The following is a 72089-nucleotide window of genomic DNA, read 5'->3' on the forward strand; positions in this document are numbered from 1 at the left end:
AATTACTGCTTAGCTAAGCCAAAATTTGATTTTTGATTCAACAAGCTAAGGAAAAATATCTAAATATGTGAATGTCAAAACATTTCCATTTGATCAGATATATGAAAATTAAATTTACTGAACAAAATGTTCTTAAATATTTCCACAGTCAATTTTTTGACTGCAGTTAGCTTTGATAAATATGAATAGAGAAAGAATTCAAACTACTAGAATTTCTCATGACATAAGCCCTGTCTTTTTTGCCAATATACATAACCCTTAAAAGGGGGTTTTGTTTGCATTTTCGTCAAGTTTATCTTCTTCATTGGTTTATCTTCTTCATTCAGACAAAATTTATCATCTTGTTTTCATATTTTTGTTGTTATTAGCAAACAAAAAATTGAATCTAAAAATAAGGAAACAAAAGAATTGTACAGAGCTTACTTCCAACATAGGCACGACCTGGTTTACCTGAATATTGCAAGTCAAAGTAAAATATTTTTTAAAAGGCATATGACAAATTTTGTTCCAAAGGAAAAAAAACTTTCAATCTCCTGCCAGTAGTTGCACAATATTCTCATTTTTTCAAGTACTTATACTTTTAAGCCTCTCAACTTCTATACTAAAGTATCATGCAGTGATAATTTCTTTCATGTCTAACTTATGCATTGTAATCATTCTTATGTAGATGTGGTACATTTATTTGAATACATTATTAGAGTCTGTAGCTGGGGAATTTTGCCCTTAAAACTCTGCTTAAGGAAAAGACCAGTGAACTGGAAGAGTGACTTATCTCCAGCTCAGTCTTCTGCCTTCGGATAAGCCTGGGGGCAGCATGCCAGTGTTTGAGGGACCGTATCCTGCCACAGTCCTTTGATCTGCCGTCTCAGTGGAGTTAGGGCGTAGAGATCCGCTTTTGTGGCAGCAAAGACACAACAGTCGTTGATGCATTAGAAACAGTGGATGCACCTGAGAATGAGCACATAGGAATTAGAGCTTCTCCCCTCAGGACCAGAAGCACAATTCAGGTGCATCTACACCAATGCGTCACAGCATGGGATAACAACCAGGAGAAGCTGGAAGCTGTTGTGCAGCAGGGAATCCATGATATAGTGGCCATCATGGGAACATGGTGGGATGACTTCAATTGCTGGACTGCCATAATGGAGGGTTCTAAACTCTTCAGAAGGGGAAGTAAAGAAGGAAAGGTATTTAGATAGCCCTGTGTTTTAGGAGTGTTTGGATTCATCATGAAATCATGGAGTTCACAAAATGATAGTTTTCGATTCACAGAGGAGGAAGGATGGGGAGCCAGCAGGAATGCTCACTGAGCCACTGTCAATCATTTATGAGCAGTCCTGGCTAACTGGAGAATCCCCAGTTTACTGGAGGTTAGCTTGATGATCTTAGAGGTTTTTTCCAACCTAAATGTTTCTGTGACTATCAGTAACCAAAGCAGGGCATGGTGTGGAGCACAGTGAGGATCTGGGACTCTCACCTTTGGACCTTTGGCAATTTGCTCTGAGCTTTCTAAACTGTTTGACTCAGCTGCTTGCTACAGACTATAATAAATGGAGGGTCCAAGTCCAGAAGCTCACTCTCCCTCTGAGGCAGCAGGGAAGACTTGAAAGAGGAAAGAAAAAGAGAAAAGAAAGAGCAGCAAGAGAGATCGGGGCTCACCATGGGCCCTGTGCAGCTCTTGCTGCTCTCCCGGCTGCTCAAGCAGTGGTGATTCTCACACGTAAGTACTCTCTTTTATGTCAGTGCTCTGTGCTGCTTTATTTATGAGCCCATTAAAACAAAAATATTTTAAAAAATTGAAAAGACAATGGCTTATAGAATTAGAAAGGTTCAGTGTGGCAAAGATATCATCTCTTCCCTTCATAGGAATGGGCAGTCAAAGGAGGATCCCAGTGTAGAAAAGTCATGGATGTTGCCTGGTGGCTTTTGAACAGATTTAATTTATTTTGCAATTTGTAAGGCATCCACTGTTTTTCTGTAGCATTGTCCTTTTAAACCGTCATGGAGCTACTGTAGCTTGGAGATACCATGCAGACTTAGACCAGCTGTTGCTAACCTATTTTCCAGCAAACGTGAAGAGAGAGAGCAGTAAAGCAAATTATATTTGGCAGGCTATTTGAAATACAATATTTTGTATTGAAGGGACACACTCATCGGTAAAAGGGGTAGGCCAGTAGAGGGGTTTTTTCCTAAGATCAGAAAAGACAACTGAGAGCAATATGGTGCTATGGATTGTGAGCTATCCTTGCTTCCCAAGAAGTGGCTTTTTTGAATACAGCGCTGTAGTGTTAACTAAGGCTTCAGGGGGCTTAAAGAGAAAAGTGATTCCAGAGCTAATTATGCAGATCTGGTTTTATATTCAGATCTAATTCATCATAAATACGTCTTTGTTAAACTAATATTCTGTTGCTGACTGACATTACACAAATTTATTGCTAGACAAATATGGTTATTTATAATATTATTAATTTTATTTTAAGAGCAATAGTAGTATTTCTGATGCTATTGTTGTTACTGTGACTAATGTTGCAGTCTATTTCTATAGAGTGGTCTACTTAGAATTTCCAGAATGAAAACTTGGAAAGTGTGCAGAGAGACATTGTGAAAAGTGCTGGTCTTCATGTGTGATGTCCCAAAGAATGACATAGCATCCAATAAATGCAAAAAAATTACTAGATTATGTTTAATTTAATTTTATTATATTTTATTTTATTTTAATACAGTCATATGGAACATATCTAAGACTGATTGGAGCAAATGATTCTTTTTAACTTGAATAGGCTTCCAACCAGCATTCTTTTCCTCCAAAGAATGAACTCTCAATATTCAGAAAAAATTTATTGGCAGAGAATTTTAGTATTAACCTTCAAAGTTATCCTTTTTTAAATATACAAAAACCAAAGTATAGCCATTTATCCATTTTGCAGTATTTTTGTGTGGTCAAATAGACTAAAATTAAAAAGTAAAATGTGTTATATGGTACATATCATCTGTCTACCTCTACATTTTGTACCCATCATTTACAAACTATTTTGCATAATATAAAATAAATCAGCTTTAAAAAATACTGATCCTTCTCAGCTTAAGTCAAACTAATTTAATTCAGTGATTAAAGATCCTATTCTGAGGTTTTAGTTCTATATCAAGGCAACTACTTTTACCTCCCTTTAGATTTGGCTCTGTCCTGTCAGTGTTAATTGTAGCTTTGTTACTTATATCTATTGCCAAACTATATCAGAAGTTTGTATGAATTAAAAAGGTCTTATGTAGCATTGTAATGTAGTATTAGTAAATGAAGTCTTTACATTTATATATTCATAGCCCTTGTTTTACAAACTTTTTTTGTAAACTGCTTTTCCAGCTTTTAATGCTTGTTTGTTTGGGTTTCTTACAGAAGAAGAATCACCTGAAAGTGGAAATCCAGGATGTTCAAGTAAGTATTTTCTTGCATTTCCTTTCATTATCTTATGCCACTATTTTAATGAATAAATCTTTCAAAGCCTGACTTTTCTTCTGAAATAACTTAAATGAAAGTGATGGTAATATTCTAAAGTCCTTGCCATTTATTTTAAGTATTCAGTTATCCATTAGGCTTGGTTCAAATAACTTTTAAGACTTTCCTAAGGATGGACAAGCTGAGGTTGAGTTTCTTAAAGTTCCCATTAAGAAACTGCTTTCCATAGGGTTTGTGGGTTTGTGTTTTTTCATTTATTTATTTCTTAATTGTCAAATTCAAATTCCTTAATCTAGTAATCTCTGGTTATCAGATGTGAAGCTTTAACTGTGAGGTTATGTACACTGCACTTCAATGTGGACTAAATCTCAACATTTTATTTACCCTTCACAGCTGCCGCTAAGCCCACGGAATTGCACTTAGATATCTAACTAAATACCTGTAGAATAAATCATCAACTCTGTCAGCAAGGACAGCAATTTCTTTAAACAAGCCAAGAGTCAGGAAGTGCTGACTTTATGCACTATCTTTATAATGAACTCTGACTGGCCCTGACTGCTCGGTTAGATACATAATGTTCCACCACAGGGTCAAAGTACTAAATGAGTTTGTTCTTTGTCTTCAGGGTTTTTTTTTCCTTTGTTGGGTGCTTTAGCACCATCTCCAGGCAGTTTGGTTTACTTCAGATGACTGAAACACCTCAAAGACTGCTGGGCTTCATTGCCAATTTCTTGTTTATTTTTTGATACAATAAATTATTTCTTATTTGTATTTCTAAGCTTATCATTTCTCTATTCCTTTTTCATTGATTTCTGTTTGAAAACAGGATATGAAGCAAAAATTTTCACTTTAGCAACGTAGATACTGGTGTTGCAAATTTTTCTGAGTACAGCTATAGATCAGGGTAGCCAAAAGTGACAGGGTTAGCAGCTAATTTTAGGGTTAAATAGATAATTTAATTAAGTTTTCAAATGTTTGTAAGATGCTGATTACTGTATGACAGCTAGTATTTATTAAAATAATTTTGTTTAGCAATTACATGAAAATAATCTCAGCTAAACCACTATTAAAGTATGTAAAGCTTGTAAAAGTGATAGTGCTGAGAGGAAATAAGAGATTTATAGTACTATGCTGTTGTCTTTCCTGTGTATTAAATGGTGTGACATAAAGGACAAGGTTAACATTGCCATTGGCCTCTGACAAAGATTTTATAAAAGAAGAGTAACCTACATTCATGCAGGCATAAGCAGTCAAAGTCATACAGATTTGATGGTGGGCATTTGGGTTTACAGTGGGATTACCGATCTTTGTTTTTTCTATAAAAGTAGATCAGGACTCCAATATGGTCAGGTAGTTACAAATAACTACAGAGGAGCAATTTAGGAAATTGCTTTTCATTCAGGATCACAACAGAATCACAGTTCCGGTGAGTTGCTCAGTCTAAACCAAAGGAATAGTAATTTCTGGTTCAGATTGCTCTAGACTGCTCCAACACAGGCACTTCAAGTGCTTGGTCGGCATCTTTAGCTTAAAACAATGCCTGCAGTTTTAGTGGGAGTGGATTGTGATTGAAGATATTGTTTGGCTTATGTTACTCATTCCAGACACCAAAGGAATATCTTATATCTCTGTATTTGACACTATTTTTTTCTTTATATTTCTATTACCACATTCATTCCTGCTTGCAGGGTTTAAAATTATAGATGATTGGCTCTGAGGGCAACAGGGAGAGGTTAAAGACAAGTGAAAGTCATTCTTTTGAGGAAGCCTATTAGGTTTTGGGGCTTCCTTTGATAGAAAGAGAAACACCTCTGGAAATACTCCCTCCTGCAGTAGTCTTAGGCATAATTTAGTGCTTTTCCCTTGTTCTGGATGCTTTTCATGTAAATGAAGCTTATGTCCCTTAAAAATAGTCTGCCCTAGAAAAATTTTCTGATCTAAGAAGTGAATTAGAGTAAATAATATTTCAGAGAATCTGAGGCAGAAAGATCCTCCATAAATTCAGGTGAAATGATATTGAAGAATGGTAGTTTTGGTGTTCTGTCTCTTTCTGTGATGTTTTGCTTTTGGTCTCCATCATGTGATTGGTAAAGCAGCTCCTTGTATTTGCATTATGACGGAAAAATCTGAGCTGAAAGGAATCTTTTTATTACCAATTTGAAAATTAAAATTTGATAGGGTCAATTTAGAAGCCATAGGGTAATTTTTAAAACAGTTTCACACTTTTAAGTTTTCTCGTTTTTCTCATTTGCTTGTTGGGCATGATTTGAAGGACAGGTGGGGTCACACTGTCAGATCCCATCTGAGCAGTGCACCCCAAAAATTATGCTGGCCCCACAAGTTTTGTTTTATGCTTCAGAAAGTATCCAGCTGACATGAAGGCATCACTTCTCTGTCTGAAAGATATTCCGTAAAAGGAAATAGTGGGATCATGGATCTTCATGCTTCTTCTTTGTGGCATTCATTTTAGTTACACAACACTAAGCATGTACTGTAAGGATTACACATGTATATCCTACCCAGGTCATAAAACCACTCTCATTTTCCCAATTGCAGAGGATGCAACCAGATTTAAACCGCTCAGAAAATATGTTTATTCATATGAAGCAGAGACATCAAGTGGGATCACAGGAACATCAGATTCTCGGAGCGGTTCAAAGATCACGTGCAAGGTAGGCAAAGAGGAGTAAATACACCCAGCTGGGGACTGTGTACTTTACAACATGGGAGCTGGCAGCTGGGGAGCATCCTTCAGTGTTTTTCCAAACAAGATCATCCTTTTGAAGGGAAGATACTGAGAATCATGAAGACCTCCCTGTTCTACACAGGGGGCACTGAGGATGGCAGAAGTCCTTCATACCTCTGTGCCAGTGCATTTCAATCCCAATCTGGTGTAACTTTACATGAGAAAGGGGCAAGACCTGGTACTTCAGTTTTCCTTCACTCCCAGGCTCAGTCTACCAATGTCCGTTAAACAATTCTAGAAGCTCAATTAAAATGAGTCATTGGTGCCATGAAGACAACATGAGAGCCTGATGATGGTATCTCAAGACAGAACCAGGGCTGTAGAAGTAAAAGGTCCCATAGGCCATTTAACTACCCAACGTCACCTTATCTTGCCCAAAACTTTCTTATCATGGTCTTGGTTTTGAGGGTTTTTTTCCTGAAATGGAGTAACTGGGAAAAATATATTTTTTATTTAGCAACAGTATTATTCTGATAGAGTCTAAACATTGATCAGTGTAATGACTCAAGTTTTCATACAGTTCTAATACTTGAAATTCTCAGAAACTAAGTTGCTCATTTACCATGTTGCTCCATGCCATTAGCCAAGCAAGTACTTGCCCTCATATCTTCTTTGTGGAGTTACCTTAAGCTATTTAGAGCACTTTGGAGTATTTCCTAACAGCTGGTAGCGAGGTGATCCTGACACTTTACAAAACCCAAGGAATTTTCTGAGCAGTAACTGGGTGATCCTGGAAATGTGATAATGCAAAAAAGAAAAACATATATTATTTGTGTTTTCAGGTTGAACTGGAGGTACCCCAGCTATGCCGCTTCATCCTGAGGACAATGCATTGCTCCCTGAGGGAGACATTTGGAGTTGACACTGAGGGAAGGGCTATTCTGAAGAAGTCCAAGAACTCTGAGGAGTTTGCAAATGCCATGTCTGAGTAAGCAATATCAATTGTCATCAGTACTTGTGACCTTAACATGGAACAGGCTGCAGTGTCAACAGTCCACCTTGATTATGTTTTCCTAGGCATGGAACACATTTCATGATAACATGGTAGATTTATAAGCTGGTTCCACAACAAAATTCTCCCTGATACACTTTAGGGCTAACATAGTTCCCAATTGACAGTAGGGAAGGCTTTTTTACATACAGCATTTTCACCTGGAATGGCATCTTCATTTCTGTCATCTACATCAGGAAGTTGTTGGGTAGTGCCCCAAAAGATTATTGCAAGTGTAATTATTGTTCCTTCTTGTAAGCACATACTCAAATGGCTGCATGCAGCTGGTTTAAGATCATTTTCCTTTGCTAACAGACTGTGCAACAGAAAGGCATTTGAGACTGAAGTCCAGATTTCCACTCCCAATCTCTAATGGCCTGTGTAGCTAATCTTTTCCTTACTTATCTGCTTTTGTAACTAATTTCTTCTACTCCCTCGACCCAGCTAGTCTCTAGTGCTTCTCAGTGCATATTTCAGTCATGCACCTTCATGCTTCTTTCAGTGCCTCAGTAGTCATACAGGAAACAATTAAGGTTTTATTTAAAGACTCCAACTAGTAGAGAATCCTTCCTATCATTTTGTAGCCTGTTGCAGTAGTTAATAATTGCCTCATTCTAAAAATTTACTTATCTCCTCTCCGAATTTATGCAATTCCAAATTTCAGCCATTGCTCTTGGTATTTGCTTGCCCTTAGATGATGTAATCTGGTGAAATCAAAATGTCCTTGGTTAGAATTTTGCTGCATTACTCGTAATATTTTCTGTGAGTAACAGCAGTGAATAGTAAATAATGACAGACCAAGATAAACATGATGTTTTATCTATAGCCCAGCAGGTTATTGATAACATGTTCTTCACTGTGTGGCTTTAATACGATTTCATACTAATGTTGTTTTCCTGGGCGACAGGAATGAGCTAAAATTCAGCATTCAGGATGGAACAAAAGTCAAGCTGTATCCAGAGAAGGATGAGCCTCTGAATGTACTGAATCTCAAGAGAGGTATCATCTCAGCTCTCCTTGTGCCAACAGAAACAGTGGAAAACATAAAAACAATTCCAATGGTAGGTCTTTTGAAAGCATTCACTTTATTGTGTTAACCAATGGAAAAAGCTCACCTAGATAGAGTTATTCCTGAATATCATTTTCAAAAGGCCTGGACATTCAGATCAGAAAGGGTGCCTTTCAGATCAGAAAATGTCTGACAACATGAGCAGAGATGCTGACTTCTTTTCTCTTTCCAGGATACAGTATACGGAAAGTGTGACAGTGAAGTTGAATTCAAATCCAGAAAGGGAAATGTTGCAGAAGATATTTCAATTACCAGATACCTGAAAGGCTGTGACAACTTCAGTCCCATCAGAGATCATGTCAGCCCTATTGCCATTGTAAAAGGACTAGTAAGTATGCCATTAAAAATTATATAATGTAACATGCACACCAGCACTTAAAACGATAAAGAACTACTACCATGACTAAGTTTTATATTTATTTTCTGAAAACTTAGTTTTTCTGCACCCTTCCATTAGATCAGACTGTGGTATTGTTGGCCATCAGTAGAGAAAAACAGATGCAGAGCAAGCATGTAATTACCTTCTTTCACGTTCTTCTCTTTTTCGAAGGAGAGCTTTTCATATATGGAGTTAGTACTGTTAATTATTTGATAACCTATCAGAGCATAGCCAAATTTTTAGTTTTGTGGGTCAAAATTTTCAAAAGTCCAATTTTATCTAAAACATGGAGTCCACCAAAACTCTAAAGTGTGTGTGATGTCTAGGAGGAGAGGGCTCTAATGCCCTGAAGTAAGTGGTTTGACAAACTGTTCAGTCTACCTGTTAATCCACAATGATCAGATGCAATTGCTTGCACGAATATGGTCAGATTTCTTTCTGATATGATGGAATCTGTGCTTTTGGGTGTTTTAACTAAAAACCAAAAATATTATTTCATATAATGCTGAAAACACATTTTATAATTTCTGCCACTTCTACAGCTTGTTGTAGAAGTCTTTAAAATTTGTGTCATGAGACTGAAATTAAAGAGAGCATCAGTTGTTAACAGGGGACTGAACTACTCCAAAAATTACAAATTGGTTTTATGAAGGAGCCTTTGTTGTAGGCAGCAGGGGATCAATCATGAAGTAACTACTAACCCAAACACCTCAATATGGCCTGAGGGAACATTTCAGTGGGATTTTTGCCTGAGAAGAGACTTAAGTCTAAAGATTGTTACTGGCACAATTTTGTCTTTGTGTAAGAATGATTCCAGTTATGCACCTTCGTTTCCAATATATAACTGTTAATCTTACAGTAAAACTGTGTCTGCCTTTCAAACTATCATTGTTTCCTATTCTGCTCAGACTGCCAAATTGTTTATTTTATAGAACAACCCACTGTCTACCCTTCTGAAGAGCACTCAGTTCTGTCATTACAATATTGATGCAAAGAAAAGGCACATAAGAGATGCTGTCTGCAGTGAAAAACACCTGTTTCTGCCTTCCTCATACAAGTAGGTTGTTCACTATTTATCATTACCCTTTATTTACAAATATCCATTTTAAATGGTGATGTGTCACATTTTGTCCTGACTTCATCCCTAGATATACATTTTGGTTTTAAGAAGGCAGGAGGCATGTCAAGACCTCCCAAAAACATTTGGACTCAACTAAAGCACTGATTTTTTTTCTTTCTTTCCTAGGAATCGCTATGGTGTGATGACAGAGGTCAACCAGACCCTGAGGCTTGAAGATACCCCAAAGATCACTAACAAAAATTTTGATGGAGGTATAGCTGCAGTTCTCAATATTATAAATACAGAGACGAAATATAAATACAGGGACATTTTTTTAGTGAATTTTTTTTATAATGAATTAATTAAAGATGAGGGGACAAAATAAATCCATAATTTTAAATGAAATTTTATCAATTTAGTAAGGAAAAAGTTTGAGTATAAAATGGGAAAACCTGAGAAGTTTAAAAACACCACTAATTTAAAATAATCTTGGTGTTTTCATTTTAATTTTAGAATTCTTCTTTCTAATTAAAAAGGTATAATTTGCATGAAGAGTCATTTAGTCTTACTGGAAATTAGTTAAATGAACCCTTTTCAGCTACCCATAATTTCTTATGCATCTTTTAGCTTCAGTGCCCAAAGTAAATAATCCATTATTACTATATATTTTGTTCTGAAATGTACTTTTCTGACCTGCAGTTGTTAATCCCAGTCATAACATATTTCTTATAGCATATATTTTTTAAAAGTTGAAAAAGCAAGCTATGCTAATATAAGAGGTGTTAAGGAATAATTGTCATGAAAATGTGAAAGAATGTATGCAAATATTCAACTTTTTGGATAATTATATTAAATTCCATGCCATTATTTTTGTAAACTGTTCAGCTATTAAACTTCTACAGTCATCATATAAAATAATGTGCAGGCTTTGTATTTATTCAGAATGTATGACAGAAGATAAAAGTTAACATAACTCCCTGATAAAGACATTAAGAATGCAATTTTTCCAATTTCTAGATGCCCTGGAAGAGAAGGGACTTGCACTGGAAAGTACAGATGCCAAACTCCCCAGGCAGGGTGATGCTGTTCTGAAAACCCTGCAGGAACTGCAGAAACTTACAGCCACCCAGGAGAACCAGCAGAGAGCAAGACTCTTTTACAGATTTGTTTCTGGGCTGAGAAGTTTGCATAACAGCACTCTTGGCCCTCTTGTACCAAAGATGATGGAAACCTCAAGGTATGTTACAGCAGTTCACAGTGCAAGAACACCACATCAATGCCATGGCAAAACCATGCTATAGCTGACGATTTGCTGCAATTATTATAAATTAGAGGTGTATTAGATGTAAAGAGTGGCTTTCAGAAAGATAAGTATTATGAGAACTATACAGAGAGGAAAATAAGGGAGGGAGTGTAAAATCAACTGTGTGTGCCTGACACGATCCTTTGGACGCGTTATTATAGCCAAATATCTTTCATGCAGTTTTGTTCAAGGACAATGGCTGTAATTCCGAACTTCCAAGTGTGACTTACAGCAATGAACACAGTTTTGAGTGTGAGACTTTGGGAGACATGGAAGAGTACTATTGTTTAGTCTGACTCTGCCCTCCATTCCACACCCTTACTCTTTTGTCCAAGCTGGACTTGAGCCAGTTTACATATTCTTTATGTCTTTATGACTTAGTCTGGGTCAATGAAGTAGATTATAATACTTAATGTTGTGGAAAATTCTGTTTTGAAGGAAAAAAATATATGTCCATTTAATGATGATATTGTTAATACTTACTTGTTGTTCTTATTTAATTGTGTTATTACTATAACTTGTAAAACTAAGAAGCTTCTTTTGGTAAGCGGTTTCATAATTTGCTTCCAGTCACACATAAGCTTACATCATTTATATTAAAACACCTTAATAAACCCGTCAAATGTTTATTTCAAATGGTCAACATACAGCGATAACTACAGGGAATTAATTAATAGAAGTCATCTCTTCACCTTTCAGCTCTGTCACCGTCCAGGCCCTGGCCCAGTGTGGGACTCCAGAGTGTTACAGTGCAATCCTTCAAATCCTGAGAACTGGAAACGTGAATCCACTCGTGGCAGATCTGGTCACATACACCCTGGGACTGTTGCCTTCTCCAACTCCACAAAGAATAAGGGAAATTCTTAACATGGCCCAGTATCAGCCAAGTAGAGCTTCATTTTATGGCTTAAGTCATTCTGTTACTAAGTAAGTAATGATAGCATGCAATTGTACAAAATAACCTCAAAGAAGCATTACAGTGCTTAGAGTATCCCCCAAGAGTGTTCATTTTTAGGGGATATTTTTATTCTCATTAATTTTGTCTTTAGGAATAAAATATAGACATTTCCCATTTTCCTCTTCTGTTTCTGATGTGTTTATCTATTTCTTTAGGTTCTACAATGAGAAGAAGATTGTGACAGAGGAAATAGCAGATGTTGCAGACTTCATGGTATCCCTGCTTGGCACTGATTGTTCTGGGGAAGATGAACTCACATACCTCACACTTCGGGTATTTTTATTTCCTCCTTTCCTTATGCAGGCTATTATTATATTACTGTATTATATTATATTAATTATCACATATATTACTCTGCTTCTCTTGGTGGAGGAGAAGTGTTTATCATCTTTCTGTGTTTTCATCACTGACAGGCTATTGGAAACATGGGTGCAGTAATGGAGAAAGCTAAACCCAGTGTGAAATCTTCTCTGAAGACATGTATCAGAAATGAAGCTGCATCACTTTCAGTTCAGAAAGCAGCCATCCAGGCATTCAGGAAAATGACAATTGCTGAGGAGGTAAATTGATCACAAGAACCAGGATAAACTGTTCTCAGGTCACCTTGACTCTTCACAGGAGTTATTGAATATACAAAGCTATTCCCATTATTCCGACTCTGCTATCTCCCTTTTAGCTGTCTCCAACTTTTTCAGAGCCCCTTTAGTAAATTTCCATACGTGTATCTGAGAAGCCTCCTGACTTAGTGGGTGTTGCTCTTTTGAGTTAGTTTCTTTGCATAGATAGTCTCAGTTTAAATGGGAAGTTTGCATCTGTTCCTTTTAGTGTCTGAAATGGGGTTCTGCTTATTTAAAAGTGATGTTAACCAATTAATTAGCCCAGACTCAAATGTGTTTAACTAAGGAAAAAACCATGTCCCTATTTTATGCTGGCATTTTATTGTCATTGTTAACAGTACTGGGTAGATGTATGTTTACAATGCAGTGACATTACAGCATCCCTTATAGAGTGGGTGTCATTATACAGAGCATTTCTGCTCAGTATGGTGAGATAGTTTCAATATCAACAGATTTCTTCTCTAAAATATATGCTTTTGTTTCCAGACAAGGCTTAAAAAGTCTGGGAGACTGGAAACACCTGAAATTCATAACCTCAGTTTCAGTTTAATAAATTTGAATTTTTTAATTATTAATTAGTTTTAAACTATGTTTTTAATTTTCCTGCAGCAGTAGATTTTGAACACCTTCTTTTCCTAGATTGAATGATTTTTTTTCTTTTCCTAGATTGAATGATTTTTTTTCTTTTCACATTTTGAAAATTTATCTGCATTTATGTTTCCCAACAATGGAAAATCAGAACTCTAAAGTAAAAATGTGATCTATATGTATAAAATAAGAAAATAAAGGGTAAAAAAAAGAAAAGGGGGAAAAAAACTAGGGATAAAATAAATAAAAAGAAGTATTAGAAAATAAAGTATAAGAGAGACTATTTACAAGATCATTTAGTGACAGGGTAAGAGCAAATGGCTTCAAACTGGGAGAGCAGGTTTAGATTAGACATTAGGAAGAAATTTTTTACGTGAGGGTGGTGAGGCTCTGGCACAGGTTGCCCAGAGAAGCTGTGGAGGCCCCATCTCTGGAAGTGTTCAAGGCCAGTTTAGAGGGGGTTTTAAACAGCCTGGTCTAGTGAAAGGTGTCCCTGCCCATGGCAGAGGAATTGGAACTAGGTGGTCTTAAGGGTCCCTTCCAACCCAAATGATTTTATGATCCTCCGATTCTATGAAAATCAGTTTTAATAAAGCCATTACTTCTATGATGTTTTCTAGCAAAAGAAAATTTAGCAAAATAACTTCAAAGAAGCTGTTGTGATAGGTTGTAGCAATAAGGTACAAAAATAGGTATGCAGTCGCTAAAGACTTGGGCTCAATGATTCTTATGGTTCCCTTCCAATTCAGAATATTCTGTGATTCTGTGATTATTTCACCCTGTATAATCTCAAAAGGGCTTAGCAATATCATCCATGAGCCAGTTCATCAATGCAAACCTTTCTCTATTTATATAGGACCGTTCAGCTCTTCTCAAAGCATTCCAAGAATTGGATGCACCCACAGACAAACGTCTAGCATCCTATCTCCTAGTGATGAAAAATCCCTCCCCAAGTGATCTCGCAAAGATTTTGAGAGTCCTCACAAAGGAGAAGAACGAGCAAGTGAAAAACTTTGTTGCCTCACACATTGCCAACATCCTGGACTCTGAAGAGCTGGGCATTGAAGAGTAAGTGAAATTTAGGTATTTATTGGTCTCATTGGAAGAACAAAGTTTTGACCGCAGTTGCAGTAGTAGTTATCTAGCAATGGAGTTTTTGATTGCTTTTCTTGCTTATTTGAACAAGCACATCAGCTGAGTAAACTGGCTTTGTCAGAGCAGTGCCAGATTATAGTCTTTCCCTTAAGTCTTATGTTTACTGTTAATTATGTGCAGAGAGATATCCATTTGCAATCAGCACAGCTGTATGAATGTCTGCAAGAGGCATAAAAAATCCCTTATCTAAGACTAAATGAGTGTTTGGAATATATACTAATCATACTTTAATTGCTATCCTCTTCCCTAGTCTAAAAAGCCGAGTTGAAGAAGCTCTGAAAGGAAATCAGCTTCCAACAGCCAAAGATTTCAGAAAATTCTCACAAAATTATCAGATTTCAAAAAGAGTTTCTGTACCTGGAATTGACCCCATCTCTGCCAAAGTAGAAGGAAATGTGGTATTTGACCCAAACAGCTATATTCCTAAAGAAACCATGCTGAAAACCACCCTGCATGCCTATGGATTTGACCCAAGCGATGTCTTTGAGGTACAACAATTATCAAAAACACTTGCTAGTGTTCAGCTGCTTTCTTTCTCATTTCTGTTTTCTTATAGCAACTTTCTGTGAATAATGTACTGTTTTTACAAGCCTTGGGAGAAATATAAAGATCATTGTGACTACAAGGGGACTTTGATTTGGTCTCAGGGGGCTTTAGAGCAACCCATCCGTTATGTGATGTCACTTGCTACTGACTGGATGGACGACCCTGTTGAAGTTATTAAAGGGCTCAGGGTAAAATGAACCCATCTGTAACAAATTGACTTTGTGCTAATGAATCGTTACTGGCCCACTGAAGTACTCATAGTAGATTTTAAGTGAGATACAACCTATGCATAGGCTTTTTGTTGAACCTCACCACAAAGATAAAATTAATTAAAAAAAGTAGTGTTCTGTATGTTCTCTTAAGAGTCATGGGCTTCTAGGATACACTTTAAAAGCATTGTTTGCCCAGAAAGTCTGTTTGTTGTAAAGTTCCAAAGAAAAGGGGGAAGTGTCTCAGTTATGCATTGTCCTTTCTGTTCATTTCAGCTTGGCTTGGATGGAAAGGGGTTTGAACCAACACTGGAAGCATTGTTTGGAGAGAAGGGATTTTTCCCAGACACTGCAAGCAAGGCCTTGTACTGGGTTGATGGCAAAGTGCCAGAGCATGTTTCCAAGGCACTTTTTGACTATTTTGGTTACTCACAAGATGGCAAGCAGGATCAGGTACAGCTTGAGAACATTCTCTGTGCAGCACGGCATTCCCATTTTTATACAGTAGTTACAGCACTTACTGCTTTACTCAATACGTTCCTTCTGTTCTGGTGAGATAAACAGAAATCCGTAATGCTATTTGAGAACATGTTTTCTTAATTGTGTTTGGAGGGCCCTTTGTCCAGAGAGAAGTCTGTAAGTGCATGTGCAGAATAGATGATATTCACTAAGTTCCTGTTCTATATATATGATCTTGCATATTTCTTATAAATCTCTTTTATTGCTGTCTGACTGAATTTTCAGGATATCATGAAAGGAATAATACTTAACCTTGAAAAACTGATAAAAGAATTAGGCAGCAAAGAAGCTCCTGAAGGAAGAGCATATCTGAGAATCCTGGGAGAAGAACTTGGGTACATGAAACTCAATGATTTTAAACTGCTGGGAAGCTTGATTTTAAAGAGTGTTAAAACTCTTCAGACTGTTCCTGAAATGGTATGTTTCTGATGCACCAATATGCATTATCAATATTTTTTTGTCTACCAGATTTTTTCTTAAGATTTAGGTAGTATTTAACTATTATGTAAAAATATTTGATACTAGCATGAAAATAAAATTATTTAAAATAAAATATCCAGGCTTAGGTTGAAGGACTCGGAGAAATCCATGAAGACTCCACAATAACCAAGTGGAGTCCTCCTGGAGGATTGGTGAGGGTAAAGAAAAAAGGAAAGTTCAGATCATATTGTATTATTGAGATATCTACTGGAACAATGTCCAAAATCTTAGTACTGGTTCTTAAGTTATATTACTAAATTTCTAATTATGAAAATATATGTTAATATTAAAAATTTCATCCTTGTCATGTTAAAAAGAAAAAAAGATGTAGTACATTTTAGAAATTTTTGGTAATACTCTCCTTTCATTAAAGTAAAAAATGCTTTGCCATTGACTTTGGGGAAGCCAGAATGTTATGTGCTATCTAAACTAATTCACCTTTGCATGTGTATGTTAAGGTTTAGCATGATAAAGGTTTAGGTTGACACACAACCTGTGTGTATCAAAGCTGGTAAAAATATCTGGTATTCATTTAAAGTCCAGATTTTGCTAAGCAGTCTTAAGTACATTTTTTGAAGCAAGGAATCTATAGAAATAATAGTCTCTACTCCATATGAAATTAAATTTTGAATTCTCAAGTTGCAGTCATCCTGTTTTTAAAGTACAAAATGTGCATATTCCAAAGTGTGGATTTTTTTGTGTTCATTTCCTTGTTTGATTCACAGATTGCACAAGCCATTGCAAAAGGCATTGACAGGGATCTATTTGTCCACTACATATTCATGGACAATGAGTTTGAGCTTCCAACTGGAGCAGGTTTGCAACTGAAGTTTGCCTTTTCTGGAGTAGCAACACCTGGGGCCAGAGTAGTTGCAAAGCTTCATCAAAAAAGCGTAAGTCCCAATAGTTGTCTATATTTTTTCTCCTCCCAATAATCTACATTTTCATTTATGGGTAAAACTGTAACACCAGAAATACTTTAAAGATTGCAAAATGTTCTTGATATTAAAAAAACCCCAACTCATTCGAGGTCTTTGGTTAATTTGTGGATGACATTTAGATTAGATTAAGATGCAATGCACATAAATTATGAATGACATAGAATTATGAATTAAAAGTGTTTCAATCACTCTTTAAAAAATAACCCTTTTAATCTGTTTCTTTCTCTCTCCCTGCACTCAAACGACAGCAGTAGAAAAGCTGCAGTATGTGGATTTGGTGTTCAAGCCAAAAAGTTAACAGAACATTTTGTTGTGGCCAATTCGAAGTGAAAAAATTTGACTAGCAGTTAAAAGAAATATTGAAAATTGAGTCAAGTAAAATATTTTTTCACCTGAAAGGAAACATTTTAAAATTGTAACATTGAAAAAGCATGTGACACAAAATTACTTATCTACTTAAAATTTAAAAAACTAAATATTTCTCGTCCTTTACAGTTCTAATAACTACCTTGCACTAATCTAGTCAATATTTCACAAAAAGTAGTTTCAGTTCATCTAAACTTTTAATTTTTTACCATATATAAGATTTAAATAAAAATAAGAAATAAGTCCTCAAATTTAGGACTTGTTGCCCTTCAGTAACCTTTGGAATCTTTTCCAAATTTGCATTTTATCCCTTCTTTCTTGATGGCTAAAGCAAAAGCTTGAAAATAAGCTGATTTGTGTTTAGAGAAATTCAAATCTTGGATCTATTTCTTTTTTGTCAGTTTGCTCACTGTTTTTGAAAATAGCTAGTATTTTTCTTACAGTGGAAAACTGACTCTTGTCTTCAGAATTAAAAATACATGCAAGTAGCTCCATGTATAAAATTTTTCTAAAGCATGAGTATTTTTACATTAAAATAGGCAGGGATCCTTGGCGTTATCATCTTGCCGAATTTGTTATATCACAGTTACCACTTATATGGGCCCTTTGATTATGTGATTTGGGAACAAGATTTTTTGAATGGCAAAATCAACTCTATAAAACTTACCTCTGTATTATTAGGAGTGTTATGGGTTTTTTGTATAACCAGCAAGATATATTGGGCAAACGAATACCCTATTTTGTTTTTATTACATAGGTGCAAGCAGATCTCATTGCTAAACCTTCAGTAGCAGTTGAGTTTGTGACACACCTGGGTATAAACATGCCTGATTTTGCTGGTAGTGGTGTGGAGATGAATTCTAATATATTCCATGAATCTGGAATTGAAGCACATGTCAGTGTAAAAGCTGGACAACTGAAATTCAGCATTCCTGCTCCGAAGATTCCAGTAAAGCTCCTCAGTATCAGGTAATGAGAACTGAATGAGAACTTTCAAGGCTATGCTCTTCCTTCTCTTCTTGGTTTTTGTTGTGGTGGAATTGAAAGGCTAGGGCAGGCACAGAGAAATTTTCAGTTCAGAAAAACCCAGACATTCTAAAACTGGGATAACTTCTTTTGTGAGACAAGCAAATATGCCAGAATAGTGAGGACTCAGATTCACGGCTTACAGATTATTTGTTGCTATTTTTGAAATTTTATACAAGACTATTACCATTTCCATTAATTTTTCTTTCACATAAAATTATTATAATAGCAATATTTTAAATTTAATTTAAATGAACTACTTACATTAATTTTAGAGAGAGCAAATGCCTCAATACATTAAATTATAATTATCAATAATAATACCTACATCATTTAACACCAGATGTTATTTCAGTTAGCCCCTACACTGATAAGGAAGTTGTATTCAGAAATAACCTTGTTAACAGGACAATGCCTGAACACCTGTCCTGGGAATAAATGACTGACTTTTCTGTTCCAGCAATACGCTGCATTTGGTGTCTCCAGCCAAAACTGAAGAGATTCCAACTCTGATAGACAGCCAAGTAACCTCAACTTCTTGCAAGCCTTTTATTCCTGGTCTAAATTTCTGCACCAAGTTACTATATGCTAATTCCACTGACACAGAGGCAGCTCCATATTTTCCCTTGACTGGAGAATCCAGGTAAGTCATGTCAACTTAAACTATGTTTATTTTGTGCTAACTACCTTCCCTCTTAGTCTCCAGTAGTCTCTCACATAAAGATTACCTTTAAAAATCTTTCAAAATAGGCTGGCAACAGCAGGTCAGAAAGAGAGCTGGTGAGAACGGTATGATTTCTTCTCTTTGTGGTCATGGACAAAAAAGTTATTCACAAGACATTTGTTTACTCCTTCTGTAGATTTGACGTTGAATTAGTGTCCACTGGCAAAGTAAAGGAGTACTCTGCAAGTGCAAACTACGAACTGCAGAGAGAGGGAAATGACCAGATAGACACCTTAAAGTTTGCTGTCCAGGCAGAAGGTAAGAGTCCAAAAAACCTGTGTGGTTTCGCTTGGTTTTGAACTGTGGCATTTACCAGAAAAGAGATTTTTAGTAATAAATCTTAATAGCATTCTTTGCAGTATTAGGTAGAATACCATTTTCACACCCAAAACCACCAACACTTTAACTACATTTCCTTTCATGTATGCAATCCCAGTGCAAGATTTTAATGATGAGAGGCTGATTTTGTATTTTGCATGATTTTAGTAACAGTGTGATGTTAGTGCATGGAAGCAAGGATGAGGAGATGTTCAGGGGTTCTATATAAGCAAGAGAAAAATACATTTCTGATGAAATATGGAATGAAAGCATTCAAACCATCTGTGGGATAATTTAAAAACCAAAAGTATTGATGGGTTGGTGGATCAGTCCATGGTGTGTTTAGAAGATGAGAAGAAAAGAGATGACTCAGTTGCTAATCAGACTCATCAAAAGTTATGTTAGATCTTTAGTGTGATAGAATTACCAGCTGATCCTTTTTTATTCTCCTTTAAGGAAAGTCCAAACAGATTCCATAGTTGTGAATAACCAAAGTATGTTCATTATATTTTCTAGGTGTAAACCAGCATGAGGCCACATTGACCTTCAAGTACAACAGAGGCAAAAAGATTTTGACCAGTGATGTGCACATTCCAGATGTTGATGTTGACTTCGGTACAAACTTGAGAATTACTGATGAATCCATTTCTGGGAAGAAAGCATACACCTTTGTCTTAGACTTCAACAACAAGAAGACTCCTGAAGTTACTCTTACTGGCCAGATAAGGTAGCTCAGGAATACATTTAGAATTTAACAGCTACCATTGAGTAAGATAGCTAAAGATTTTATTGGATGTAAAAATGTGGGGAAATTTTATCTCATTTTGGAGAAATTTCTTAAATACAGAGACAGATAAACTTGCCATTGAAACCCCATTTAAAAAACTTTAAAGTATTTTATTTGAAATACATCAAATATATACATATAATACATTGTTTGATCTTTCCTACCATATGTATATATATAATTTGTATTACAAGTTCCTTGAGGTAGTTCTTCCATGTTTGCACACACATGACTACAAGAATGCATTGTACTACTGTTATTGCAGGTGTGATAATCCAAGGATATAAACAAAGCAAGGTTTGTTCAGAGAGGTATTATCTTTTACTGGATATGCTTGTCTCTAAAAAAAGTTATTACATCTCTCCATGAAGAAATCTAATGGCACTCAGTAAGAAACAAAACCAAAAATAACTGAGAGCTTCCTGTAAAAATTCCCACGCTTCACGATGAGAATATTTCCGGGAACATCTACAGGGGAGCTAACAAAAATGTTCAGCCTGCCAGGGTTTCTAAAATTGTCTGCCTCACAAGCCCATAGTGAAATGGGCTGATCACATTCTTTAATAAACCTCAATCTTCCACGGAATTCTGTGATCTTGATGGTTCCCTGGGGAGTCTTTGTCTTTGCTGTTCATGTAGAATTGCCTCTGATATCAGTGGGAGCTTTGGACAGATGTCAGGGACCTCAATTCCCTTTCATTTTCACTAACATAATATTAGACATTTGCTTGAGTCAACAAAGTTACAGAGATATAAAATAAATGTGAATAAAAGAAAATTAAGCCCAGTGGCATCATATATTTTGTCAAGTGTTTTGTTTCTATGTGATTCATGGCCACAGTCTATATCCTGAGTAGAGAATTCAGCTTGAGTAAGGCATTCAGAATTTGATTCAGTTATAGCTTTACCAGGACAGGTACATATTTCCATCCTTTTCACTCTTATGAAATTAACACAGACTCATAACTGTACCTACAACTACTCATTGTGTATCTGCACAGTAGCATTATAATAGTCTACTACAGACTTTCCAAAGTAACTACCAGAAGCTGAAAATATTCATTGAATTAGAGCAGTGTTTACAAGTTTGATTCAATCTAATTTTTTATAACACCTATTATGCCTTCGCTATAGATTTAAATGCTGAAATTGCTCCTGAAAAAGTGCAGTTAAATATTTTTATTCACATTTATTTTTTCTTCCACAGATATGCTGGAGTGGAAGAGGCATTGTTAAGAGGCTCAATTTCTTTTCCTCGCCTGCAAACTGACCTTAGAAGTGAAGCATTGGTTAATTACTCACCAAACAAAGCATACCTTCAGATCAGCTCAGCTGCAACAATTCATGGAAACTCAGTTTCAAAAAGAGTTCTTCTCAGATATGGTAGGGGCAAAAACATGATCCACATACACAACCTATAAATTTAAGCATCTTTTTACATTATAGTATATCTCAAAATAAAAATATTACTAATTTTATCCTTTTCTTTTAAATTCATGGTTTTTAGATGCTGAGAAAGTTGAGCTAGAGTGGAATTCAGGTGCCAGTGCTGCTGTGAAAAAACTGTCTTCTGCTTTCCCAGCTGACTTTTCAGACTACCCAAAAACCCTAGAGAAGCATGCCAACGAACTGCTGGATCGGAAAGTGGCTCATACAGATATGACACTGCGACATATCGTGTCACAATTTATTGTGGTATGGTTTTCCACCTTCAGTAGATATTACAGCTCCACCACATAGCCCTGAGGAATTCTTGCCTCCCCCATGGAAGCCAAAATAAGAACTACTTGAAAAATATCTCATCAGATTGAATAAGCTGTGTGTTTTCAACTTTGATAGAACCAGTCACTTTAGCAGATACCTAGAGTTCAGTATTTCGCTAGTCCGAATAACTTTCAGATAACTTCACTGGGAAGTCCTAAAACTTGTTATTTACTTTCTAAAACTTTTCTCCTCGTTGCAGGCAACCAACACCTGGCTGCAAAAAACATCAAAAGATGTCCCCTATGCCCAGACTCTGCAAGACAAACTAAGTGCACTGCAGGAACTTAACATTCAGAAACTTAACCTGCCTGTTATCAGCCTTCCTGAAGAACTTTTCCTGAAAAGGTAGGGAGTGAAATTGGGACAGCTATACAGGAAACTGAAAATAGATATTTGTTCATATTTTTGTGTTATTTTATTTTACTTTGGTTTTATAAAACAGCATGGATTTGATGTAGACATTAGCATAAAATTGGAATCATAACAAAGAACTTAAAGGTCAGAGAAATGAAATTATACAGAGGAATTCATGCATGTATTTAATACAGATTTGTCTTCAAGCAGTATGTGAATAGATCCCAAAGTATTGTATTATATTATAAGGTGTACTGAATAAAAATACAGCATTCAACGGTCTTTAAGCCACAGAACTACTGAAGCCATGTTTCCCATAGATTTTTATCCTACATCCCTGCAGGCACTTCGGCCATAACCCTCACAGCTCTACATTCTCCTGTGCAGTCCTGTGGGACAGTTCTTCCCATTCCCCTACACATACTGGTTAAGCTCCACCAGTAGAGCAACCTGACCTCTTCCCATGCCTGACTTGCTCAGAGGGAAGTTGTACGCATATGGACTGGACGCTTGTACTAGTTTGGTCCCATCTCTTCTACCTAAAAGAGAGTTTCACAGGACTTGCATGGATGTAATTACCCTTCTGTCAAATTTCATAGAAATGAAATGCTGAAATGAATGTAAAGAACAACAGAGGCTAGTATAAGATTGAATTCCAAAAACAAATGGAGAACAGTCTTGAATTTTATATCTCTTAGATCTGTTTTTCCATGTAATATCTTTCATTGTACTAATATGATATTGTATGTTAATGACACATATCTCTTGCTGCTATTTTGTTCCTGAGCTAAGTGTAAGCAGGGAAGAAACTCTTTTTTCTCCTAGCTTGTTTTCATCTGTGCTAATAATAGGATTTTTTTGCTGTTCTTTTACATTGCTTTTTAAACCTTTTGATGAAAAGGAACAAATTTCAGAAGTTTTTGCTTATTTTTCATCTTAGGATATAGCTCTTAAGTGTAAAAATTGAAGATTTTGCAATATGAAAGACCAGTGAGGCAAACAAGAAAAGTATCTTTGCCAGCTTATTGTTCATTCAGAAAGTAGGGCCAAGTTTCCTTCTTTTTTGCCTTTTCATAATTATACTTTTTCAGCCAACAATCCATTTTTCAGTCCTAGCTCCTGGTCACATGCTTAGATTTTTATTTCCTTTTATTCAGAATAAAAAAAAAGCTGAATATTTGGATTAAACTTTTGAAATGCTTGTAATAAGAGAGATAGATAAATTCTTAATAATTTAGAATCTTACCATGTCTAATTGTAATATGATTTCATGCATTTCTATAAGAATACATCACTTTTTAAAAAAACATAATTGCCTTTTTCTGGTATTTGGCATCCTGCAAGTATGTCAGTGTTTTTGGAGGATTTATTTTTTACTTGACCTATAAGTCTCTATGAAATGAGAGGAAAAAACATTGAGAGAATTCCCTGATACCAAAAGTACTTTCAGTAAATTCTGATAAATGAATGCTTAAAAAAATTGATATTAATATTTGATCATTGCATTTCTCTCTAAAACTGAAGTCAGGACATTGATAATAGGCATGTAAGTAAGCTCAGTATCATGGGCAGAGTAGGAAATCATTGGAATTCCTGTATATACTTTATGAACTTACAGTTTCTAACAGAGTTATCTTTATTTTCCAGCGAAGGCCAGGTCAGATTCAACTTAAATAAAAACAGTTTTGTAATTGACATTCCATTGCCATTTGCGGGAAGATCATCCGATGAGATATGGGTGCCGCAGACTGTTAAAACACCTCCTCTGGTAATGGAGTCCATGGGAATAAGTGTGCCATCTCAGGAATACAGAATCCCAAGATTTACTGTTCCAAAATCCTATCCTTTCTGGGTGCCTTTGCTGGGCAAGTTAGAGGTCTCTGCTAATGTGTACAGCAACTATTACAACTGGACAGCCGCGTACACTGTGACTAACAGCACCACAGAGAGAGCAACCAGTGTAAAAGCTACCTACAACACAAACGCAGATTCAGTTTTTGAGCTGCTTTCCTACAGTGTGAAGGGTAAGAATGTTTGCTAATACTACAATGTTTGTTTGCAAACCTACTTTAATATTTTATTTCCCTTGTAGCAAGTACAGTACATTTATTTGCCTGCACTCATTTAAAGACAGGTGTTGCATAATCTCAAATCACTTTCTGTTTGTTTTTAAAGATATGTGTCTGTTTATTCAGTCACTGAAGGTGAAGTCATTCAGTAAAGAATTTTAGAGTCCATATTTTCCTGGATATTCCTTACTGAAGAAAATGTCCTTCAAAACTGAAGGCACGATTCTACAAACACTTGTGTAGTTGATAAGTCGAGTGTAGGTGTATGTGTAGGTATGCCCACAATTTATTTCTCAGTCTATTTATAAGTGTATATATATAATTGCCTTATCATTTATCTGAGTCCATATGTTGCCATAAGTGGTATTTTTAGGTTAGTTCCCCTAAAACTGCAGTTTGAGTTCTCAAACTACAAAAAGACAAACTGACTTCATTTTCTTCTAAACTCCTCACTGTGACTGACGCATGATAAAGAAAACACTAAAATCCAGGAATGTTAGATATGGGCTATTCTTGAGTCCATCTTCTTAATTTAAGTTTAAATAATGACATAACTTTGTATCATTTCACATTATTATATTTAGTTGTGTAGAGAAAAAATTTATTTGTAGTTCAGAACTTTAGCTTCAAATATCAAAATAGTAGCCATTTTTACAGAAATATTTAGTATTTATCAAAACACTTAGGCCTTTAAAACAAAAAACTTTAAAACAGTAATTGCAATTCAAAGTAGCATAGAAGTTCAGCGGTATCAGACAAGTTCTTAAAAAGGTACAGAGGCACTTACCTTTAGTCTTCTTTTTCCTATTTCAGGTTCTGGAGAAGCATCATATAACAGAAATGGATTCATCTGTGAATATGAAAATCACCTGGAGCACAGAGTCTTGACATCAGTTTTTAAGCTGTCTGGCAGAAAGAGTTCCAAACCTATTCCAGTTACAAACTACACCTTATCACTTACAGCATCAAGTCCTCAGCTTTCATTTTCCGGTGATATTTTTTCTGAAAAGATAAACAATGTGAATACCAATAACATCAAAATGGAAGGGCAGCTGGAAGTGGCTTCTGTGTTTGCAAGAAGCATTTACACTCTGTCTACCACATACAATGAAAGGAGACGGGTTTTAGAAGGAAAATCAAATCTGAAACTGGATTCTTCTTACCTTCAGGCTACCAATCAGATATCTGGCAGATACAGTGATGGTTCATTTTCCATTACTTCAGTTTCTGATGTACAAAATGGACTATTAAAGAACACAGCTTCACTGAAGTGTGAAAACAGCCAGCTGAAAATGTCATCTGTAACCAACGGGAGCTATCGACATACTGCAGGCGTCAATAAGCTTGAAATAATTTTGTCAAAGAAGATGGCAGCACTTCGATCAGAGTACCAAGCCACTTACAAGCAAATCCAATATTTTGCCTTGTTTGCAGGTTCTCTCAATTCCCAGGATCTTGTTTTCAACTCCGATATCTCCCTGACTGATCAGAAGAATCGAGCTGCACATAAGTCATCACTCAATGTCAATCGGTATGGTCTAGCCAGCAGTGCAACCACCAACGTGCAGTTGAGTCCCTTGGTAATGCAGAGCGAAATGAATGCCAAGCTTGACACTGCTGGAGGCTCCATGTCACTGTCCTCTTCTGGGCGCTATGGGAAAAACAATGCAAAGTTCAACGTAGGTGGAAGAGTGAGCCTAACAGAAATAACACTGGGAAGTGAATATCAGAGTGCGGTTCTGGGTATGGACAACAAACATGTTTTAAACTTCAGAGTTAATAGAGAAGGACTCAAATTCTCAAATAATTTGCAAGGCTCATTCAAAGATATTAAGTTGGAGTACACAAATGATTTGAATATTCCAGGCTTATCCTTAACGTTTGCTTCAAAATTAGACAACAGCTTCAGCTTTGACAAGTTCCACAAACATGTTTTTGACCTTCAGCTGGAGCCTAGCTCACTAACAGCTAAACTGAGCAATAATTTTAAATACACTAAAACAGAAGTTTCCAACAAAGCAGAACTCCTTCTCGAGCCTCTGAATATGAACTTGGGTGGCAATGTCAGAGGAGCCCACGGAGAAGATGAAATAAGACACGCCTACACCCTCACATGTGCTGGTCTAACTGCAGACTTCAAAACAGACACCGTGGCAAATGTTCAAGGTGCAGCAGTGAGTCACAGAACTCATCTGGATGTGGCGGGACTTTCTTCCTCAGTTACCATGAACACAAACTGTGATTCCAAATCTCTCCGTTTCAGCAATGCTGTGCATTCTACTATGTCCCCATTTGTCATCACCGCTGACGTACACACCAATGCCAATGGAAAGCTGGTTGCTGTGGGTGAACACACAGGAGACCTGTACAGCAAATTCTTGTTTAAAGCAGAGCCTCTTGCTTTCACTATCTCCCATGATTACCGAGGCTCTACCAGCCATAGCTTGAAGTCTAGAGGAAGGTACACTACGCTGCTTGACAACAAAGTTCATATGCTTTTTACTCCATCAGAGCAGTCAAGTGCTTGGAAATTGAAAAGTCAGCTAAACAATAATGTATATTCACAAGATTTCAGTGCTTTCAATAATGCAGAAAAGATCGGTGTGGAACTTAATGGAAGAGCTTTAGCAGATCTCTCTGTAATGGACACATCAGTCATACTACCATTAACATCTCAAGAAGTTAATTTAATTGATGTATTGGGTCTCAGGGACAGCATATCGGAGCCTCAAGAATTCAGCATCTCTGGCTTTGTGAAGTATGACAAAAATAAAGATATGCATGTTGTTAGCCTGCCCTTCTTGGAAAATTTGCCAGTTTACTTTGAAAAACTCAGGGGCGCCATTCTATCCACACTGCAGGCCATACAAAGTTACCTGAAGAACATAGACATAGAACAACACATGAAAAAATACAAGGCAACTTTGGACAAACTGCCACAGGACATTGGCGATTACATGGACAAATTAGATATCAAAGGCAAAGTTAGCAGCATGAAAAATAATTTTATTGCTTTCACAAAGGACTACAGAATAACATCTGATGATCTCCAAATTATGCTGGAAAAAGCCATGGACAATCTTCAAGAAATACTGTCTCAGCTGCAGATCTATCTGATAGAAATTGAGCAATACATCAAAGACTGTTATGAGCAGTATGACATTAAAGCACTTACTGCACAACTTCTTGATCAAATAGTTGAAACAATGACAGCTCTAGAAAACAAATATCAGGTAAGAACAACTGTAATCAACATCATTGAAAAATTGTGGGTTTTTTTCCGACAATATGATCTTAACAAAATCGGAAGCAGCACTTTGGCTTGGATTAAAAATGTAGATGATGAGTACGGGATTACAGCTAGGATACAGGAAAACCTAGAACAACTCAAGATTCAGATTCAGAATATTGATGTCAGAAGCATTGCAGAAAATTTGAAACGACAGATTAAAGCGTTTGATGCTAAAGAATGTTTAGAAAAATTTAAGCGATCTTTGCCAATCGAAAAAATTAATGAAATTCTTGAACAAATCAAAGACTTTATTCTAAATTGGATAGAGGAATATGAAGTATCTGAGAAGATCAGCGCTTTCCGTGGTCATATGCGCAAACTGATTGTAAAATATGAAATTGATAAGCGGATATATTTTTTAATTGACAGAATGATAGAACTGCTTAACAAGTACAGAATAAAAGAAACTGTCCAGAAACTGACCATCTACTTGCAAAATATCGATGGGAAGTCCTGCTTTGATAAAGTTGTTGCTTTTGTTGATGATGCTGTCAAGAAAGTGCAAACCTTTGATTATGAAAAGATGATAAAGGAAGTCAACAGGTTCCTTGATATGGTTATTAAAAAGCTCAAGGCTTTTGATTATAACCAATTTGTCGATGACACAAATAACAAAATTCGAGAAGTGACACAGAAAATAAATGAGGAACTCAGAAATCTAGAACTTCCACAGAAAGCAGAAGCACTGAAACAATATATAAGAGATTTTAGATCTGTGATTTCCAAATACATGGAACAACTAAAGGACACAAAGCTTGCTGCAATAATTAACTGGCTCAGGGAGCTCATTGACTCAACAACATTTGCTAATCTCAAAGCCAAGGTGAATGAACATCTGGAAGACCTGAAAGAGAGGATTTCTGAAATGGATATTTCCCAAGAATTCCAGTGGTGTCTTCAAAAGATAAGCCAATTCTACAATTCAGTTGTCGTATACATTTCTGACCAATGGATCACAGCTTTAAAAAAAATCACTGCGTTGGCTGAAGAGTATGATCTAAAAAATTGGGCTGAAAATATAAAACAGTTTGTTGAAACTGGATTTAAAGTCCCTGAAATCAAGATGGTTATAGTCACCATACCTGCCTTTGAGGTTAGCCTCCGAAGTCTTCGGGAAGCAACATTTCGAACACCAGAATTCATTGTCCCACTGACTGATCTCCTTGTCCCCTCCTATGAGATCAATATTAGGAGACTAAAGGACGTGAAAATCCCAATGAAATTTACTACCCCAGAATTTAAAATTCTAAATACCTTTCAAGTACCTTCCTTTGCAATTGACTTGATTGAGATTAAGCTTATGATTGTGAGAACAATAGACAAATTCATGTCTGCTGAGTTTCAGTTACCATCTATCGATGTCTATTTGAAAGATCTGAAGATGAGAGATATGCCTTTTTCTGACATTTCTTTCCCAGAAATACAAATGCCTCAGTTTCAAATACCAGAATTATTGATTCCAAAGCTAAATCTAAATGAACTCCAGATTCCTAACATAAAGATACCAGAGTTCCAGCTCCCACGTATCCCACATGCTGTGACTGTCCCTACATTTGGCAAATTATCTGGTGCTTTCAGAGTCACCTCTCCATTCTTCACACTGTCTACACAAGCTGAGCTTCATAATACTACAACATCTGCAAACAGTCCAGAATTTGTGACCTCCATTTCAGCTCAAACGACATCCAAATTAGACTTCCTAGTTTTTAGTGTGATTGCAGATTCACGTCTCCTGGCCCCTGACATGAAGCAGCTGAACTTTAAAAATGCCATGAAAGTCAACCATAGGTTCCTTAAAGTTGATCACACCAATGAAGTGGTACTTTTAGGGACCTCAGTAGAAGGTGAAGCTGAAACTAGAGCAAACTTACATACAAAGAAAAATTCAATAGAACTACAGAATAATTTAATGGTCAAGCTGCAAAGAAAAATTTGGATGCAGAGTGGCACGGCATATTCCCACAGACTGAATATTCCACAAGCTGATTTCTCCAGCCAAGCTGATCTGGTCAATAACATGACAACAGAGATAGAAGCAGGATACATATCATTTACCTCTGCTGGTAAAGGAAACTGGAAATGGGCTTCACCTAATTTCTCCGATGAAGGCACTCATGATTCACATGCCACTTTCAAGGTTGAGGGCCCCAGTATTACATTTTCTGCTAACAACAGAATAAATGATAAATACCTGAAAGTCAACCAAGCTATGAGATATGAATGTCATTCCTTAATGTCTGCAGCACTTCAGATTCAGTCTGAAATTGAGTCACAGCGTGTGGGACGTAGCCTTCTGAATGTGAAAGGCACAGGAGAGCTTCTAGGAATGGAAGTAGAATTAACAGGCTCTCATAATGCTCGGCTCCATGGACGGATTACTGGAACTGTAAATAATGAGCTTTCCTTCTTGGCAAACCCCTCTGAAATTCGTCTTTCAACAAACAATGATGGAAATGTGAAAATCAGCTTCCCAATGAAACTGACTGGCAAAATTGACTTTCTGAATAACTATGGGTTTGCCCTCAGTTCTTCTGTTCAGCAGATCAACTGGCAAGCTACTGGCAGATTCAATCAGTACAGATATTCCCATAATATGTCTGCTGGCAACAATGATGACAGAATTGAAGCTCATATCGAAATGAATGGAGATGCCAACCTGGACTTCCTAAATATTCCTCTAACCATTCCTCAGATTCAGATTCCCTACATTGGAATCAAAACTCCTCAGCTGAAAGATTATTCGCTGTGGGAACAGGTAGGCCTGAAGGAATTATTGAAGACAACAAGACAATCCTTTGATTTAAATTTGAATGCTCAGTATGAGAAAAACAAAGACATGCATATAATCCCACTTCCTTTAGCAAAAGTGCATGAAGTACTTAATAAAAACATCCTTTTGTTCAACAAACACTTTGAGAAAGGAAGAAATGCAGCTTTAGATTTTCTCACAAAGTCATATAATGAAGCCAAAACAAAATTTGACAAATACAAAATACAAACATCACTGAACAAACTACCACGGACCCTCAGGATTCCAGGATACACCATTCCAATTGTGAATATTGAAGTCTCTGCTTTCACTGCTGAGATGCCAGCCTTTGGTTTCACTCTTCCAAAAGAAATAAGCACAAGAGGATTCACAGTCCCAATTATTGGCTTTTCAGTTCCATCTTACACACTAGTCGTACCTTCTGTTGAGCTTCCAGTCCTTCATATCCCTCAGGACCTACGCACACTAAAGCTTCCCAGATTCAGAATCAACAGCTCAGCAAACCATGTCTTAGTTCCTGCCATGGGTAACATTACTTATGACTTCTCATTTAAATCCAGTGTGATCACTTTAGCTGCAAATGCTGGGCTGTTCAATCAGTCGGATATTGTTGGACATCTCAGTGTCTCATCCTCTTCTGTCATTGAAACTCTGCGGTTTAAGCTGGATGGTTCAACAAGTTTGACAAGAAAAAGGGGGTTGAAGCTGGCCACAGCATTGTCCCTGAGTAATAACAAATATCTAGGAGGAAACCATGATAGCACTATCACTCTCTTAAAGAGGATCATGGAAGCTTCAGTGGCAACAAATATAGAGGTCGATACACCAGTTTTAAAAATTAATTTCAGCCAAGAACTTTCTGGAAATACGAAATCTAAACCCACTCTTTCCTCAGGAATAAAATTAATGTATGATTTTAATACTCCCAAATATGGTACAAAGGCTAAGGGAGAAATTGCTCACAAATTTGCTTTAGAGAGCCTTACATATTACATATCAGTAGAATCTTCTACAACTGGAGATATTGATGGAGTATTTTACACTGGAAATGCATTTTCTGGAAGTTTAGACCATGAGGCAAATGCCTATCTGAATGCTAATGGAGCTCGGTCATCCCTCAAGTTTGAGGCCCACTCTAAAGCAGATGGACTCTGGATCATTGAAATCAAAGAATTACTTGCAGTTGAAGCATCTACCCGTCGTATTTATGCTGTCTGGGAGCACAATGGGAAGAACTATGCACGATGTACATCTCGTTTCACAACAACAGGGACTCAGAGATGCAAAGCAACCTTAGAGCTGGCTCCTTGGGATGTATCAGCAGATCTTCAGATTCAAGCCATTCAGCCAAATCCCTACCTGGGCATGGCATCAGTTAATGAGGTTGTTGTAGTGAAAATCAGTCCTGCAAACCAGAAAGCTAGCTGGAAGGGTGAAGGCCAAATTCACTCATTATCTCTCAGTCATGATATGCAGTTATCAAATGAAAAATCAAAGGCAAAATTTGTTATTTCTGGATCTTTGGAAGGATACATGGATTTCCTCAAAGACATCAAGTGTCCCATTTCTGAGAAGAGCTTATGGGATATTTGGAAGCTGGACGTCACTACCAGTGCTGACAGGAAACAGTACTTGAATGGTTCGGCATCCCTCGTGTACACAAAGAGTGAGGATGGTTACTTTTTCCCCATACCTGTGAATAAGCTGACCGATGGCTTCACTGTCACTATTCCTGAGTTACACCTAAAGGCCCCAAGCCCTGTTCTCAGCACTCCAGAGTTCAGCCTTCCTTTCACCACTCTCCAGGTCCCAGCATACACCATTGACATGCATAACATAAAAATTCCACAGACACTAAGCACAATGCCATTTGATGTCCATTTGCCCACACTGCCAAAACTAAGATTCCCCAAAGTGGATGTAGGAGCAAATTATATTACCTTAGAAGAATATAAAATGCCATTTTTTGAGGTGACAATACCTGAATACCAAATAACTATGTCTCAATTCACTTTACCAAAGAGTGTTTCATTTGTCAGTTTCTCTGTAGACCTTGATGAAGTAGCTAATAAAATTGCAGATTTTGAACTGCCTACAATTACCATTCCTGAACAGAAAATTGAGATCCCCCCTCTGAAAATATCCTTGCCTGCTGGAATTTACATCCCATCATTTGGTGCCTTGACTGGATCTTTCAAAGTGTCTTCCCCTTTGTACAATGTCACCTGGAGAACAGACTTGACAAATAGGAAGGACTCTTTTGAACATTCCATTGACTCCACCTGCAGCTCAACATTGCAATTCCTGGAATATGACCTGAATGGTAAGACCTTAAAATTTTATATTCCATAATTTTAGGGGATAAAAATTATTGTAGACTAGGCTTTTTCAGATCTTTTTTCCCCAGGCCTTTGCATATGAAGGTGTTTTTGTCTATTTAGCATTGATGTTAGAGAACACTTCTTTTATCAGCAGTGGCACTTTTTCATAAATTACTATCAGAGTCTCAGTCAGTCACCCTGAAGGCTAATGACTATATATATGTGTGTCATATCCATGTTGAGATATAATGTGAATTTTAAAATGCTCCTGTCAAACAAATTTTTTCATATCTTTTTATTTGGGAATTATGGACATTCAGTTTCTTGAATCATAATTTGACATACCAGTGAAATACCCCACAACTGGCCATCAAACATACAACTGGATATGTCTTTTATATTGTTTGTTGGTAATACACACATTTGAAATCTTTTTCACAGTTGTTTCAAACTATGAATATAAAGAAGGCATGTTTGTTATGAAGACAACTGGCAGCTTTTCACATCGTGACATGAGTGCCAACTACAAGGAAAATCTGACTATTTCAGGATTTGGGTAAAGATTTGCTCTAATAATACAATTTATAATAGACATAATTGCAAGTGATGAGTTGTTGCTTTGATCTCTAATGCCCTAGGGTGCTTTGCAGTAATCGATAAGAACCTGTGTATCTACCCCACCTATTTTGACACGCTATTGGCTGTGTCCTTTTCCTTCTCAAGGTAACTTTAAAGCTGTTCCCTCTCAGGGTTTCTAGAACAGCTTTTCTCACCAGCCCCATGTCAGAAAACCGCTGAGACATAAACACGGTATTTTATAATCAGAGCAGTTCTAGATCTAACCATCAACCTAGCTGGGTTTCTTCTCAGTGGATCCCTCTGCCACCACAAACCATTATAGAGTAATTTTTATTCACAAGTGCCCACGTCAGACTTGGCTGTCTTACTGCCTGTTTTGATCTGCAAGTGTTGTGTTGATACATCCAAGGGACAGAATCAGTGAAGGCAAGTACAAATGCAGATAAACAGTAGTGCCTACACTTGTGTTGGTGGAAAAATTGCAGTCAGTTTGTGAAAATCTGTAGAAAGCTGACAACTGTACAGGTACAGGTTTTATTTTGCTACCCTAATTTAATGAAAATTCTCAACAGAGCTCAATGTAGTTTTATCTAAAACAGGAAAATTGCAGTGGCATGAAGTTTTGAATGTGTCAGGCTAAATTCTAAGAAATGTGGATAGTAAACCCTACATTTTATTTTCACGATAAAGGCATTGTTTACATGCATACATATATGTATATATATGAAATTATAGGTGTTACTGTATTCAGACGTACTGCATTGGGCTTGTGCTTTGTGCATTGATTCATAGCTGTGTATTTACTGTGGTTTCAGAGCCCTGGTGGACACTTTGTCACTAGATATCATCAGCCCAACTTTCACAGATGTTCATGTGCGTTACCAAGAGAATGAAAGGAAATCATCCGGCTCAATATCCTCACCCTCAGCCGGGACCCTTGCTTATGTCCTTGAAGGGGATGATGAAATTTTCATTGCCAGAGTTTACTACCAAACTCAGGTAAGTCTGATATGAGCAATAAAAAGCAAAAATGCTTGATGTGGTCAGAGGAAAAGTTCTCTTTTAAATTTTGTGTGTGCTTATGTTGAGATATAAATTAACTATCAAATAAAAACTATATTATCAGTAATAAAAGGTTTTGTTTCCTACACTGGCCTTTCCAGTACTAAAAGTACTATGTATGTAAAGAGGTGTTTTCAACTCCTTCACACAGTTATTTTTTCCATCTCCTATGGTCAAGAAGGCACACCCACTGAAATGGTAGAATGTACAAAGTCAGTTTTAGATAAGCTACCCATCAGGTTTAATAGATAGCCATAGCCCAGGGTTGTAGTAATTCTAAGTAGCCTGATGGCTACTTAGAATTACTACATAAGTGACCATTATAGGAATAAGGCCACCAGAAGAGGTTAGAGCATCTGTGAAGTGTCTTTTTTAATCCTTTAATATGTTACAATACATGCTTTTATTATTGGCATACTGCAATAATTTCAGAATTAAAATCTTACCTTCCAAAATTATATACTAATTTAGGGATCACAAGAAACTCATAATTCAATATTTACTATAAAAATGGAAAAACTATACATGTAAATATATTCTCATTTGAGGATTTAGTAACTACTCTGTCTAAACTGTCTCATTTATTTTAATGATTACAAAATTAAATCCTGTAATATTTTCATATGAAGAAAATGCTTTTTGAATTCACTTTAATTGATTTCAGGAATGAGTAGAAGGCTCATTTTCCCAAGTAATTCACCTCCCTTATGAGATATGATAGGCATTTAATACAAAGGAAGGAAAAATCTTATTTGCAGTCAGATATTAAAGAAGACCAGACTAAGTTATGTTCTAGCCTTGCTCTTTGAAGAAGCTTGAAGTAGCTTGGTACGAGATAATTTCTTCCAAAATAACCTTTCAAGATGAGAGCAGACAGACAGCAAACAGACAGTGGACAAAAAATTGGAGAGTGCTTGTCTTAATCAATGACAAAATTAAAGATGCAACAATGAGAATGTTGAAATACGCTCATAAATAATATTGGAGTTTTCTTACCCTGTTTTGTATTTTCAGTCTGCTCCCCAGGAGGACATTGACATACTAAAAGGTGAGATATCCTTCAAGGAACCTGAGCGGATTCAAATGAAATTCAACTGGAATGAGGATGCTGCCAAAGACTTGCTGTTGGGTCTGAAAGAAAGAGTGCCTAAAATGACAGATGCAGTCTATAGGTATGTTAATCGGTACCATAAGGAGCATATGGGACTGGAAATTAGTGCTGCCACCTTAAAGATGAAGAATATAATGCAGAATAATGCTGAAAAAGCATACACTTTTGCTGCAAATCAAATAGATGAAATAGATGCTCAGCTTCGCACGGCCGCCAATGATGCCTCTGACAAATATCAGGAGCTGAAGTTCAAAGCTAAACGGCTTTATAGAAGAGCAGCAGATCAGGCTGAACAGTTTGACTATCAAAGAATAAAAGCAAAACTTTTGGATGTTTTAATTGACATAATAGAAGAGTACCACCAGAAAATAAAACACATAATTGACTCAGCCACTGAATTCCTGAAAACCACAAAATTCCAGGTCCCTGGGCTGTCTGAAAAGTACAGTGGTGCAGAAATATACATCATGACTACAGAGAAGGTAGCAAAAAGTGCTGATGTATGCCTTTCAAAACTTCAGGAGTACTTCGATGCCTTGATTGCAGCTATCAATGAGCTGGAAGTCAGACTTCCTGCTTCTGAAACAATTCTTAGAGGCCGTAATGTACTTGATCAAATTAAAGCAATGCTGAAAGATTTGCAGGAAAAAATCAGGCAGACATTTGCTACTCTTCAGGAAGCTGACTTTGCAGGAAGGCTGAAGCAACTGAAACAAGTAGTGCAACAAGTTTTTCAGAAGGTAGAAGAAATGGTTAGAAGCTTGCAATCCAAAAATTTTGAAGACATTAAAGTCCAAACACAACAGCTGTACAAAGATGCAATGGCTTCAGACTTTGCCCAGAAGCTGAGATCCTTGACAAAAGATGTTAAAAAATATGTTTCTCAGTTCAAAGACTTCAGCCAGAAGACGTTCCAGGACCTCTCAGAAAAGCTGCACCAGCTGCTCCTCTACGTAAAGTCATTGCGGGAGGAATATTTTGATCCAACTACACTTGGATTGTCAGTGAAATACTATGAGGTGGAAGACAAGGTACTGGAATGGCTGAAGGATATCATAGATCTTCTCGTGGATTGGCACAATACGTATGTTGGAGATCTTGCTGGCATTGTTACACGCCTGGCAGACCAAGTAAGAGAATTGGTGGAAATCTACAGTCAGGAATATTATGATCTTATAACTGATTTTGAAGGAAAAGGAAAACAGAAGATCATGGAACTCTCATCTGCTGCTCAGGAAAAAATCCGATATTGGTCTGCAGCTGCTAAGAGGAAAATTGATGAACATAACAAGCAACTCAAAGAAAAACTCCGGGAGATCTATGGGCAGCTTAGTCAGTCCCAAGCAAAGCTAATCAGTGAAGCCAAAAGGTTAATTGATCTAACTATAGAAAATTACTCTGCTTTCCTACAATATATCTCGGAGCTTCTTCGCTGGCTTGAGCAAATAACAGCTGAGAGCATAAAACCGTATGTAGCTGTTCGTCAAGGAGAGCTTAGAATACAGGTGCCCATGTGACTGGCAGTCCATTTACCACATGCCCCAAAAAAGCAGACAGGCACTCAGGAAGAAAGTGGAAATGACACACGTAGTGATTCAGCAAGGCATTGAGAAAGGCTCCAGGAAATGGAAAGAAATGCAACTGATGAACAACTTGACACTGAGCAAGTGAGTCCTCAGAAGATTATGGAAAATATTCAGCAGCGCATGAACACCTGAATGGACATGTAGAAGAGGAGAAGTAACAAGTTTCTACCAAAATGTATTTAAATATAACAGCAGTCAGTATACTGGAGCTTCAGGTAGAGGTTTGAATCTGAATTTGTAAATTAAAACTTAATAAACTACACTAGGTTATTTTAATAAGCTTAATAAGCCAATAAATGAGTTCTTTATTACATTTTTGTGTCATTCATTACAACTACTTTTACTTGGAGCATAAGGCTTAATCCAACAATTTTCAAGGTCAATGGGAAGTCTTTTCTTTGATTTCAGTATGTTGGATCAAGTCAATAATGTGCAATGCATATTGTAAATAGTCACAAAAGCTATGGAATACATAGAATAAACAGGTTTTAAGATAAAGGTCACATTCATAAGCCAGTTGAAGGAAGACTTGGAAACACATCTAGTTCCCAGCATAAAAATACCTTCATAGATAAGTAAGGAAAAGGGCATGTATAAAAACATGAATTTAAAAAAATGGTAAATTCTGAAAATGGCATAAAAAATTGAAAATTAACATATAAACATAGGTAGAAATATGACTCCTGGAAAATTGCAGATAATAATACAAAGGTTTTCTTAATAAAAATTAATTTATGCCTGCATCAGTTTTCAGAAAACTATGCCAAGAATTTTAGATGGGTTTTCTTTCTACTGGCTAATTTATACTTCAGAAATACAGGGTTTTCTCACCTGTTTCCCCATGATATTTCTGGTTTCACTTTAAATTGTCTATCTTTTACTTATTGTGAGTTTAGTCAAGTGTCAAAGTTTCACAGACATCACTGTGTATGATGGGAGTCAAAAAGTTTTCCCCTCCTAGGCTGAAACCTATCATTCATTTAAATGAATTTTCATTTAAAGATGAATTTAAAGTACGGTGAAGAAGTCCCTCACAAAATAAGCCTATTTTTAAGTGGAATATATGTTGACCTGCAAATGGTGTACTTTCAGCTGTTGGAATACTATATAGACAGTCCTAGAGAAATGCATGCTCAGGCTGAAATAATGTTGCCTCTTTGAGAATAAACTTTTTTGACAACGAACACTAGAAAGTTTGTGCACATGTCTGTTTTGATAAAATCAGTTCACTCTGTAATATGGCTGTTGCTTGTTCATTAATGGGAAAACAGAGAATCTGCTTTCGTTCCATGGTATGATGGAGTACATACATGAAGTGATAGAGCACCAAGACATTGATATCCCTATTGATAGATAATATTATTACCTGAGTAGCTTTGCCAGTAATGATTCTTATCAGATAAGCTACTTTAACCCTGAAATCAGAATCTCGCAAGCATGGTAGTATATACACACCTATCTAGCTGTCAGCAAGTGGGTATCTCTTAGAAACTGAGGTAAATCCATTTTCTCTTCAGAGCTTTCACCCATCACAATTACAGCAAAAATTTTCAGAATAAGAGATAGAATAGTCCCCTGTGAACTATAAAATAAGTTTTGATTCTGAATAGAACCAATCTGCATATGTCACCCTGCCCAGGGGAACGAAAGGTATAAAAATCCCTGTTTACATGTTCTACTGAGTATCCCAGTAAAAAAAGATGTCAGCTGCAGAGCCCTTTCACCTTCATTCACAAGGAAACTGAAGCCTATGGGTCATCTGATCTTTATTGGATGTCAGATTGCACCACTCATTTCCCTGAATTTCAGAAATGTTTAAGCACAACCAGATTTCTCAGACACTGAATGATTGTTGCTTCCCTTTGTCATGACAAACAGCCCTGTGAAACAAAGGACAGTAGCATAAATTATAATAGTTATGGGAGAAGAGAGATTTGAAGTTTTGTTTTCTTTTGTTTCCCCCCTCATGTCTATTTATTTCTGTCCATCATCCGTCATTCTTGGAAGGATTATAAATGCTAAAAAAGGATTTACTTATAAGGAATGGGTTAACTGATTAATAAATATGCCAAATAGTATAAATACGCCAAATAGTATAAATACTGGCTCTTATTGGCAAGGATGAAGCTTCCCAAGAGCAAACACAGTAGTTTGCACACTAAGCTGTGGTTAGAGGTTAGAGGAGATTTCCAAGTCTCATAGCAGCATTGCTGCCAGTTGGATTAAAGCTCTCAATCCTGTAATCGATGTGCCATCTTGCAGTCATCCCACAGTTGGTCTGGGGGGTGGGGGACGGCCTGGAAGCAGAACACTGCTCTCAAAATTGGTCTTACTGGAACTTAGCTGTTTTGTAAATCCCCACACCAGAGAGATCATCTCAAGTACCCCTTTGAAACTCGGGCAGTATTTTTACACAGGAAGAGGCTGTTTGTGCTTGTATGTGGATGTCCCACAAGCACGTACAACTAGGTGTCACTTTAATTTCCATTCTTTTTCCTGTTGTTTGGTTGTTGCTGCTGTTTTGTTTCAAGATCTAGAAAATTTTAGCCTTATTTCCCATGTAGTATGTTACAGAAATACAGACAAAACCACAATTATTCAAATTGTGTTGCAACTTATGAAATGTTTTCAGTATAATAATTTGTAATATTATTAGTTCTATTTTGGCTTATTTTTAGTTTATATAATAGGAAAGATTCTATTTCATTAAATCCAATTGTGTGGGAGATAGCAGGGAATCAGCAACTATCTGGGGCTCAGTGACACTGCTTCTTTTATTTTCTTTTTTTTTTCTATAGTCTTCATCATCTGAATTCTCATAAATGCCAGAGGGGCTTTTCTTTATAATTTACAGCAGGTATCAGACATAGAGCAGAACTGGTTGTAAAAGTTTAATTACGTGAAACATTTTAACAAGAAATTGAGAGAACAATATGCCCTGCTCTAACTAAGTGATTGTAGAAATAACATTGACAAGAAACGTGTGTGTTCCTAAATGAAAAACTTTTGCAGATGTAGGGCAGAAAAAACGTTCCATAATTTTAGATTATGCAACCAACAAGAGCTAATTTTTTATTAAGTGATTTAAAAGTACATGCATAGTTTGTTTCATATACAGAGATTCTACACACTTATCCACCTCCACACACACCATCACCCACCTCTGGCTCTAAATTATGCTATTGATACTTTTAGAGCAACTGCCATTATGGCCTACTGATACCTTTCAAACTTTATATTAAAATATTTAGTTGTTCAGTAAGTGACACAAAAATTTGTACTACTCTTCTGCTGGCAGATTTATTGCCCAGGTGGGAAACCAGAATTTATTAAAGGCCATGCGGACATACAGAACTGCTTGTATTCCATTTCTGCACAGCCAAATCCTGGCCCAAATGAAATCGATAGCAAAATGTCTATTGGCCTCAGCAGGAGTAGACTTTGGCCAGTTAGGTGTATAACTTGAGAAGCACTCTGGGATCCTGTAGGACAAAGCTATATTATTATCTATTAAAATCTACACAAAAATATCATTGAAAGAACACACAGACAAGAAAATTAATCACTAACAAATTTGAGACAGATCAGAATGAAGCTTGCCTGTACAACGTTAACCAGAGCTTCTTTATAAGCTTTTACCCAGTTTTACTTAGTATCACAGAGAAAGTCTGCTGGGGCCAAGAATTCTAGGTTCTGGTCCCAGGCCTTAGACATGGAAATATACACATACATCTCATCACCCTTTCCCTTCTTTCATTATCCATCCGAGGTGTTAAGGGACACTGGGACCTTATAGAATAAAAGCCTGTGTTGGATGTTTGCAAGACCCAACTGGGCAAATTCTTGAGCAACACAATCTGAGTTAAAGCTTGCCTCTGTTCGGAGAAGTAGATTGTACTACAGACCTCCCAAGGTTCCCTACAACCTGAGTTACTTTGTGATTCTCTTGTGACTTAAATTTATATGGCTTTAGGTTGCCATCTCTAACACTGTACCTACCCTTTGGTAAATGGCTTATGAGCAATTGGCTGCATCATTATTGTAATGTATCATTATTCAAAGTCAGAGAAGTTTTATGGTATGCCTGCATGTAAACACATCCTCATTCTGATTGCAACCATGAGCCATCCTAAAATACCCTGAAGCATTCCAGCAACTGAAGCCTTCTCAGCTGGCTCTGTCTCTTTCCTGTTCTATGCTCTTCACGTGAATTTATACAGAAGTGCTCCTTTGCATTACCAAACCACAGACACTTTCCCAACGTGCAGGAACTGATATTATGATTATTACTATTCATATCCTGACAAAAGGATTGTGGTAGCTGTTAGAAGAACAAACTGCACATCTCCGAACGGCTGGAGAAGGGTCCTCTGCTAGACTGGGCATTGGCAGAGTGAGAGGATCAAGTACATGAGCAACAGTTCCACCACCAGCTTGGGGAAGTAACAAAGGTCATGCAAAATGCTTACACCGTGCATCTGTTGTGAAGAATTTGCCAGCTGTTTGCTGTAAGCAGAGACCCACCACAAGTTATAACCTCATATTGATTTCCCAGCAAATGAATTCAAGGGGACATATTAGAAACAGTCTTGAATTTATGGGTAAATCTATTAATCTACACTGCCTTTGGGACTCAAGGAACAAGTTCTTGTCTCTGAACAAGTGATATGAACTAGCTCAAACATTATATAGCCTACAGGAAATAGGACTTGGAACAACTCTCTATTCAAGTGTCCAAGTTTCCTTAAAGAGGGAGCCAAAAGCCATATGCAGCATAGGTGCCTGGGGGACCTGAGACTTGGTCTGAAGCAAGGAGTGAACCAAAAACACAGCAGAGAGAGCATGAAGAATGAAAATATTCACTAGATCTACCCTACAAATGGCATGGTTAGATACTTAGAGGAGGCCACTGGGGTGAGTAAAGATGGTCTTAATTAAGGCCATGCATGGGGAAAAATATCAAACCTGCAACTCTAAGTGCTGCCTGCCACTTCTATTACACTACTGAAAGAGGCTGGTAACTCCTGGGTTTCTGGGCAACCTGGTTATTCTTACAGGGGTAATATTCTGCCCTCATTTCTGCTCAGTTTTGACTAAGGATGGAAAGGCAACAGCCTCCAAACCATACTTTTCTTTCCCCACATTTTCCCTACTACCTCTACCTTTATCATAGTTAAGATGTATTCCAATGTTGTTGCCAAGTAGAGGAAAAAAGTTAACATACTTGTTAACTTGTTATTTTGCTGTAATATATTTTCTGGTATTTGCAATGACTACAGGAGTTTATTTCTAAAAAGCTTCATAGTGCTTTTATTCAGTTTTCTCTAGAAAGTGTTTTATGGATATCTTCCTATTCAGCTCTACCTCTGCTCTGAGAGCATTGGTAATTGTAGTTCTATTGGTAGGTTTCATCTATGGAAGGTTTTTGCACTGGAAACCTCAGAAATAGTTTCATCTGTTAACACGTTGTTTTGTCACTAGTCTCATAAACAGCCCCACACAGTGTCCACCAGTCACTCTGAGAGGTCACTTGTTTCTTTCCTTCTAATACCTGTAATATTCTTAAGTTTTAAATCAGTGGCTCACCTGGCTGGAAGTGAAGATCCAAAGCCAGTTACAAGATGCTATTAGGCCCCTGTGCTAAGGCCACCAGATCAAACCTCTGCATTTAGGCAGAAGCTCCCCTTTTCCCAGGTATATGCTCACTCCTTTACACTTCACAATCCCATTCAGACTGCATCATATTATGCTGCTAAAAAGGAAGAAAAATGGAAAGGTGGTATCACTGTCTCCGAAGTTCAGTATAGGTGTTAATTTAATTTATTTCAAGATTGCTACCTTTGAATGTTCTCAAAGAGAAGCTGGATAAAAAAAAAAGCTCTCACCAACACCTACTACCTCTGTGCTGCATGACACTTTGAACAGACATTTTCCATTGTTAGCAGGCTGTCTGTCTCTCCATAATGGTCTTTCTCAGTTACTATATTTGTTTATTTAATAAGCCTTTATTTTTCTCTATGGAAATAATTGGCTTATAACTACTTGCAAACAATATGGACAGTTATGCAAAGGCATTTCATTTTAAAGCTGCAGAACTGAAAACCAGCCAAATCTGAAGGAACACACATCTCTCACACATAGCCCATATTCCAGCAGTACAAACCCCACAACGTCTCTCTCTCAGGCACATCTGTCTATATGTGCAAACATCCATGCAAATACACGCACACGTACTATGTACATTACTGTCAAGTTAAAAGCCTAAAGTTAATCCTTAATCCTTAGGTCATCCCCTTCATTTCAGCACATCGAGCCAGCCAAGCCTTCCCAACATGCCTGTCAGCAGTAAGCTGACGTAACTCTTCCCACTCAGGACCCATTAATTCAGCAGTTTCACCAGTGGTGTTCCACCAGGTTCATCTTCCAAAGCTTCAATTTTTGTTTAAACACAGAATCAGAAAGTTATAGATTTTGGGTCCTGCAGCTTTCCTTTGTTTTTTTTGCACTCCATTTCAGCTGGAATGTGCTGATGAATTCATTGCACAATTATGTAAAGTGATACTGTTGTTCTTATTCAACAATGGCCAGTTCCTCCTCCAAAGGATTTGAGCTGAAATTTTCCAATCCTTTTGGAAACACACTTTTTCAAAGAAAAATTTTGTTGATATTTCACTAGCCCAGTAATGACCTGGTGACTTCTTTGTGGCCATGTGTATTTGTGTCATCTGCACTCTATGTCATCCCTCTTCAGGTTTCCACTGAACATCACTATCTTTTTGGTTTTTACAAATCGTCTTGATGTATACCCCATGTCTGACTTCCCTTAAAAACCCATTGTAGAGACAGGGTCAAGTTTTAATAGCTCACATTCTGGATTGGGGTTCAGTTCCTAGACCAGCTTTTTATCCGCTGCATCATTCATCCACCTCATTTTCTCATATATTAGTTTCCCATGAGTAAAATGGAAATTATACTTCTCTGCTTTTCAGTGGAATTGTCAGAATGAAGCTAACTCATGACCTGGAGACAATCTGATAAGTCTCGTTGTGCTGAAGACCATGAAGTAGATAGACACACTGTAATGGCAACAAGAAATCAAGATACATGTATTGACTTCTCTCTCCCATCATCATGTTTATTGTTTTAGTAATTTGGAGTTGATTTCATGTGCTAAATCACTCAGAAACACTCTAGTCCACCCCAAAACCATCATACATACCAGGCATCAAACATATAACACTCTCATACAGATAAATGATCCGAGGACTGGACTCAGCGGCTGCTAGCAGTTAATTTATATCGTGGTTTCACCATAAACTTTTAACTTTGGAAATAACCTGCCACCCGTTTCAGTTTTTGGCTGCCACATAATGCACCTTTGTGAAGTCACTTTTCTGTCTAATAGAGATGTTTCTTTTTATGGGTGAACATTTGTTTAAAAATAACAAATAGTAATCTCATTTACCGTTCACAAAAAGCGTGCTACTTAACTGTATGAAACCAAGTCCCATTTCATCTGGTTTAATGTTTAGCAAGGCATGCAAACTAGTTGCTATTACAGGGAGAAGATGATTTATTTAATAAGATTACATTACTTTTTTTTTTCATTAAAAAAACAAATAATTACAACCAAAAAAAAAGTGTTTAAAGTAGAAAAGCATAGCCTGCAAAGATTGATACTGAAAAGTCAGCACATATTGGAAAGTCTGATGCTAAGCTCAGCTGCTTCTTCACCCCGTCTCCACTTCTGTTCTGGGTCTGGTGTGCAGCCAGTCTCTGTTTCTGAAGTTGAGTACTCCCATAGTGATTACTGATATCCACCATAATGTAGTTAGCAGATAGCCCATTTGTTCCGCTCTGGATAAGGTTGCAACAGAACATTTTAAGCACACTGTGCTCCCCTGGGGAGGATAAAATTTAGGATATATATAGATATAACATGTAATGTGCAATGCCTAATATATACATTTACATGTTCTATCTAATAACTATATTTACGTGTTACATCTGTCTGTATTCTCCTTGTGACAAGAAGTTGAACTGGAGTCAGCAGTATTATCTTCTACCCAAGAAGGCCAACCACATACTGGGAAGTTGTAGCTAGCAGGTCTGTGACGAGATCCTTCTCCTCTATTTGGCATTTGTGAGACCACATCTGGATTACTGTGTCTGGTTTGGGGATCCCCAGTGAAAGAGAGCCATGGACATACCAGAGTCAGTTCAGCAGTGGCCAGCAACCTACTCAGGGGGCTGGAGCAAACAAGAGGTAGATGGATGGGTTGCTGAGTCTTAAGAGGAAAAGGCTGAGGAGAGGCATTATTTCTGTTTTCATGACCTGTCACATGATTATGGAGAAGACAGAGTCAAGCTCTTCTTAGAGCAGAAAGACAAAAAGCAATAAATAAAAGCTGTAAGAAGAATAAAAAAATTACCCTGTGAAGAATCAAACGCTAACACAGATCCAGGAGAGGTTGTGGAATGTTCTTTTTTGGACATGTTCAGAACTCAGATGGGAACAGTCACAAACAACTTCCTCTGACTTCAAAATTCAATGTAACTTCCAAGTTAGTCCTACTTTGTGTAGGGTATTGGATCAGATGATCGCAAGGGGTACGTTACACTCTGAATTACTCTATTTCATGATAAGACCAAAACCCTGTAGGCACCCCAAAAACAGAGAAAAGCTGTGAGTTCACACCTATGGTAGAGATTTCTCAAAGGAAATCTTAGTTACGAATGTCCTATACAGGAAAATCTTCCAGTGGAACTCACATTCGACTATGCAACACAAATGTGTATTAAACCTGGCTTCAGCACTTGTGCTCCCAAAGCTATTCAGTGTAATGTGAATACTCCCACTCACATTGCAAGTCACAGAAAATTGCCCTACACAACATTTAGTAGTCATAGAGTCCCCTGCTTTGTTGTGATCGTCAACGCATGTAGAAATTGTTTTGGTGGTTAGATGGGCCAGTAAATATGATCTTTTGATGTAATGCATTCCTCTTACTCATTAGATGCCTTTTTGAGGTTAATCTAAGAATGTTGATCTTGCAGTGAACCAGATAACACTTCTTTTTTCTTTTGGGAAAGGGAGGGATGGGATGTCTACAATTTTCTTGGCTAAAGCAATTCTGATACTTCTATGCATTTGAGCCTTTGTTCTTAAAATAAACACATAAACTTGGCTTAAAGTAAGAAGTAGTAGAATTTGTTTGTTATTAGACTGCACTTGTGATTAGAAGAACCATTAACCAGCAGCTGTTCTTATGCACTGTGTGAGATGACCACACTTTCCCCACATATTTTGGAGGGCAAGAATGGCATGTGCTATGATGCTAAGGATCTCACAAATGTCAAGGATGCCTTTCAAATTACATTTACTGCTGTGTTTCTGCAGCCAAAGAAGCACTGTAGGAAAACAAGGAGACCCTGAGCAATACAAAAAGCCTATGTCCAATTATTTTTACCTCTGAGCTTGCCTTCTGCTATCAGGTTGTCAAGTATAATTTTCTTGGGATGCTGTCCTCGCAGAGAAAAAATACACAAAAAAAAGACCGTTCATGCAAACATGAACATCTTCCTAAGGTAGCACTGCTGTGTGTACACCAGAGGTCATGAACCTTTTTCAGAGGACTGTAATTTCTTCAATCTCTTCTATTTAAAGTTGTTTATGCCCTTTTCATGTCCCTTCAGATACTGCCCCAGAAGTGTCTGGTAGGAAGCCATGGTGGATTTCTCCCTATTTTGCCCTTTGTTGGCAAGTGGGTTTGACCTTTAAGATTTTTAATCATTGTTTTGATGATATTTAATGATATTTAATGATAATGAAATGTTTTAATCATTGAGACCTCTAAGATCGAGTCCAACCATCAATCTGACACTGCCAAGTCCGCCACTAAACGTCTCTAAGTGCCACATCTAAATGTTTTTTAAATACTTCCAGGGAGGGTGACTCAACCACTTCCACAGGCAGCCTGTTCCAGAGCTTGACAACCCTTTCCATGAAGAAATTTTTTCCCCATATCCAAATTAAACATCCCCTGATGCAACCTGAGGCCATTTCCTCTTGCCCATTCATTGTTATTTGGGAGAACAGACTGACCCCTACCTGGCTACAACCTCCTTTCATGCAGTTGTAGAGAGCAATGAGGTCTCCCCTGAGCCTCCTTTTCTCCAGGCTAAACACCCTCAGCTCCCTCAGCAGCTCCTTATAAGACTTGTACTTCAGACCCTTCACCAGCTCCTGCACCTTTAGGATCTCCCTGTTTTAGAATATCCAGTCTTCCTGCACTTCTTTGCCCTTCAGGGAGCGGCAGAGTCCCAGCCAGTGCCACATTGTAGTTCTACCAGCAGCTGACGGTTCCTCACAGCCATGGACAAGGGGGCACCCACCACCTTGCATCTCTGTACCCTACCACAGTCCTCCTGGCAGCTGGAAGCTCTATTCATAATAAACCTGCCTGGAACAACTGAACAGACATCAAACTAATGTCATCAAACTAATGTCATCAAACTGATTAGCTATAAAGCTAATTTGTCTCTAAAGGTAATAGTGATTGCAAATGGGGAAAATGTCATTGGTATACAGATTTTAGGGTGCAAAACTTGTGCAAAAACATCAGGAAAGGACAGATTCAGGAAAAACAGAGAAAAACACAGATTCACAAGAAGTAGTGCAGCCCTGGAATCCAAAGTGGCTCTAGGAAAGGGTCATTATCCAAACGGTCACTCATGATTAAGGGCATCCTGTGCTGAAGAGTGAGACAGCAACAGCAGCAATGAGAGCTCTGGCCTTACATTAGGCTCTCTAAATACAAGGATTCAAGGCATGGGGAAGAATCTTAAACCGATCCTTTACCCCTGTTCAGTACATGTACAGACCTCACATTGTGGCTTGACCTTCACTGGTCCTAAAACACTTGAAGTACATTACTTTTGGCAGCCCTACAGCAGGGTCAGCAACCTCCAGCAAGAGCCAGTAACAAAGAGCTCAGGTGCAATAACATCTTAAATCACCACAGCTGCTTGTTTGGTGTGCGTGAGTCACAGGTCCAAGCGGATGAGTATAAAAACCTAAAGGTTAAATCTATATTAGTAAACTAAATAGTGTCAGGGCCATCAAGCCATCTGGAACAATCTGACGCATCCATAATATTAAACTCTCTTAACCTCTAGCACAGGACAGCTGCCTGCATGTTGCCTGCTGGCAATGGTCCCTGGCCTGAACTAACTCACAAGCCATACCTAGGAATTGTTTGGGAGGTTGTTAGTTGATCTAGGCCAAAACCACACTGAGGACTGTTCTAATAATTGAACAGTGTGGATGAGTACATTCCAATGCCTGTGCCCATGCCTTGACACTCTTTAATTTACCAGAATACATGTACCCATAGTTTTCTGAATGTGTCACTACTGTCTCTAAGTATTTTGGTCTCTGAATTTATGTATTTGAAACATATGCAGCCTGACAGTACTTCTTTACTCTACACATTCATAATTGGTGTGCTGGCATACAGCACCCAAAATTTCCTCCATAAATACACTTTTTTTGATGACTGCAAATGAATACATCTCTACTTGGAATAAAACCCTCCATATTTGGTCAAGCCAAGCATACATTCGGAACTGGAGAAGTCTGGAATGCACATCTGGAATGTGTGATGGCATTAAGAGATTCTAAATACCAGAAGAGCAACAAATTTGGCTTCTGAACACAGCACTTACATTTATTTCACAGGCTTTGATATTCTTTGTTTGTCAAGCCTCTGTGGACGCAGAGGTCTGAAGAGTCTTGGTGCTTTTTAACCCACCAAATTTTAGTAAAATTCAGCAAGTTCTCTGGTTCTGGTTCCACAAACATGTGCCAAAGGTAGACTTTTTGTACAACACTACTTCTGGAATTGCCTGAAGATTTTTCCATTTACTACCACTAGTTTGAGCACACTTCCTTTTCTACCCTTCCCTGCTTCTACCTCTCCCCTGGACAAAGGCATGGGGAACTATAACTTAGGGATAGTAAGTGCAGAAACCTGAAAATATGCAAAACAAGCCCAAAACATAATTTTCCTCCTTTAAATTGTTGGCTTCTTCTTTGCTTTAATCTGCTTTCCTTCCAAATAAAACATGATTTTTTGGAACGTTACCATGCAACATGCTTTGTTATCATTCAGTTAGTCCATTCTTGTTACCAATCCTTGAGTAGATCTACGTTCTTTTGATATGAAAAAAATCACCTTTCACAGAAAAGACATGGACCACAGGTTGCTCCCCACCTCTCTGCAACAAACATTTGGGAGCAGGAAGTTTCTACCTTTTTAATTTTTTTTTCTCCCAGTTGTTTTGACAATGATTACTTTTAATGTCGTGTCAATAAATCCATTCAAATCTGGAGCAATGTTAGCTTGAATAAACAAGAAAAATTTCAAAAATAACCTTTCTCCTGTATATATTCCAATAAACGGAGTCATGTTATACTCAATAGTAATTATGAGGTGACCCTATAAATTATTATACAGTGATTCATGTTATTCTATAGACTTTAGGTCATACACTTCATTTCAAGCTCAAAGTGCTGCAAAGAATATATTAGGCTCTAGAGGAAACAGGGAAAGAATATAGTGTACACTTCATATTGGTATCACGGGAGACCTGGCTGTGAGAAAGCACTTCCCAGCAAAATATACTGAAATTACTGCAATGAACCTGAGCTGAAGAAGCAACTGCGTGTTTCCCTACTGACTTGAGAGAGGGAGGACATCAGCTTGTCAGCAGAAGCAGTGATTGGAATTAAATCTCCATAAATTCTTTGTCTGTTCAGCACTAGACAGAAGATTAAACATAATAACATTAGCATGGTTTTGTTTCAGAACATGATTTATGATGATGTGACACTGTATAAGAATTGACAAACTTCATTCTCTCATAAATTTTTCTTCAGTCTACCTGAAAACACTTTCTGTAGGAGGCAAATAGACCTAAATTTCAGTGGTGGGAAACAAGCATGAGCAACTAAAAGTGAACTAAATGTCCCACAACCACTTAGAATATGGGAGTATGTTGGCCAAGGCACATATTCCATCATTCTGATTTTATCAGCCATTTTTCTGTACCTAACCTGTGTCTCCTAGAGGAATCAGTGCATACCTGTCTGGTCTGCAGCAGCTAGACAACCTCTCTCTGTTTTGTCTGACTGACAAAAACGCAAACTTTGAGAATCAATCAAAGCTGGCAGAAGGAGAAAGGAAGTCGCCACTAAACTAGGAAATCTAGTTTGCCCATCTCAGTTCCTTTGATTTTGGAGTTTACTGATTCTGTGTCTTGCCTTTGATTTTAATTAACAGCAGAGGGAAGTTTCTTGTTCCAGGAAAACATTTCTCTATTCCTGAAGATGAGCAGGTGGCTACATGACCAATATCCTCTCTGCAAATGGTGAGCACAACCAAGCCTCCCGTCACCTCCCAGATTCACAACATTGAAAACAAGACTTTTTTCCCACATCAGTTCTGGCTGGCTGGTCCCATCTGTGGGCTACCCAGATAATGCTGGGAGGAACTGGCTGCAAATCAGGTCAAAGACTCCAACAGGATCTGTTTACCCCAGCTGGTATCTTCCTGGTTTTCTCACACCTCTAATCACATCACCAGCATTCTGGTGTCAAATATTTGGCAGGGAAAGGGCTGCCCCAAGGATGGCACTTAAAGTGGGCTGTCCCAGACAGGACAGTTCATCCAGCCTAACTCTTGCTTCCCACTCCACTGTGTGCAAAGCTCAGAAGTGAGCTGTACTACCTTCCCTACAACAGCAGGCAGTCCTGAAGGGCAAAGAAGTGCAGGAAGACTGGATATTCTAAAACAGGGAGATCCTAAAGGTGCAGGAGCTGGTGAAGGGTCTGAAGTACAAGTCTTATAAGGAGCTGCTGAGGGAGCTGAGGGTGTTTAGCCTGGAGAAAAGGAGGCTCAGGAGAGACCTCATTGCTCTCTACAACTGCATGAAAGGAGGTTGTAGCCAGGTAGGGGTCAGTCTGTTCTCCCAAATAACAATGAATGGGCAAGAGGAAATGGCCTCAGGTTGCATCAGGGGATGTTTAGTTTGGATATGGGGAAAAAATTTCTTCATGGAAAGGGTTGTCAAGCTCTGGAACAGGCTGCCTGTGGAAGTGGTTGAGTCACCCTCCCTGGAGGTATTTAAAAAACATTTAGATGTGGCACTTAGAGACATGTTTAGTGGCGGACTTGGCAGTGTCAGATTGATGGTTGGACTCAATGATCTTAAAGGTCTTTTCCAACCTCAATGATTCTATGATTCATTGCTTCCAGACAGATTTACTTTTTCCTCTTCAGAAGGTCAATGAGTTCAAGGCAGGTGTGAAAGCTGTTGCACGAAACAGCCAAAGGGTTATATAGTGCACCTTCCAGTGTGTGGTCCCGCCAAATATTTTTGCATGGACTTTCAAGTTGGCCCTAAAATGGTTTCCAAAACAAGGTCAAGGGAATGCATTGGAAACTACTGCTGCCATCATTCAAAGAACAAACAGCATCAAAATATTAAAAGTGTGGAGTAAAATGTACCATATGGTCCTGCTGTAACGACATCCAGCCTTACCTCTGGGGCTTTATTAACCCGAAAGATCCAGGCAGCATGCAGAACACTTCGTCTGAAATACACTGGTCAGTCAGACGATGGCACTGCAGACCCAGGTCCACCAGCTGCCTCCTGCACTCATTAAAACCTTTGCTTGGCTGTTCATTATTCTGTTTTCATTCTCCATCCCAGTTTTCCCCGGTTACCTGGTTGGAAACTGTACCCCCTGATAATTCATATGCTGGCGCAGACAGCCCATGGCAAACGTTGCTAAGAGAGGGACTGCCACCTGTTAAGAATCCATGGTTTGGGGATGCAGTGAAGTGTGCTCCTTTCCCACACTAGTATTTTAAAAGGTTATAGATCATGTGTGCATAATAGGCAGAACATTAGGTCACTTGTCTCACTTACAACAATAATCCGTTTTGATATGGGTCAGGTTGACACAAAGGGTCCACCCATACCAGATCTATTGACGAAACTGATCCTTTTCCCCCAAACTAATGAAATTTTCAACTAATGGGTACTTAAGTTAATAAAGTGTGCCACACATCTGCTAGAAGCCATTTGTAAAATAAAGCACTGGAGTTCAATTTTGAGAACATTGACATAATGTTTGAGTGGCATCCCACAGGGACCCAGCATGGCACCAAATTAAGGAGAGTAACACAATAAACGTGTGAGAAATAACGTTAGTATATAAACAGTAAGTAGGAGCTTCTTTTTCTTTAAAGGAAGTGTAATACTACTTGGGGTTCATACCATCACTAATGAATTGAACGGGACAAATCCTGATCTCCCCTCACAGCCAATGAGCATTTGGACAATGACTTCAATAGGACCAGGATTTAACCTGGGGAATTATTTTGACGGAAATTGGCAACAAGCTGGTTCTTATAGCTAAAAAGTATCTTTGCACTGAACTTGTGCATGACTCAAACTCTCCACTCCATTTTGTGGGGGATTTTTTGTGAAGGAAATTGGAGGAAAAAACATTCAGCAGAGCCTGAGAGATTTATTTTTTAATTCCTGAAGTTATCTTGCTTGATACAATCCAAGCTAAATGTTTCTTAGCAGCAACAAAGCTCTCCTTTTCTGCAGCCCTGGGGATAAAACACAGTAATCATTCTAGACTATCAGCTGAATTTTAATAGTCCTCTTTCCTATGCCACTCATTGCAAACCAAGGAGCAGCAAGGAATATCAGCAATTTGCCTGATCATCATGAGTGGCATTGCTCTTCTTAAAAAAGGTGCTTTTCAAACATTGCATTGTTATAGTTGGCCAACATTTTTGCATGAAAAACACTTTTGATTTTACAATTACATTGAAAAATGAAAAACAAGCGAGTTTTGATGGTACCACTCATAATCAATTGCCTTTTCAAAACAGTAAAACAACATCTGAAAGAACTTAAAAGATTTTTTTTTTAACAAAATAAAATTATCTAACTTTTTGTAGTACTTCTGTCATATTTTGGAGAGGAAAAATTGCTACATTACTAAAGCTAAAATTTTAATTCAAAAACTGAGAAGGATTTACAGCTCTATTTACTAATTACTCTTTTTCTCAGAGTTTATATGGAGAAAAGATATGTTGATCTTATAAAAAAGACCTTTAGATCTCCTTGTTAGCATATTCCTAAAGCAGTTTTTCAGTTAAATGGGTGGTTGCCAAGTGATGTGAAAAGCTTATACTGAAGAATTAGCAGAGTTTATGCCTTGACTTTGATACACATTTATTGTCCCATTGAAGACAGGATGAAACCTGGCCATAGACAAGAACTCCAGTCCGGCTTTTGCTTTGCAGCTCCCACAGTTGAAAATGCTGTTAAACTGTGATTGCATTTACAGCAAACATTGGTCATTATTCAATCTATTTTTTTACTTATAAAACCTCTCCATTTTTAACCTTATTCATTCATACCTCACATAGATTAACATTGTAAACATGCTGCTTTCCCTCTTTTCCCTCAGTTGTCCTCCATTACAGCTTTTAGTTCTGGAAAACAGGAATCAAATGCTCATCCAAGTTCATGGGCTGAGCCTTAATCTGGCCTCAATCTAAATGTGGTTGGAACCCCCTTATCCACCCTACACTGGAACATAGTTACTCTCATCCCTCAATGCATACATATGTTGTTCCAAGAATAATGTTTCTCACAATATTCCCAAGCTTTCAACACTGAGTTCAATTGTCTTTTACAGTACATATATGGCAGGGTGGGGAGGGAATAGATGGGCATGTGCAGAGGAAAATCCCACTCAAACATCACTGCTGTGAGACTGTTTTTTCCAAGCTGGTTGACTCCAGGATACGTTCATGAAATAGCCCCCAAGCAAACCATTTCTGTATTCCTCATCTTATAGCACACAAATACATGGGAGCCTTCTCAGCAACTGCAGTAGGGTTTGAACTGCATCCTGCTCTGCTCAGGAAAACCAACTTGAGTGGGCTGAGGAGTCTGTTGTGTCTGCGTGGGAGCTGAGTGGGTGGGTGGGTGGGTAAGTGGACTGAGTGAAGTTTAACTTTGGCCAGGGCCACATCCACTCTCAAGTCATTCAGCTGCCAATCTCACCTGTTTTACCCTGCTCTCAAACATCACCCTCTGCGTCCATCTCTCTGGGAGTGAGTCCTTATCATTAAAAAGTGCTGGACACGTGTTTTACTGAATCCCTCAGCATCTGAATTTAGCAACTCTAGTTCTGGTTAATCTGGTTCTGTTATGAATATTATGGGCTTTTAGGGAAGGTTGAATCTAGAAGCCCAGCTCCCACTTTCTCCCTTTTCTGAATCAGACCTCCATTGCTTTTAGCTCATTTGTACCATTACACATGAGAGAAGAAGCCACACCAGAGGTTACACTTCTTCTCTCTACCAAAGTGTGACTTCAGCTGGTGTCCTTCTGTGTGTAAGGATATGGTGGGACAGTCATTTACCTGTTTGGACTGATCCTGACACCTGAGGCAATGGAAAGTAATCTTCCATCCCAGGCTGCAGAGTCAGCAGGTTAAGTTTTAACAAAATCTTCTTGAAATTGCCAAGTAGAGCTGTTAAAAAAAAAAAAAGAAATCTTCTCTATTTCAAATGTTTTCATTTTGAAATATTTCTCTTTTCCATTTTCTTGATTCTTCCCCATATTTATAATTCAAAAGCATTATGGGAACAGCCACCAACATTTTTCATTTATCAAATACAGGGATTTTGACACATGCTATATATTAACATAAATTTCCTTATGCTGTCTATGAAAAACGTATTTAAATAATACTGAGGAGATCACAATTATTTCCTGGTCAAAACTCATGCCAAAAAGTCTACTTGCCTGTGCTATCATTTGGAGGGAGTAAATTGCCATCGTATCTATTATCAACTTTTCCTTTTTAGGGAAACACCTGCATAATCTGCAGAGGGAAATCTGGCAGAACTCCACTTCAGCCTCCTCATGTCTCAGTGTTACTCTTATAGCCTGAGGTTAAATTCTGCTGGCAACACACATTTATGTTCTGGAAGCAATTTTTTGTTAACACCTATGGTAGCTCTTAGCATCAAGTTACTTAACAATTAGTAGAAATCATTGCAGTTGTGCTCTCTTTTATGTCAAATTCCTACCACAAAACCAAAAAGAGAATAAGCCACATCAAATGAAGAGAAGAAACACTACCTAAGTATTGTTTGGAATGAGGGGAAAAAGGTGTCAGACTCCATGAATCCTGTTATAAATTTATTTGTGCTGTTGATTTTATATGAGTAATGCTTAGACATTCCATATGCTGCATATAGGTCAGTGCATGTTTTAAAACAGAGCTAAATTCCTCTTTAGCCCTTCCTTTCTCCAAGGTTAGTAAGTTTTTGCACATCTGCAACTTTGACTTGGTCCGTATACCCTCACAGTTTTTCTTCTGAAAGGTCACATTTTTCCAATCAAAGAATATTTGCTATGAACTTAGGAAAAGAACCTTAGGTGCCTCCAAATAGTAAATTATGGTTTCATGCTCAACTCTCACATCTCTGGACAAATGAGGTATGAACACCAGACACACAAAAAGTGACATTTTTCACATTCACTTGAAAATTTGTCTTCTGCAGGTAGAATCAAGTGGAGTTTCAGAGCTCTAACTGCGCAGTATTAATAGCATATACTGCAGACCTCTGGAGTGTTTTCAATTGCCACACTGCCAACACAGGGAGAAATCCCTCTGCAAACCCATTCCATGTACTTGGCATGTCACCTTTGCGTGAAATGCTGACTGGAACAACTGATCATCAAAGTATGTGATCACAATGTACCACTGCACAGATCAAGAGAGGAACTTAGAGATTAGAGAGCTGGAGAAGGAGTGAGCAGATTGGAAATGGGAAAGATGATGAATTCAAGGGATTGGTAGCTGGACACCATAAGGCAATCATGGCCTGTCTCTCAGAGACATCTTGGTACCTAAATAACTTCGCAAATTTTCATCTCAGCATCAACATAAAAAGACAGAATCTGTGCTGCAAATAGAGTTAATTAATAAATTTCCTAATTAGACATTCATATTTCTTAAAAGAAAGGACAAATTTCTTGGAGAAGAACAGCAGAGGGACAGACACTTTCTGCTGCAGGGGGAACTGGAATCAGATTGTGCAAGCAGCATCAGTAAACTCCATCTGTAATTGTCATCTTCCTGGTGGGCCACACCATCAAGCATCTCCAAGGTCTGTCATGGTCTCTTTGCTCTGTGGCGAATAAGGATATTCATCAAAAAGCTCCAGGTTCCCAGGTCTCACACATGGGTGGCTCCGCTTGGGAGTGAAAGGATACAACTGTATTGGAAAATAGCCACATTATAAATCCAGCAAAGGAAGGGATTTTGTAATAAACAGGGAATATCAGAGACAAATGAGAAATAAAAAAGTAAAGAGCCCCCTCCAGTGTCACCACATACGTGATTAATGAGACTTAAGGAATTCACCAATAGACTCTCCAAGCAACTGAGTTCTGTTTCAATGGTATGCAGTCAGGTTGGATTTGTATTCAGAAATCCCAGCTGTACTCAATACCCAGGACTATTCCATATATGTGAAAAGAATTACACGCAGCTCAGCTAAGAAAAAAAGGAATTGCCATTCATAGGATATTTTTAAGGCCAGGATATTGCAATGGGCATTTTTACTATCTGACTGTTTCTCCTCTCCTTCTTTAAGTAGAATGCAGGGAAATTGGAAAGACATTAAGTTATCAAAAAGTTCTAGTTTAACAGTGGCCTTCAGACAATCTCCATTTGGATGGCACGAAATGAAATTAATGTATTTTTAAAAAAGCAAAACACAAATACAGTGCGGTGAAAAATTAAGACAATGAGGTTCTGTCTGCCTGACTTTTGTCTTGATATCTAACTTGCATGCTTAGCTTCTCCTTGAACCTGATCTCACTGTCAGTGGAAAGAAGACACACTTTCCCTGGGTACTTTATTTTTCAGACTGTTGGCTTCAGATCTGAAAAGTCCCCTGTGCATCTTGCACATTGGTCATCTTTCCATGTGTTGGAGGCCACACACTGGGTCTTTGAGATTGTGGCAGTGAGACTGAAGACTAATCGACTTCACATCTGTAAAAGACTTAAGGAGAGAAACCTGAATAAATATTTCAAGGGGTGGATAAAGTAGCATTTATACAATTCTGGTCCATTTCTAATACCCACTGAGATCCCTGGCTGTTTCATTGTGAAGCCAGAAGTGAACGAAAGCTGAGCTCCTTTCCCATTCATAGTTGTTCTCTTTTTATTTAAAACAATATTTTGAAACATTTAAACCATATGGTTTCTTTATAGATAGTTTACATTTTTCTGCAGTCAAAAATGTATCGATAGCTCCTTATTAACTGACAATGTGATACGATCATAATATATTAATAGTTAAGAATTAATATGTAAACTAGAAATAATGCCTAGCTTAAAAATCAAGAATCTATATCTTAGGACAATCCAGAAAGGGCTGCAGTGGTTGTATGTGGTATGGATGGAAATGTTCTACGAGGAAAAATTGTGTTTAGTCTGGCAAAGATTCACTTGAAAAGTGGTTTAATGATAGTATACAAAACACAGACAACTGAAATCTGGACAAAAGACAGAGGTATTAGAGAACCTAATTTCTTCAAATTCTGTAAGATGATTAAAGTAAAAAAAAACAACCAGATCTTATTCTAACAGACAACTGCTGGTCTTGTGTAGCCCTTTAGCCTTTTAAAAATAACCAGGAGAATTGCAGAACAATTAGTAGAACAAATATTTGTTCTTACTCAAAGCATATTGAATAGATTTGGAACACAGGATGCAAGTAATTATCAGAATCAAAATAGGCTAATGTTCTCCAATGCTATTTGTAAAGCAATTTGAGTTTCATTATTAGAATGTGTATTTAACATATCATTTTGAATCTCATTACATGCTATTTGGACTAAGCTTAATAGGATTATTATTTTTGGCATTCATGGTCATGCAATATCCATAAACAATGTTTCTGAACCCTTTAATACAAGAAACAGACATATGGTGTCAAGAAATGAGCAGGCTTTTCAGCATTTTTAACAGCACACTTTTAACACACTTTCAATTTCTGTATTTCTAGGAATATTTGTGAATGTGTCACCATTAAAGTATTACTTGCCCATCTCTCTGCTTGTCTACTCTGTCTTCTACACATGGGAATAAACATGGTTTCATTAAACACCTTATTATATTATTTACGGCCCATGCTTCATTCTGAATTTTTTTCGAGCACATTTCTAGAGAATTACTTAATATTTATGAGGTGATAGAGAAAAAAACCTTAGCACTTATCTTGTTCTAAAAGTACAAAAAAAGGAAGCAGTATAAATCTTATTTCCCAAATATGAGAAGTTAAATTGTTTATCCCCACATCTAACATGGTTTCTAATGTGCACACGAAGCCCCCATGACTGGCAGTAGCTGCTCTACAGTGTCTACACAATGAGATATTGTCCACAGAAACCTCTGAGACCCACCTTGAAAAGCCCAAAATCAGAAAAAGGTGGAAGCTGCCCTGCCCTTCAGATAAGAAACCATGCTGATAGCAACAAAACTGAGTATGCTTCCTATTCACCCATTGGGTGTCATATCCATTACACATCCATGTGATCAGTGTCCATCACATGCTGATCTTACAAATGGTCACTGAGCTTCAAGATGAACATTTATGAATGGATATGCTAATGGAATCACAGGATGCTCCTGGTTGGAAGGAACCTTTAAAGACCATTTAGTCCAACCCTCCTGCCATGAGCAGGGACACCTTCCACTAGACTAGGCTACTTAAAGTCCCATCCCACTTTACCTTGAATATTTCTGATAATGAGACATCCACAAGTTCTCTGGACAATCTGTTCCAGTACCTCACCACCCTCAAATGTAAAAATGTAAAAATGCAAAAAAATAAAGTAAAAAAACTTCTTCCTTATGTCCAATCTAAACCTACCCTTTTCCAGTTTAAAACCATTTCCTCATGTCCTGCCACTATAGGCCTTGGCCTCCATCTTTCTTGTAAGCCCCTTTTATGTAATGACAGGCCACAATAAGGTCTCCTCCAAGCCTCTTCAAAACATTTAAAGCTTGATATCTTCATACCCCACCAGTCTCTGCTTGCTCTCCATGGCCACCTCTTCTGAGAAAGGTGGAAAAAATCACTTCTGTCACGTGATTCTGCATCATGGCCAGTATCTGAGTCAGCCAGCTGGGACCTGCCATGTTCCACTGGAGGTGCCAAAGGAGGTCACAGAACTTGGACAGAATAAACCTTTTGTAATATGTCAGCAAGAAATGTCTAGTGGTTTGATCCCTGTGCATTCAGTCATGATTGCCCTCATAATGTGTGCTGAAGGGAGGGAATGAATCATCAGACAGGATGTCAGATGGAGCCCTCTTTACAAGAGGTTGAATTTTTGCTTTCTTTATCTATATTATTTAATTCAATGTGATGTCTATTATATCTGCATAAATATCTGTCAATGGATTCAGTGCAGAAGAAGGAAAAAAATGGGTATATATGAGAATATGGTGATTTTAACCATTAATATGGAGTCAGCAAGAAGTTCGTAAGAGGAATTGAAAACACCTCAGTAAATATTTGGTGCTGCCTGACATAGTGTATATCAACCCCATCCAAGTGATTGGCCTCTGAGGTTTTTTCCTTTAATCTTGCCTTGACTGAGTCTTTGTGCTAAATTACAAGCTCTTTGGGGGAGGGACTGTGTAAATGTTCAAGGAACACCTACTGCAAGAGGGTCACAATTATGACTTGGCAGCATTTAAGAAATAATGAAGAAAAGAAGAATGAGAGTTGGGTTCTTGAAATGGCATTGTTCAACCTTCAATATCCCACAAAGATACAATTGAAAGTAACTAAATAGTAGGCTTAGTCCCACCAGTCTGAAAGAATTCCTGAAAGAATTTCCAGCCTCTTCAAAACAACAAAGGAAGCTGCCAGTCTGGCATGTAAGGATAGATTGGTGCCTGGTGGAAGTAAATTCCTCGTCTGAGGCAAACATTTCAATTACATAGCAGGAAATCCTATAGCAAAGGAGTTTCTGCCACATTCAGGAAGATTAGGAGGGCTTGACTCTACTCCTTGCACAGCAGAGAAAGCTGAGAACATTTCTCTGGCTCCCCAGAGCAAGAAAAAGGGTGATTCTGTTAATTCTGCCTCTCATCCTTAAACAGGTCCTGTGATACAAGATTGAGCCCAGGTCTCAATGAAGTGTAGGTCAAACCATGTGAAATTAAACAGGAAGTAAGGGGGACAGATGCCATCTCCTCCAAAACTGCAGAGGAGCCAGCCTGCAATTAAGCAACCTGAAACTAGCCAAGAACGCAAAGTTTAGTAATTTGTTGTTTCCCAATTTGTTAATACATGGTCCAAGATCAAAATTTTGCAACAGATGTTGTTTTCATCAGAAAATTTTAATTGCATTATACCAAAATTTAGGCTTTTGTAATTCAGTGCAATCTCTCCATTATGTTTAAAAAAAGTGTGTAATTTAAATTTATTGTTGTATTTCAGCACAGTGATAAACAGCAAAATATTAGGCATTACCACATAACCATGCTGTGCTCTGCTCAAGCTTTTGTTTTACATCTGAGACATCCATTTTGAAACTGGATGCTAACTCATTCGGTAACTCCTTGGATTAATGTGTTTCCTCATGTGATTTTGGGAAGCACTTCTTTATTTGAAACATTCCTGTTCCAGCACTGCTTTACCATAAATTTGCATAACTAAATATGATGGAAACCAAGGGAAAAAAATAGATCATAAATTCATGAGATTTACAGACAAAAGGAGAATAGGGTGATGATCTGTCTCCTTGCAAATATGGGGCATCATGGGGAAAAAAGGACAAAGCTGCAAGAATTGAGCTAAAGACAAGTGTTCCAATGGCTTCTCTTTTTCCATTCACACCAAAACTGGAGATAAGTCAGAAAAGGCATTCTATCACTACTATGGAAAAGCTGTAATCAAGCTTGTTATTAAATATGCATTTTTTTCTTCTGAGTGAGAACAGGATAGTGCTCATAGGAGTTGTTTCAATAAGAAGTGCTTGTCTATAAACAGTTTTATACCGCTGTAACTAAAAACAGAAAATTATGACCAGCAGAATTGGTGCAGCCCCACAGTGCAAAAGGAGATCTCTTGACGTGTGTTTAATGCTATTTATGCTGCAGGGCATTTTAACTGGAGGTTTTTGTCTCTGTTCACCCAGCAGGTGCCATAATGGCTATCGGTCCACACAGACTCCTGTGTCCTGGCACTGCTACTCCCACTCAGTGCTGCATGCTGTCGTATGGTGAGGCTGGGAAAAGGGCTGCCACAATATCAGCGTGTCAACCACCTCTGTCCCGTCTTCACCTGATTCCTCAAGGCACCTTATTCCAAGTGCAAATGGACAAATGGTACTGAAGGGACCAGATTCATTTTGTATCTCTGCAAGGTGAGATTTTTAGCTGTACAGCTCTGCTCTCAATCAAACTCTTCTTTCAGCCTTCAAGGTGCTGGTTTGGAGGAAGGCAGAGAAATGGAAATTTGGGGGAATGTCTCCTGCTGTTAATATTAACTGACTGAAGGCAAAGATGAGTAAAATTAAGAAGAGCAGATACAAAGGAAACATAAATGTTTGTAGAAAGGTAGAAGTAGAAAAGCTTTGGCATATGCATGAATATTATTAAAACAGCTTTTATCCTGGGCATAAATACTTAGAATATTTGTGCTTTAGAAACTTAAGAAGGAAAAAAAAAAAATCATTAAAATAGATTCTGAAACAAGATTCATATCACACAAAGTGTATAAACTTTAAAAACCTTCTCATATCAAACCTGTTTTGTCAAAGAAACAACTCAGAGGTAATGGAGTCTCCATGACAAAGAATGTATCTCTGCATGAGAGAAAACTATCTCATGTACAGAAAACTCTTGGAGTAAGCCAGTCTGCACTTTGCCCGGCCAAATGCTGCCATAGCACTTGGGAAGCAAGGAGGCATGCAAGAGTCAAGGGTGAAGGAGTTGGATGGCTCAAGGCTGGTTCCCAGGGATAGATTGCAATAATAACACTGAACAGTCTCCGCTGGCAGTGATCACAGCTGAGCCCCTTGGGTCTTCTTGGGAGACAGGGGATGCTGTACCAAGGGTAAACATAGCCTGAACAACTCAGGCTAACCCTCAGTAAAAACCAGCAAATACAACAGAAATCCAGGCGCCTGAGTTTTAAGTATATTGGTAATACAGGAGAAAGCCAAACCGTAAGGCTGCCAAGAGGCACAAAATAAAAATCAGTTTGCTGAGCAGTCGGGACTATTTTCACTTTACCTTTTGTTACAGAAATCCATTCCTTACTATGTTTCACTAAATTACAAAGCAGGGTTTCATCTACAAGGAATGTTTGTCTTACAGACCAGATCCTGTTCCAGCTTGGACCATTGCACCTCAGCCATCCTGCTGAATTCATGGGACACTGGAATCAGTTCCACAGACACATTTGGGCATGAAATTCATAGATTCACAGAGTCATTAAAGTTGGGAAATACGTCTAAGATCATTGGGTCCAGCCATCAACCTAACACTGCCAGGTCCATCACTAAATCATGTCCCCAGGTGTCACGTGTACATGTCTAAAATACCTCCAGGGACAGTACGCAAACAGTTCCCTGGGCAGCCTTTTCAAATACCTGACCACCCTTTCAGTGAAGAAATTTTTTCCTATTATTGTATATAAACATCCCCTGGAGCAATTTGAGGCCATTTTCTCTCATCCTGCCACTTGTTACCCGGGAGAAGATGCTGACCCACAACTTGACACAACGTCTTTTCAGGTAGAGAGAGGCAAGGTCCCTCCTGAGCCTCCATTTCTCCAGATTAAACACCCCCAAATTCCCTCAGCCACTCCTCATCAGGCTTATTCTCCAGACTCTTCACCAGCTTCATTACAATTCTTTGGACATACTTCAGCACCTTTTGGACACACTAGAGCACCTGAATGATCATATCATCATTGGAAACAGAAGTAACTATAGCCAGAAAGAAAGCTGTATTCCACCCAAACTAACTTTTTCCAGCTTTTACCACAGCCATCATGTATCTTCCCACAGGTTTATTTTCTAATCACTAATTGTAGCCACACACTAAACAAATATATTTGTTCACCCTACTCCACATTTGAAATTCATACACAAAGAGTGTGTTCCAAAAAGACTTCACAAATAATGAAGAAGATCAAAAAGTGAGTTCATCTCAAGATCTGCCTCATTCTTCCTATGAGAGGAAATGACCCCTTGCTCTTTGAGAAGGTTTAGAGTAAGTGAAGTGTAACTTATATTCTGTTTGGCATGGATAAGGTCTTGGAAATCATAGCATCCAGAGGGTCACCTCTTCTTGCTTGAAAGAGACACCCTGGAATGTGTGGCAAGTTGTTATTTTTCAACAAATCTCTGTTTTGTGGTCTTGTTGGTTTGTTTGGGTTTTTTTGATTTTTCTTTTGTTAAACACAGATAATGGCCTATTGGAAGAGCTAGAGCTGGCAAGCCTCTTAAAGCACTGTTATGTAGATAAATTAAATATTTGGATAAGTTAGGCTTATTTGTGTCAAATATTTATTTTGATTGAATGCTTGCTCACGTTTTCAAAAACAGAAATATGTTTGTTAATCCATAGGAAGGATTTGTATTGTTGGTTGCCAAAGAAGGCAGCTCCAGTATGGTTAAGCTGGTATAACTTGGGCCAAGAGCTGTTCTAGAGTCTGGCATCAAGAATCATGACTTTCCATTTCACAGACTGATCTTGGAGGAACAGGACCTGGAAATGGGGTGTTACAAAGAGAATTTCTTATAAGCCAGTAAAAAATGAACCAATCGATGACTCTGGTTTTTGGTTTGGTTTTTTTTTAAGAGGAGGGGAAGAAAAATAAGTCAGGATAAAGTCTGGTTTTCTTTCACTAAGTGTGCCTCCTTACCTGTTTCCTGCTACTCAAACTCAGATTCAGTCACCTCATGTCAGGAATTTAGCTCTAGCCACCAAGTCAGAGGAGCATATAAGCTTTTATGTTCCTCCCATGGCCAGTAGATAGAGAGACGGTTCCAGAATGTAGTGTAGCTTGTGAGCTGTCATCTGGAAGAGTCTTTTTTCAATGACTGTTGGGGGTGTAGAATCTTCTAGCTTTTAAATGGCTCTGAATACCCAAGATGGATCTAAGTCACAGAACTCAGAGTAGCATTTCAAATGTCAACGTCATTTCAAAATTGCCAATATTCTAAATCAAAATAAACACAAATATTTATTTTAAGTTCTCAAAAACCTCTTAGCCTTGGAGCTCATGCAGACTTTGATATAGAGAAAACTGAGAGCTCAAGCCTTCAATCAGCAGCTGAACAATTTATCACAGGTGTCTGTCACTAGTTATGTGTGGTTAATATGAGTCCACCTCTCCACTAATGCACTAATGGTAATGAGGATCCACACCATCAGGCACAGAAATGCAGACAATCTTACTGCTTTAAATGACTTTCTATCAATCTTACTCTACGGTTACACTCAGCCAGTACACAGCTTGAAAATAGAGCTTAAACCAGCTCTTAAATAGATATAATTCATAAAACTGTTTAAATAAACTGCAGTTGGGTTGCCAGGTGACAAATATGCACACAGAGACATATACAAGTGTTGCAGCACAGATTACTGCAACATGCATAAAGACAACGAGGCCCGTGGAAAAATAGGGACGGATTCTTGATAGATGTTTCAGAGATGTTTATTTTCCAGCCGCATGGCCGGGGACTTGCCGAAGAGCTGCTCAATCACGGGACAACCTGGGTCCTCCCCGTGCGGGGGAACACAAAACAATCAATGGGGAACAGGATTCACCAGGGGCAGGGAAACCCCGTGCCTCTACCCCAGGGTTCCCTTTCCCAGGACCCCATGGCAGGGGGGAGGAACCCCAACATACAAGCCCTATGTATAATAAAAGAAAGTGATGTCAACTTAATTTTTAATCTCTCTAACTGCATATTAATGACAACAAAAGATTGTTTTGAGTGTACAGTCACTTCTTGATAGTTCATCAGCATTCATGGTATCATGCTGTATTACTAGGGGATTTTCTCTTTTTTCTGGCATCTGATGGAATGATTATCTTATTGACATTTATGAGGCAACTTTTCTTTTCCTCACCTAAAAGCTGTCTCTCCATGCAGGGTTGACTGTGCCAAAATACACACCTGATTTATGTAGTGGATTTGTTGCAGCACAATTGTCACTACACATAGTCATAAATGATGCAAGAAACCCATTAATACCTCTAAATCAGCATCCAAAGCTGTTTATTTAGATGTAGCCAAAGCCATGAGGTGTCTGGATAGATCCCAGCCTGGACAATGAGTTCAGCCATAACTCTGCCAAAGGCAAGCTACTTCTTTTCTACCAGATGCTTGTCTACCACCGAAATTACTTAACACCTCAGCTGTCATTCAGTAAGATTATGAAAATGTCCCAGTTTCTTTAGCCCTTGTCTGCAGACTGTGGATGGCACCAGCTTAGTCCATCAAAACAGTGGGGTGAGATTTTCCACTGTGCTCATTTCACTGGACTGGTGTGTAATTGCGTTCAGAGGAAAATAAATCTTTCTAGAATAATCATGAAGCTCAACAACCTTTAATCCATCAGAGCATACTGGCATCACCTCCTTATATAATAAATACACGTCTAATAAATAAATGTCTAAAGGAGGCTTCATGGCAATAGAACCCCATTAACAGGGGTCAGGGTTTTACATCAAGGCCTGTTGGAGCCCTCTCCAAAGCAGTAGGCTTCTTTTCAGGTCTACTGTGGAGGTTTTGCTTTCTTATACAAGCGAATGTGGTTCACCTCAAGGGAAAAAAAAACAGATCATTTGATGGTTCACAGTAGGCCTGCACGCCACACTGCGAACCATGAAGGGCTCATGGAAATACTCCGGGTGGAAGGCACCGCAGCCTAATCCAGCAGACCTTTCCCTGGAGCCAGCTCTGGGGACCCAGTCCATCAGAGAATAATAAAATGGTGATGGAAAATGCAAAAACAAAATGCAGAAAGATTAATTAAATAAAGGGCATCCTTCCAAAAAAACCATAACAACTCTGTGAAATGTGTTTTCAACACCACAATACTCCTTCTCTGTTTTGTTTCACAGCAAAACCATTACATGTAAGTGTTGCCTTTGAAACGCCAGGGAAAGACACTGATGAATGTTACACAGCAGACCAGAGGTTGCCAAAACTAACTGATTTCTGTTTAGAGACCGTAAGAGTGAAATCCCTGTGAAGTAGCAGAGCTTGAAGAGTAATTAGCTACAACCATAACAAAACAGTGAGCTACTCACCACTCAAATCTCTATGACTTCTCTGTTGTTATAAGTGACATTGATCTTGCAGGTTGCTGAGAATGGACTGTCCATGAAAAGAATTACTTAGCAGGAAAATAACCAAATGAGTAAAATGTAAAAAGGTCATTTGTTATGATAAAAAATAAATTGTCAATGTTAATGAACACTGATGTACCTGTTCCCACATTATAAAGACTTAAGGCAAAATTAATCTAAATACAATCCCACCTACTCTTGTGGACAAACACTGAGAGTAACTGTGTCCCAGCAGTTGTCATTTCATCATTTTACAGCCAATAGTTAACTCAGGTTGTTGGGTTTGGGGGGATTTTTGCCCTTTCATTAGCTAGACAAAAGGAATTTTCTCATAATATTTTTTTTGTACTTTGCTTTTGAGCATTTTTGCTAATATATTACTATTTTTTGCCTTAAAAAAAAAAAAAAACCAATCACCAGTCCAGTCTGCATATCAAATGAAGTGACATTCATTTGTTGTGCTTTCTACACCTGCTGTGCTCAATGGCAGAGTGGTGAAGTAACAATAGATGGTTCACGGTGGTGACGCACATTGGCTGGGATCAGTAACGTTACTCTTCTAATAAAGCACCCTATAAATACCTTAAAAAACCTCATAAGACCCAGAAATACCTTTTTTGGTTCTTCAGGGACAAAAATGGACAGACTAGAACATGAAAATAAACATTTTCATAATATAATCACGTATTAAGAATAATTAATCACTAGATAGGTAAGGGTTTCTTATTTCTACGCTTCTGCTCTCTTTTATTATTTTCTTGACAATGTTGTTTGTATGCTAATAAGAACTGCTCTTCACTTTCCAAATGATTGATTGAAAGTAATTCTAAAATAAAAACTTAATAGATCTGAAATTTAAACTCAATATAAATGTGAATTGAATAATTGAAGTCCAGGTTGAATAAAGTATTGTGGATCAGATGTTTGATATGGCTGACCATGATTTTCACTAACCTTCGGTCAAACAAAACCTCATAAGAGAACACCTTTAAATTCTGCAGAAATCCAGTATGAGATTCCTTAAAGTTCATATGGATTCCTTCCCTAGGACTTCTAAGGGAGACATCTTAAAAATCATAAAAATAGCCAGATCTAGTTAAGTTGTCATAGGCTTTTTGTACAGATGAAAATATAACAGCAGGGCAGCATTTTATTGAATTTAGTCTACTTTTTATTGGACATATTTCAGCCAATTGCCATTTTGACTATCCTGGCCACCCTTTTGAGAATTCAGTTTTTCTGTAATTTCAACACATCCAGAGAGCAAACTTGGAAAAATGCCCTTCCCACCAAAACTACCCACAAATTGCAGAATCAACACAGAACTATTTTGTAGTGATTATTCCAGCGACAGGATTCGAACTTAACATCCTCTGATCCAGGGGACTGAGATAATTTATTCACTCTTTATGAAAATAAAACCCAGCAATGTCCAAAGGAATTACCCTCTTCTGTAGACTGAAACAATTATATAAAATGGTTTCCTTGTCAGCCATGGGAACAGTAGTCCTTTTGACATCACAGTTTTTTCTAATACTGTCAAAAGTCTAAAGGAGAATATTAGGATTTAGCACTAGAGCCCCAGACTTGCTGACTTGGAAGTGTCAGTATTACTGCACAATTTAGTTAAAACACCTTCTTTCTTTCTGAGCTGTTACTCCGTTTTATATCACGGCTATTTGTATACTGTGACTTCTGCAATAAAATGCATTGAAATCCAAGCTTCAGAAAAGTCTGACTTCAGGTCATTTTGAAGTGGAAAGAAAATTTTGTGCCCTATCTAAAGAAGTTTGCTACTTGACATAGTTAACACAAGTTTCTGTAATCAGACTGTGATAAATCCTGTCACTTAAGACCAATTTTGACATTTGCCGTCGCAGATACACATGGAGAGGCACTTGTTCCCTGAAGCAACAGAAGTCTAGAGACTTTAGCATAAAACTGGCAAGCTCTGGAGCCCTGGCTGTCCCATTAGCACAGGGTTTATCAGCAGTAATGATAATGAAAATTACTGAGTAGAGATCTGTGACCTGGACAACGTGGTGGCAAAATACTTCAGTCTCCTCGATGTTACAGTTCCTAATATACCAACACACAATTACTTTCTATATTGCTTGTTTCATTCCTCCTTAGCTTCAGAAAGTCTCTGGTGAAAGAAGCAAGTGCATGAACTGGTCCCTTGCTGTCCACAATCCCCTTTTCAGCCTCCTTTAATCAGTAGCTAGGTTATCCCATTAATCTTCACTCTGAGAGAGGAGTAATCCAACCTACCAGCTCACAATTCATTTCCTCCAGATCTCAGTGGACCACCAGTCTTTCCAGGAGCTTCTTCCTCTGATTTCTCTCAGTAATTTCTCATAACAACTTTTCCATGACATAGGATACTAGACAACAAGGAATGTCTCCAGCAGTACTGTAGAGAACAGCAGTGAATGCAAAGAACAGCAGCTGGGAAGAGTTGTGTGACTGCGTTATTTAAAACCCTTTCTGAATCTCCATTTTCAGTAAAGATAAATTTAAGATGTAACAGGAACAAGGTCTGTTTTTACAGCAAGACTCAATCAGCATCTGTGCAGTCTAGAATTTCTTCCTCTAGCTGTAAAAAGTAGAAACAAATATGTAATTATTATTTAAATTTACAGGAGCAACACAGGCATCAGGAAAATAAGTCTGCTAGAGGCTGGAGAAAATGTTGACAGAAAAATAATGGACATAAAATCTCTAGAAATAAATGCAGGTGGAAAATTACAAACAAAGAAACCCCTTTTAAATCTTTGGAGTGGAGCACTGTTGAAAGAGGGAGAGTGGAATACAAATAGTTTCTACCTTCCCTCAAGAGTTTATAACTTCATCAATAGAGCTCTCAGTTGGGATTGCCTATGGCAGCAGTGGCCTTGGTAGTGTCTCCTTCAGGCCTTTTTTGTACACCTTCACACCACTACTTCTACAGTCATCACCCAGCTCCCCCCCAGAAAGGACTGAGCTGATGGCAAGAAAGAAATCTCCTGATTTTTTTCATACTGTCCTGCCACCTGCTTGTCACATGCCATTACTGAGTGCTTCTTCTCGTTTGATACTGGTTTTGGTTATGTTTTACAGTAAATGTGTCTACAGAGAGAGAACTGAGACATGATTGTCCCTGTTTTGTTTCAGAAAAACTGACCCTTCCTGTGCCAATTTGTTTCCAGAAAATAAGAAAGCAGAGAACACTTGCAAAAGAACAGGAGGAAAAGGCTTCATTATAGCTTAATTTTCTGTTAGCTAGGTAATTACATTTCCAAAATATTTCTTAAACCTTTCTATATTGCAGTTTTCAATTATCAAGCCAGAGGACACTGGAAAGTGATAATTAGGTGTGAAACACCACTCATGCCCCTGCAGATAGCCCTCCTGCCAGCCATTTAACACTTGCTCTGGTGCCAAAGCTATGAATGCTGTGTTTTTCAACAGCATTTAGGTGCTAATAAATTATCCAACAGTTTGAAAGCAATGGCCTGCCTAGATGGGGGAGTTTCACTACTGAGGTCATGGGCATTTATAGCCCCGACCTGCAGAAACCAGAGCTACCCCATCCAGGGAAGGGTGGGACAGGCTTGTTGGCAAAGCTGCTCTATTTCCACAGCAGCAGAGGCACCCCAGGACAAGTCAAGGGTGTCTGTCCCACACTCCAAAATGCCTCTTTTTGAAATGGGAAGCTAATTTATGGGTAGGATTCGATCTTTAGATGCACCTCAAGTGTGTCCAGAGTTTGATACTTGCCAGCTGGGGTTACCCCATGAAGATACAGTCATCTAGATGGGTAAATTCCACTTGTCCTTTTTCCTCATTATTAAAAGCTCCTTAAGTATGACTTAACCTAAATCCTTTCTGAAGCAATACCGAGCCAAAAACGCTACCCACCAGCCAGTAAAAAGATGTCAAGAGTTATAATTCTTCTGGACTATGTATGTTGCATTCACCTCCTTAGTTTGTAGCAAATAAATTCTCCACTAGAAATAACATTTATGTGGATTTACAGTTCAAACCAAGAGCACCAAAAGTAGTTCAGCATCTGAACATCTACCTGGCTGCTAGCACACATTTCAGAGGCACTAACTGAGTAGACATAAAGATGTCAAAACCGCTCCTCTGTGCTGCATACGCCAAATCCTATCCCAGGACTGGAAATTACTTACCACTTTATGACTCTTTGCGTATATGCCTCATTCCCCATTCCTAGAATTTCCTGTGGAAGACACACGGCATCTCTAAGTGATCTGAAGTATATGATACCAACACATCTGGCAGGATTAGAAATGGGCTCAACTGGTCTAAAACATAGTTACTGGTAGAGCTAGAAAAATCCACATGCACATGCATTCAGATATATTTTCCAAGCAAGTGCCTGCTATGTTCAGAAGCTGTGTTTTTTTTACTCAACAGTGGTATCAATCAGGGATTGCCATAGGGCAGCAATATTGCATCATGGGAGGGAAAAATCTAATACAAATGAGACAATGGCAAGACCCAGAGTGATACAAAACATAGGCATGCCTAAAATAGCTGTTTATTTTTGCCTTAGGTGCTTCAGGGCATCCTACCTGGCATTCATCTGCTGCCTCAGAAGGCTGCAGGCTTTGGCCAGTCCTGTGTCTTACTCGACAACTCCTGTGACTACTCTGGTGTACTGGGACTGGCTGGGGTGGAGGCAGCTCTCCTGTATGGTCCTGTGCTTTGAACTGGCAGCTGAAGCAGTGCTGATAACACAACAATGATTGTACAGCTCGTGAACAGAGCTTGCACAGCAGCAAGTCTTCCTTTCACATTTTGCTCCCAGTGAGGAGGCTGGGAGGACTGGGAGAGGACCCAGATGGGACAGCTGACCCCAGCTGACCAAAGAGCGATCCCACCGTATGACACTGTGCTCAGCAATAAAAGCTCAGGGAAAGAAGGAGAAATGGAGGTCCATTTTCAAGGTTATTACATTTGTCTTCCCAACAGTTACATTCTTTCCTCAAAAATGTCTGAACAGCTGCCCACCGATAGAAAATACTAGACAAATTCCTCTTTTTGGTTTGCTTGCACAGCTTTTGCTTTCCCTATTAAACAGTCATTATCTCAACCTGTGAGTCCTTTTGCCCTCTACTTTCTCTCTGTCCTGCTGGGGGAGAGGGAGTGAGTAGGTGGGTGTGCACTTGGCCTTTGGCCTGGAGCAGCCTTTGACTCCTAAAGGTACCACTAGATATCTATATTTAGGCATAAAACTTGGTCTCCTACTGCTCACCCTTAAAGAAGTTTTGTGTCAGAATAACAGGTGTACAAAACCTTAAAGAGAGTAGAAAGAAATGAAAATGAAGCATAGCCACAAAAGCTTAGCAAATACTCGTCCATTTTGTATGGTAACCCCCAAATTGAAGAATATGATGGGATAAAGGCTTACACATCTTCCAT

General features: G+C 38.1%; 1 protein-coding gene across 1 annotated transcript; it reads left to right on the forward strand.

The window, feature by feature from the left end:
• The first annotated feature begins 1630 nt into the window (after window positions 1-1630).
• APOB (apolipoprotein B) lies at window positions 1631-37865 on the forward strand. The gene is given in 30 exon segments (XM_032104050.1): window positions 1631-1720; window positions 3395-3433; window positions 6011-6126; window positions 6983-7128; window positions 8099-8252; window positions 8433-8588; window positions 9572-9696; window positions 9886-9971; window positions 10717-10936; window positions 11702-11929; window positions 12116-12233; window positions 12374-12520; window positions 14022-14233; window positions 14571-14808; window positions 15352-15528; window positions 15820-16011; window positions 16800-16967; window positions 18139-18350; window positions 18868-19050; window positions 19268-19389; window positions 19966-20176; window positions 21444-21619; window positions 21744-21931; window positions 22200-22345; window positions 24002-24378; window positions 25237-32808; window positions 33248-33362; window positions 34201-34384; window positions 35462-37065; window positions 37067-37865. Coding segments are annotated over 27 exon segments (13575 nt in total). The 5' UTR covers window positions 1631-1720; window positions 3395-3433; window positions 6011-6126; window positions 6983-7027; the 3' UTR covers window positions 37230-37865.
• The last annotated feature ends 34224 nt before the right edge of the window (window positions 37866-72089 follow it).

This window comes from Corvus moneduloides, chromosome 3 (genome assembly GCF_009650955.1).
Source record: "Corvus moneduloides isolate bCorMon1 chromosome 3, bCorMon1.pri, whole genome shotgun sequence".
NCBI lineage: Eukaryota > Metazoa > Chordata > Aves > Passeriformes > Corvidae > Corvus > Corvus moneduloides.